At 45.5% G+C, this 72089-nt stretch overlaps 1 protein-coding gene across 1 annotated transcript; it reads right to left on the bottom strand.

The window, feature by feature from the left end:
* Nucleotides 1-16153: 16153 nt before the first annotated feature.
* Nucleotides 16154-71042, bottom strand: MRPL18 (mitochondrial ribosomal protein L18). Its single transcript, XM_086953092.1, has 4 exons — nucleotides 70890-71042; nucleotides 45372-45558; nucleotides 25572-25803; nucleotides 16154-16502 (listed from the first exon to the last, which is right to left on the bottom strand). The coding sequence occupies exons 1-4, from the start codon at nucleotides 70933-70935 to the stop codon at nucleotides 16431-16433; spliced, it is 537 nt and encodes a 178-aa protein (XP_086809218.1). The 5' UTR covers nucleotides 70936-71042; the 3' UTR covers nucleotides 16154-16430.
* Nucleotides 71043-72089: the final 1047 nt, after the last annotated feature.

Below are 72089 nucleotides of genomic sequence, written 5' to 3'. Positions count from 1 at the left end.
TCTCCCTTTTATCTAGTATGGCTAAAATCTGCGAGAAGGCTGTTAATAAACAACTTACCGAATATATTGAAAGTTCAGCTCTACTTCATCACGCCCAATCTGGGTTCAGAGTCTCGCATAGTAAGAAGTCTGCTTTAGTCGAAGTCGCCGAAGCTATTCGAGAATGTCTGGAAGCTGGGGGAAGGGCTGCTCTTTGTTAGTGGACCTCTCAGCAGCGTTTGATACTGCTCCCCTTTCAATGCTTCTGGCCTGCTTGGCGGAAGTAGGTATCTCAGGGACGGCCTGGGGTTGGCTGAAAACATTTCTGGAGGGTCGTACCCAGCATGTGTGGCTCCCTCCGTTTGCATCACCACCCCAATTGGTGACCACTGGAGTGCCGCAGGGTCTTCCTTGAGCCCCCTCCCTTTTAACATTTACGTCACACCTCTAGCCCAGTTGGCAGAGGATATTGAAGCCAAGATTGAGGCATACGCTGATGATACCCAGCTCTTGTTCTGTCGTGTTTATATCTAGGACCCTAATTCAATATTCCCGCTTTATGCCCTTGTGAGGTTATAATCCATAATATCCTGATAAAGGCATAAGAATCAGATCCATATTCAGTAATAGCCCATGCAGTCCAAAGCACAGCACGGCTACTCCCATCGACTTCTAGAAATCACAACGCGTTCTTTAAACAAACCAAGCCTCCAGCAGCCCGGGAAAATCCCCCCTGCTTTTGTTTTGATTTGAACAAGAACTCCTGAAGTCCAGAAAGAACTGTTAGTTCTTTGTGACGTCTTATGTCCAACCTTACATCAAACCCGGCACCTTCCAGGTTTAAAATACCAACAGTTGCCTTAAGCAAACACACAGTGGTTTGGAGCAGAGCGGCTATCTACTTGCCCGAGAGCCCAGCTGATACAAGAGCCCACGGAAGCCGCCCCTCCCATTTGACGCACAGAGAGACGCTGTCTTTTTCTCCAGCCGAGAAAATCCAGCTCCGGTGTTTCCAGCCTACTCTTGCGGGTGGCTGGGATATCGAGTCTTGAGGAAAGAGATACCAGACCTCCCACATTCTATGCCCAAGGTACGGAGCTGACTAAACCCTTAAGAGAATTCTTGATACAGATTCTTGGCAAAACTATCTTAACCAACTTAACTTAAACTGCTACTTACTCATCCCTTCCCATGTATTAGGCTTAGGTCAGGTACACCAGGGTAGGCTTAGTTAGAAGCACCAGTTGAGTACGTTAGTCAATGTATTTATGTATGTATATATTTTATCCATTTTAAAGTATCATATGGCTAAGAAACCATATCACTGCTTTTACAGTATTATTTCATAATACTACTTTTACTGTACGCACTTTACTTTAAGTATTGCAATTGTGGCAATTCAGTTCTCTTGCTTGAGGAAGAAAACTGCTCAATAAATAACACCTTTTATTGAAAACGCCCGTCTCTCTATTTCTCTGCATTCTGGTGAAACTAAGTATGCACTGCTGACTGAGTGAAATAGCCGTCTATTGTTTTCACACGACTCTAGAGATACACTCTTATTCTGAGGGAGCAAAGTTGTCATGTTTATGCGGTTGTCGGAAACTGAATCCCTTCTTGTCTGAGCCAGGGAAGTTTATCCCTCCCTATTCATTCAAGAAAGTTTCCAGTGACCTCTGAGCTAGCTGGCGCAAAGCTAAATTAAGTTTAACAATGTCAGTAGAGACCTAGATGACCTCAGTCCTACGTCTACACTGCAGTTTATGTTATACCAATGCGCAGAGTAAATGTAAATGTAAATGTGGCGTATTTGTATAGCGCGAACAGTGACCCGGAGGCATCCCGGCGCTTGTACTCCTACCACAAGGGAACCCCTCCTGGCTTTTCCTTGTGGGGTGTCCACTCCTGGGCATCACATGGTGAAACCAGGCATCCCTTGTGTATCAGGGGGCCTTTGTGGAGACTAAGCAAGCTATTGCCCAGAGTTGCAGCGTGGGACCCATGCTTAGAATCGGCACTGAGGCGAGAATATCCGGTCAGAGGAATTTAAGCCCGAAACCCCCGAGGCGGGAATCGAACCCTGGTCCCTGGCCAGCGTTCTGCATCAAGGTCTGCCGCTCTAAGCATTGAGCCACACTCCTCCACAGAGCCCATTGGGAAAATAGGAACTACACTACAGTTCACCTGGGGAAAATAGGAGTATTCTACTTTGGAGGCCAAAGATTGTGTAACAGCTGTCGTTCATTGGGTCTCGGCAGTCAAGCTCAAATGTAATGAGAACAAATCGGAAATCCTCCTCTATGGGAATTTCCCTCCGCGGTTAAAAAAACACTCTGGCCACACAATTATCCCTTGTTATCGCCTTCAAGTCAACCAGTCACCAGGGCTAAAAACCTTGGAGTCTTCATAGATACCTCCCTCTCCTTTTGCCACCACGTAAATACACTCATTGCATCCACCTATTACATTTTAAAAATCTTGAGGAAAATTCTTCCATTCATACCGGTAGGACTGCAGAAAACAGTGGTGGCAGCCTTGGTGCTGTCCAAACTCTATTATTGCAATGAGCTACTGGTTGGAGCAAATCAGTAATAGCAAAATTGCAGGTACTTCAGAACTCTACCGCTAGACTGCTCCTTGGTCTGTCCAAATGTTCATCAGCCAATCATGCCTTGAACACCTTGCATTGGCTGCCTATCGAGAAGAGCATTAGAATTAATGCACTGTGTATTGCCTTTAATGCTTTACAGAATTCAGGTCTCACATACCAGGAAAAACGCTTCAAATGGCATACACCGGCATGCACACTTCGCTCAGCTTCACTGAAGTTGGTTTTAGTGCCATCCACCAATCTTCAGAGATGGGGCGGAAACAGCTACCTTTTCAATTTAATAACTCTACTGATCTCCTGTCCTTCAGGAAAGGCCTGAAGACCTGGCATTACACTGTGTAATTTTGCAAGTACTGGTGTCTTACATCATGCAGCTGCTTTGTGGGCTACCTTTGCAAGCGCCTAGACGCCCTTGGGTAGTAGTGCACTATATAAATATGTAAATATACCGCTTAAGAACCTGGGTGTCTGGTTTGAAGAGAATTGATCCTTTTCGACCCAGATTAAAAAGTTTGCAGGGGGATGTTTTAGGTTGTTAAAATCCATTCGGAAATTCCTCCCGCTTCTTCCCAGGGCAGTTAAGGAAACAGTAACATGGGCACTGATTTGGTCACTTATTGACAACGCCAATGCTCTGTACATTGGGCTACCGGGCTACATTCTTTAACTGCAGGTAGTCCAAAATGCAGCGGCCAGGCTTCGTTTTAATATTCTTATCAGATGCAGCGTCAGGCAACATCTGTGCACACTTCACTTGCTGCCTGTTCTCGAACGTGTCAAATTCAAAGCCCTGGTCTTGGCCCACCATGTTTTGTACACCTCTGGTACAGCTTATTTAAGGAAGCTTTTCATGTTCAATCCCCCAGGCGGGAGATTACTTATGGGCATAGGTCATACTTGGTATAACTAGTTTGTGCTAAAACAGACTGACACATTCTCCAAGCGATATCGGATTTGTTTGAACCCGGGAACCTGCAAAAGTTTTCCCTTGCGTTTCTGTAAAGGGTTGTACTATTTATATATCATCTGTACTTGGTATCGTGGAGTTCTTTTCTCAAATCCTGTCAGCATTGTTATTTGGTTTGTGTTTACCTTCACCTTTTCAGTGGATTTCATCAAATAAGAAGGCAATTCATTGATTTTTGGATATACTTTCACTATTTTAAACAAAACTTTTATTATTCAAAAGTTTTAACAGTTTTGTGACTATTCCATTACTCATTTAAGTGTCTACTCTTAACAGTCACTTATGCATTACCTTGACAATTATCATAAAGAATCTCTTTGGCTATATTTATATAAAGAGAGAAAAAAGCATTTTCTTAAAGACATTTTCAAGGTAAAATTGATACATTTTTAGTCATGTCTTCAAACCAACAAATTGTACATTTAAATAATTTTCTTCCTCTACCTGGCTAACCAAAAGTGTGTCGGGCAATTTGGAACCACAGTTTTGAAAGTTATCTTATTGCAACTAATGCCGATGAATATTCTCCAAAACGCAAATTAGCAATACAATACAGTCACTTAGGCAGTACTGGTCGTCAAGTATTTGATAATCTTCTATTCCACCTCCTGGTGATGGTCATGGCTGGAATGTCTACACGAATTCCATTCGGAGACTTAAGACATTTTTAGAACAACCCAACATTATGCTGGAAAGATATAATTTTATGAAGAGGAAGCAAGATCCTAATGACAGTGGAAGAGTTCATTCCTATTTTAAGGAACTTGGCAGCAGATTGCAATTTTGGTGTTTCTCTTGACATGTACAGAGATCAATTTGTTTACAGCTGTTTTCACAAAACGATAAAAGAGCACATTTTGAGTTGTAGAGATCCTTCATGATCAGAAGCAATTGATATGGCCAAGAGTATTGAAAGCTACTATTTATTCAAGTTGTTATTCTAATGAGAATGTTTCTCCCATTAATTTAGTACAAAATTATTCGGTTATTAATGCCACTGCTGTCAAAAACAAGTTTACAAAACCTTTTCAAAGAAGAACAAACACCATCTGTTATAGATGTGGTTCTAAAACTCATCTTAGAAATAGTCCCATTTGTTCTGCTCTCGGTAAAAAATGTACAAATTGTCATAAAATGCCAGACTTTCAATCAGTTTGCAGAAGCAAACGGGTAATTCAAGTCAGTTCAGTTATCTCACAAGATCCTCCCTATTTTAATGTTATCTCTCTTTATACACCCTTACAAAGTCTCAATATTAATGCTGTGGATTTAATTCCTCAAAGTCTTCCTCAAAAAATGATTTTCCCAATTGATTCCAATGAACAGTCATCAAGTTCAGAACGTGTAAAAGATCCCACCTGTGAAGTCACAATTGGTGATCTCAATCTTGACATGGCAGATTCAAGCGCACCTGTTACCATCATTTCTGATACTGTTTTTAAAAAGCATTGGGATTCTTCTATTTCCATACAATGTTTAGACAGAGTTTCCGAAAAAATATGGTGATAATGACCGATATGATGGGTTTCTTTTTGGAAAATCTAACTCGTCTAGGTAAATGTATTAATACAAAAAAATGTATGTTGCCATCAAGGGAAACAAAATTGTTGGGTGGCCTGTTGGAAGTGATATAGCCAAAATGGGCTTAAAATGGGTTCCTGGTTCAAAAAACTCCTGTACAACTCAATGAAGTCTCAGTTCCCATGGTTTCGGAGAATTTTGATCCAATAATTCAAGATATCATTTCAGAATTTCCTGAATTTTTCAGTACTTCCATAGGGAAAATGACTAATTTTGAACATTTTATCAAACTTAAGCCTGGTGTAATACCCGTTGCACACAAACTAAGATCTATTCTATTAAGTGTCAGAGAAGAGCTTAGAAAATTACTCAATACCATGGTTTCTGAGGGAATTATTGAACCTATTGACTCCTCTCAATCGGTCAGTACAATTGTAATTGTCAGACAAAAGGACTCCAGTAGCTGTTTGTATGCCGATCTTCGCTCTCTCAACAAAAACATCATCGTTGATTGTCACCCTCTCCCGGAGATACAAGATCTGTTAACTGGCATTAGTGGTTCCACATTTTTCACATTACTAGACCTTCACAGTGCTTATCATCAAATTCCCCTCACTTCCCATTTGACTGATCTTTCTACGTTCATTACACTTTTTGGAGCATTTAAATATCTCAGAATGCCTTTTGGGTTGGCCTCTGCGGCCAGGGTCTTTAAAAATTGTATGGATTATTTGTTAAAAAATATGAATTTTGTACAAGCTTACCAAGATGACGCTCTCATCTACTCAAATAAGAATGAACATATTCACACTTTAAAAAAAGTTCTTTCCAGATTTAAAGACGCTGGCATCACTTTAGACAGCAACAAGTGTGAATTCTTTGCCAATGAAATAATTACTTAGGACACTCCATTTCATCTAGTGGGATCAAACCAAAGTTTTCATTAACCCAGGCCATTTCTAATGTTGCCATTCCTAAGGACAAAGATTATTTGAAATCTTTTTTTAGGGACGACTGAATACTACTCAAGTTCTATTCTAGGGTATGCTCAAATTGTTCAACCTTTACGAGTTCTTTTAAAAAAGGATTCCAAATTTGTTCGGTCTCAAGAAATTAGGATGCTTTTGTCAAGAAAGTGATCACGGAAGCTCCTACTCTGTCCTCTTTCACACCAGGTCTCAAATGTTCTATTTCAGTAGATGAAAGTCAACATGGTTTAGGTGCCATATTTTGTCAGTGGATTGGTGTGAAAGAACACACAATAGGTTTTGCTTCCAGAGCTCTTCTAGTGCTGAAGTTAATTATAGCACAATAGAAAGAAAAGCCCTCGCATGTTCTTGGGCTGGTGAAAAATTAAAATGCTTTATATGGGGCACTCATTTTAATCTTTATAGTGATCGCAAGCCCCTCTTACAATTACTTAATGGCAATCACACTGGCAAGGCATCCGCCAGACTTGTTTGCATCCGGTCAAGACTACATGAGTATAATTTTACCATACAGCATATTTCTGGTGGACACAATGTTAGAGCTGATTGTCTCTCTAGATTACCATTGGAAGATAGTCACACTGACTCAAGATTTGATGATATTAAATGCGTTGTTGCATCTATTGAAGACTCTTTCTTCACATCTTTCACATTTACGCATACAGATTGTATTCAGGCATCTAGAGATGATCCCACTCTGCGGGCTGTCAAAAATATGATTATTTCTGGTTGGCGAAAAGAGCCTCACTCAAATCATATACTCAAGTTTCTGATAATCTTCCCATTGTCAACAAAATAATTATGAGAGGTGATCAATGCATTCCTCCCACTGCTCTTCGTTTCAAGATTTTTTTAAATGCACATGAAGGTCACTTAGGTGTAGGTGCCACCTCAATAAAATTGAAAGAACATTTCTGGTGGCCTGAATTAGATACAGATGTTTCTCAAAGGATTGACAACTGTCAAATGTGTTTAGTCTCTGATAAACACTGGAAGACTACCAAACTTCCTCTAATTTGTGTTCCTGAACCTTGGTTTAAGCTTGCATTTGATTTTGCTGGCCCTTATGATTTATTACCTCATGATAAATGTTATATTATTGTTCTTAATGATTACTTTTCAAAATGGGTTGATATAGAATTTTGACGCCCAATACGGTGTCAGTAATTAATTTTCTGAGCAGAGTTTTTCAATCTGAGGGTTCACCCAGAGAAATTGTTACTGACAATGCCTCGCATTCTTCTTATTTAATGCAAGATTTTTTAGTTGCACATGATATAAAGCATCTCAAAGTTGCTTTATATTCCACTTCGTCCAATGGTCAAATTGAAAGGATGAACAGGTTCATGACGGAAGGTATACAGTCTGCACTAGCTTCCAATTTCTCTGCTGAATCTTTTCTTCGAAAAAATCCTGGTCCTATAGTATCACCCCACATACCACCATAGTTATTTCACCTTTCAGACTTCTCAAAAAAAGGGATCCCCATGGCAATTTTTGTCCCAGTTGGACTAGGATTTTATAGAAAAATGACAATTTATGTTTGGCTTGCCAACACAATCAAAACATGCAAAAAAAAGTTCTAGCACAATAAAAAGTTCAACAGAAGCATTTTAATTCTCTTTTTCCCTTGCCTCACATGATTTCCAAATTGTAGATTGGGTTTTAATTAAAAATCCCAATAGAGTTAAGAAAGGTGCATCTAAGATTTCATTACCTGCTCAAGTTCTCAGGTTTTCTAAAGGTTCAATTTTTTTTTTTAGATAAAAAGGGGTGGTGGAACAAGAGTGTTTTAGTCAAGTTATCTCCTGAACAAGCTACTAAAATTCTCACCTCTATGTGCGACCTTTTTGAGGATAATTCTGATTGTTCTCATTTTCCTTTAGGTGCATCATCCGATATCTCCACCAACACTTTAAACCATTTCCAAAGTGCTCTAATCACCACCTCACATTCCACACCTTCCTTTTCAGGTTCTCACATATCACATCGCAATTGTTCAATTCCTGTTATGTTTAAAGATTTTTACATGTCTTGATTTAACCTTTCTTTCACAGGTTCCTTCATTTTTTATGGAAGGGAGATGATGTAAAGGGTTGTACTATTTAAATATTACCTATTCTTGGCATCATGTAGTCTGTTCTTGATGTTTTCTATGTTCTTAAACATTCTGTATTCTTTGCTCACCTGTTCGGAGTTCCTGGGGTGCGCACTTCCAAACATGTTTATGTTTGAAGGTGCGTTGCTAAAGATGCTGTTTCTCAATGAAGCATGTTAACTGTTGAACAGTCATTGATGGTTCATGCTTTTTTGGAGACAGATGCACTCCTGCGCCTAAATAAACATCCTTGGATTTGACTCATCACTGTCTGATCTTTTTCTTGGATTTACCTTCATTGGCACTTTACAGTTTCACATTGATTTGACAGTTCCCTCTACCCCCATTTAATAAAGAGCGATACATGTAAAATCTATTTTTGTTTCAAATATTCAATAACTAGGCAGAAAAACTGCATGACATTCATCTACACAGCGTCCCTGAATGCTTCACTGTGTGCTAAGATAGGACTGTAAAAGCAAATTTTCTACAAAAGGACACAGTAGTGCTTGCATTGTTTGCAATGCACCAATTTTCTTTTTCCTGTTCTCAAAGACATTAAGAGTTTGCAATGGCATTTTACAGACGCATTGATAAAAACTACTTAGTACACAATTTTTTCTTCACTATGCTCTGCTCTTCAGCTTTTTCATTGGCCTGTGTTTAAATGTAAATGCAGCGCAAAGGATCCGATGTAATAAACCTTAAAAGTGACAACAGCAATGAAGGGCAGTACAACAAATATCTAACCAAAATGGTTTCCACTGGACCAGACTTCTATTCAACAGCACCAGATAATCAGGGCACAATGGTTACACTCTGCGTATCATAGATAACTTCCGCCTGCAAAGTAAAGCTCCAGGCACAAAACTTAGGATTTAGAAAGGCATGCGTCCCTTATTCACATTCCTTTAAAGGATATGGCATGAATGAAATCAATAAGCACCATTTAATAAGACAAACATAAAAATGCTTACTTAAAAAAAAACACACCTCTGCTGGTTAATAAGCGGGGCAGGAATCTCAACAGAACCACACGCAGGCAGTGTTCCCGAAAAACTTATTGCAAATGGAAGTACAAGAGACTATAGTCGGGGCTTTAAAGGGGCTGGGTCTCTCCGGCTCTAAGACCTGTTAGTAATTAAAAATGGACATTGAAACGGGCCCCCATATTCATGTCCTTAACTTTATTGGCAAAAGGCATTTAGATTTATGAATAATTCAGGTAAAAACATTAAAATCAGTTTCATCTTCTGTGCCACAAAAGCCTGGAACAACCTGCCAGTGCATCTCAGGAATTCTACTGAGCTCCTGTCCTTTAGGAAGGGGCTGAAGACGTGGCTCTTTTCTGAATAAGCCGCCGCACCCATGGAAACCAGTTAGACAGTGCTTAGTGCTAGGACACCTTTGGGTATAAGTGCGCTTTAAAAGCTTTAATAACATAACATATATCAGAGATTTAGTTCCTGTTTATATTTCAAGTTTTACTCAATCTTGCACCAAAACACTGGGCACACGATTGAGAAAACAAAAGGAAAATGCTACTTACCAGTATGCATCTGTTCTTGGCGTGCAGGGCTGCTGACATTCATATCTTAGCATAGATCGCCGCCTAGTGTTGGGTCTGGATGATTGCACTTTGTTGTCTTGGAAGAGTCTTCGAGTATCACGTGATAGGTGACTCCCCCCAGGACTACAGTGCGCATGGGCATCCTCTCCATCCCTAGATTTTTTTGACATTGTGGCAAAGATGGAGTATAGTAAAGTAAGAGATGGCCATGCCAAATAGAATCTTGCAGCTGAGACCGGCACCGGGGAGGAGGGTGGGAGCGATATGAATGTCAGCAGCCCTACACGCCAAGAACAGATGCATACTGGTAAGCAGCATTTTCCGTTCGAGGCATATGGGCTGCTGAATTCATATTTTAGCATAGACTGTACAGCAGTATCTTCTCTAGCGGTGGTCACCTGCCCCAGCTGCAGCAGTTTGAAAAAGAGTTTTAAGGACAGCTTGGCCTACAGCAGCTAGCTGCTTTGTTTGCACATCTACACAGTAGTGTTTAGTGAAAGTGTGTATGGTAGACCATGTAGCTCCTCTACATATGTCTTCTAGAGGAATATTTCCTAGGAAAGCCATAGATGCCCCCATTTTACGCGTAGAGTGTGCTTTTGAGGGAAATGTTAGAGTGCGCTTAGCTTTTTGATAGCATATCTGAATGCATTTAACTATCCATCTGCCTATTCCTGATTTTGAAATGGGATTACCTTTATGTTGTGGGGAAAAAGCAACAAACAGTTGCTTTGTTTTTCTGAATGATTTAGTCCTGTCAACATAATATAGCAGAGCTCTTCTTACATCTAGTGTGTGTAGGGCTCTTTCAGCTACTGACTGCGGTGTTTGGAAGAAAACTGGCAATTCTATGGATTGATTGATATGGAAAGCGGATATGACTTTTGGCATGAACTTAGTACTTACCTTATTATGTATTTGCATGAAAGGTTCTTGAATAGTTAGAGCCTGTAGCTCACTCACTCGCCTGAGGGAGGTAATGGCGACCAAAAATGCCATCTTCCATGTTAGAAATTGTAATTCACATGAATGGAGTGGTTCGAAAGGAGGTCCAATAAGTGTGGTAAGTACTTTATTTAAGTTCCAGACTGGTGAAGGTGGGTGCTTTGGAGGGATTATCCTTTTGAGTCCTTCCATAAAAGCTTTGTTTGGTGGTATTCTGAACAGGGACATGTGTTGTCTGTTTTGGAGATATGCTGCTATAGCAGCAAGATGTAGCCTTATGGAAGAGTATGCTAGATTGCATCTTTGAAGATGCAAGAAATAACAGATAATGTTTTGGATGGAAGCATCTAATGGATTGATGTGGTTATTATTGCAATAAATTACAAATGTTTTCCATTTAGCTGCATAGCATGCTCTAGTAGTTGGGCGCCTTGCCTCCTTGATAATGTTCATGCAATCAGGAGGCAAGTTAAGGTATCCGAACTCTAAGACTTCAGGAGCCAGATCGCTAGGTTCATCTGATTGCTATCTGGATGCCTGATTTCTCCATGGTTCTGAGTTGAAACATGTGGCGAGAGGCGCAGTCTTTGATGGGGAACTACTGAAAGTTCCAGAAACATTGTGTACCATGGCCGTCTTGCCCATGTGGGAGCAACCAGGATCATTGTGAGTGACTGTTGGCGTAGTTTGCGTGCCACCAGCGGAATCAGTGGGGCTGGTGGAAAAGCGTACGCAAATCTGCCTGACCAGTTCATCTATATCGCATTGCCCTGTGACAACGGATGTGGGAACCTGGCGGCAAAGTGCTGGCATGTTGAGTTTTCTTTTGTGGCAAACAGTTCTATCTCTGGATGTCCCCATTCTTGGAAGAATGGTTGGAGAACTTGAGGGTAAATCTCCCATTCGTGTAGCTGTTGGCTGTGTCTGCTTGACAAATCTGCTATTTGATTGTCTTTCCCTGGCAGGTGTTGTGCTAGGAGAAAAATCTTTTTGGGAATTGCCCATCTCCATATGCTCTGTGCTAGTGAGACAGCTGTGGAGAGTCGGTCTCTCCTTGTTTCTGGATGTAATACATGGCTGTCAAGTCTGTCCGGATCAACACAGCCTTGTTGTACAAGTATTTTTGGAATGTTTTTAGTGCCAGAAATACTGCTAGCAACTCTAAGTGGTTGATATGCAGTGTTTTCTGTTTGATTGTCCAGAGCCCTTGGACTGTGTATTGTAGTAGGTGGGCTCCCCAACCTGTCAGTGATGCGTCCGCTGTTAGTAGTATTTGTGGAACCGGCTCTTGGACCAGTCGCCCCTTGGAAAGGTTTTGTGGGTTCCACCGATGCAGAGAGCTGTTAGCGAGACTGTCTACCAACACTTGGTCTTTTAGTTGTCCTTGAGCTTCGTTCCACTGCCGTGCTACGCTTTCTTGCAATGGACGCATTTGAAGTCAGGTATGAGGGACAATGAATATGCAGGAGGCCATCACACCTATGAGCTGCATGAACACTCGAGCTGGCAGAGTGTTGTGGCTGAAACTTTTGAATGAGAGTCTGCATGTTGGCTATCCTGGCTGGATTTGGATATGCCTTTGCTACTGAGGTATCTATTGTTGCTCCCAGATATTGCTGTATGTGGGAGGGCGGTAAATGTGATTTTGGGTAATTTATGGAAAATCCCAGACTGTGCAGCAGCTGGAGTGTCTGAGACGTATGGTTTGCACACTGCGCGTACGAGTTGGCCTTTATGAGCCAATCGTCTAGGTATAGAAACCCGTGGATGTGTTGCCTTCTGAGGTGTGCTGCTACTACCGCTATACATTTTGTGAAAACTCTTGGGGCTGTAGTTACCCCGAAGGGGAGAACTTTGAATTGATAATGTTGACCTTCTATAGTGAACCTGAGGTATTTTCTGTGAGCTGGATGTATAGGTATGTGAAAATATGCATCTTTGAGGTCTAATGTAGCAAGGAAGTCGCCTTGCTGGAGTAACAGGAGTACTTGTTGTAGAGTAATCATATGGAAATGCTCAGAGTATGTAATGATTCAATGGTCTGAGGTCTAGTATGGGTCTGAGGGACTCCTCTTTTTGGGGAATTAGGAAGTATAGAGTATACTCCTGTTCCTTGGTGTTGAGAAGGGACTAGCTCTATGGCTCCCTTGTGTAGCATGGACGTGACCTCTTGTTGTAACAGCTTGATGTGTTCTTTGGACATAGGACGGTGTTTGGGTGGTATGTTGGGTGGAGTAGAAGTGAGTTCGAGGCAGTAACAATACTGGATAAGTTGTCTCACCCACCTGTCTGTGGTAATGGCGTTCCAGACTGGTAGGAATTGTCTTATTCTGCCTCCGACCAGTGTTGGGTGGTCTGGAGGGAGTGTGATGAAGTCACTGTTTGGTGGCAGTGGAGGCTCTGGTGTTATTGCCCCCACGTCTTCTGCCCTTGTTATTGTTGCCCCTATAACCTCCTCTGTTGGAGCCTTTATTACAGGAGCTCTGTATGTTACTTTTGAATGTAGATGAAGTTTGTGATGTGTTGCCTCTTCCTGAGCCCCTGTAGGAGGAGCGACGAAAGGAACTTCTATGTTGTTGAAACTGAAGTGCGCCCATAGACTTATCAGTTTCAATATCTTTTTTCATTTTGTCCAAAATGGTATCTACTGCAGGGCCAAACAGGAAATCTTGGTTAACTGGTTGGTTGAGGATGGTGGATTGCACCTCGTTCTTAAAACCAGACATGCGTAGCCACGCATGTCTGCGTAGTAATAAGCTAGTATTAATGGACCTGGCTGATGTATCAGCTGCGTCAAGCGCACATTTAATAGAAGCATTAGTTATAAATTTGCCTCCCTGTATGAGGTTGTTAGCTTGAGCTTTAAAAGATTCTGGCAGGTGTTGCAGTAAACCTTCAAGTTGGTCATAATGTGCTCTATCGTAGCGTGCTAATAGAGCTTGTGTGTTTGCAATCCTCCAGGAATTTGCAGCCTGTGAGGCTACTCTTTTGCCTGAGGCTTCTAATATCTTAGACTCTTTGTCAGGCGGGGGAGCATCTCATGTTTGTGAATTAGCTCTCTTTCGAGCGTTTGCTACTACTAATGTGTCTAAAGGCAACTGGGATTTAATATAAGTAGGGTCTGTCTTATACTTCTTCTCAATTCTGGGATAGAGTACACGCGCTCTGGCTGGGTCTTTGAATATGTCTGGCGCGTGTTTTAGTACCCCTTTTAACATAGGAAGTGTCTTTACACTTTTTTCAGAAGTAGGAAAAGTGTCAAATAGAAAATCTTCTATTGGGTCAGTGTCCATGTCTACATTGTGGTATTTTGCTGCCCTACCTAGCAGTTGGTTAAAAGCAATGGTGTCGTCAGTAGGCGACGGCTTTGTAGGATATGGGGAGGTGTCAGGGATGGGTTGTGGTTAATATGGATCATTCTGGTCATCCCACGTGTTATCCTGTGAATCAGGATCCTCTGGTTCTCCAAAATTATCCTGAGGATCTTCCCCCATGTTATCTCCCTCATTATAATCTTAATGTGTAGGAGAGTAAGGCACAAAAGGCATGTTAGGAAAGAAAGGGGCAGGATAAAAGGCCTTGAGGGAGATGTCCCAAAGCCTTTTCTCTTTGGAGGAACAGGGTAGGGAGTGTCCGTGTCCAATGGTCTCCTTTTCCGGTGGTAAACTGCAACGTGCCCTGTTTCAGGGTCTATATACAGTTTAGGTTGTTCCTCACTCACTGGATCAGGATGGAAGAGTTCTTCCTCAACTTTCCGTGGCTTTGGCGCCAATGTTTTTGGCTTAGTGACTTGTTTTTTAATCTTTGGTACGAGGGCCTTTGGTTGTGGAGCTATTTTAGGCTCAACTGCCGTTTTCGGGTCGGTGACCTTTTTTGGTTCGACGACTGTTTCCGTGGACGTCCTTTGTTGGTTTTACTGCCTTTTTTGGTTTGGCGACCTTCTTTGGTTCACGACCTGTTTCGGATCGACCGGAGTCTTCGGTTCGATTCGTTTGGGGATGCTTTTTATGCTCGACGACCTTTCCCGGCTCGATGTTCTTAGTCGAGTCAACAGCTTTTTTCGGGTCGACGGGCTTTTTAGTGCTATCTTGTTTTTGAGGATCAACACTCTTTTTAGGCTCCAAGGCCTTCTTCGGGTCCAGTGTTCTTTTTGGATCGACGACCTTCTTTGGCTCGAGAGGTTTTGGCTCGATAACCTTTTTGGGTTGGACAGCCTTCTTTGGTTCAATACCTTTCTTCAGTTCGACGACCTTTGGATCGACAATCTTTTTCGGTTCGACAACCTTTTTGGGAAGAGTCTTGCTCGTTCCTGGGCTATCAGAAGGCGTGTGTTTGGGCTTCAGAGCCGAACCGGAAGGCGGGGTCTCTGAGGGAGTTTGTTGATCTTGGCTAAGGCCTTTAGGCAATGCTTCGACCGGAGCCTTCTCTTTCGGTATAAGCGGGGTTGGGGGCTGGATACTCACTTTTTGCCCCGGCTTGATCTGGTCATCGGAGTCCGACTGGTCCTCAACAGTGACTATTTCAAGATCCGAGTCAGCCGCTTCCGCGAGGTCGTGTTCGTCATCGAAGATGTCCTCCGGTTCCGGTGATTGCCGCTGCATCTCTTGCCTAGCAGCCGTCTATTCCGGATAGTCTTTTTTGAACGGAATTGGGCACACGCTGGGCAATTTTCTTCGTTGTGCTCTGGAGATAAGCACTTGTTGCATACTGTATGTATGTCAGTATGTAGGAATTTGGAGTGGCATTGCGGGCACCTTTTGAACTGGCTCCTTTCCATCAACAGAAGTCCCATGTGGCGTCGAAAAGGCCCAACAGCCCGCGTTGACGACCGGATCGAGATGGAAAGTTTGATTGAGTCAAGAAGTACCGAACAAGAACAATACCGTCGATGTAGAAGGCCTTTTGGTCTTAGAAAGTAGTTTACTTTTGGTTCCGAAGTTGGAGTAGAGGAATAACTCCGAACCCAATGGCGGAAAAAAACAATCTAAGGATGGAGAGGATGCCCATGCGCACTGTAGTCCAGGGGAGGAGTCACTTATCTTGTGATACTCGAAGACTCTTCCAAGACAACAAAGTGCGATCAACCGGACCCAACACTAGGCGGCAATCTATGCTAAGATATGAATTCAGCAGCCCACATGCCTCGAACATGTAGTTAGCGTATTTAAGCCACAGCATTAAAGGCCACAACCCTTTTAGAGACCGCCCTCCAACACTTTTTGCATCCCACTTGAAGCCCTGCAAAGTGAAACACTGTGTAGTGCTACACTGAGGTATATCTTGGTGGGATCCATTGTTGATGTCAGAGTGTTACAGCATAGGTTTTAATGAGGCAAGGAGGATAATCCGGAAGCACACAGCAAACATTCAGCTGCAGTACTAGCTCGCAAATCAAGATTTTCAATTACACACAAACATGCACCTGACATGACCAGCCCACCTTGAGAAATCATGTTAACACACGAGCCAAAGATGTGTTATATTTTTTTCCTTTTTATAGAAAACAATTAGCACAGAGAATAGTCCTGAATGGACTATAGTGATATGCTTTGGACAGAGAGTAGTTTGACTGTTCTGTCCAGAAGCAAATATTTCTACTACCCGGGGTCTTTAACGCACAAAGGTCGAATAAGCAGGCATTGTCGCCATCTTCCAAGGGTTTATGTTCATACTGTCGTTTGTTGATGGAAAACGTTCGCCAAATAATGTCCCCACTAAAGAGTCATTGTTTCTCCTCCCCACAGGCGGTGTCATGAGTGTATTCGTCGTGGTTCGCTGAGGACAATACCACCTTCTTTCATGGCGTTGCGGAAGTGCTGGACCTGTGAGATGCACCAGCAAACAGAAGAGAAAGCACAATGTTAGAAACCTGCTTTTTAAGGAAAACATTATAATACTAAAAAGACAAAGATGGCAAATAATGGAAGGGTAGCAGAGCCAGTCAACAGGTAAGGCATGTCTGGGGGAATGGTTTTGGTTCTAGAATAAAAGCAATGAGCCCTGTATGTGTGCAGCTTTGTGGAATAGCTAAGATGTGGACATCATAATGAGAACATAGGGTTTGTTCATGGCAAATCACGAGAGCACTGGTAGGGAGGTATGAGGGGATCCATAGCTTTGATACGTCTAGTGCTTCACGGGAGGTTAGATACAGCACAGGGTATCCACCTGCCAGACCAGGGCCCCTCTGGCAATACATTTTGGATTGTTCTTTTGGAGTGGGACCAGGTTAGATTTCCATGCCTGGTGTCGGTCAAGTGTGGGTTGGTGGGCAAAAATTTCGGAGTGGAATGCAGTCCCAAGTAATGGCCGGTGGGCTTAACCTAATTCACGCGTTCCACCAATGAATATGAAGATGTACATGCAGACGTGGATCACCAGTATGAAGAGGTACATGCAGACGTGGGTCCCCAATATGAAGAGGTACATGCAGACGTGGGTCCCCAATATAAAGAGGTACATGCAGGCGTGGGTCCCCAATAAAAAGAGGTACCTGCAGACATGGGTCCTAAATATGAAGAGGTACACACCCAGGCGTGGGTCCCCAATATGAAGAGGTACACCCAGAAGTGGGTCCCCAATATGAAGAGGTACACCCAGTAGTGGGTCCCTAATATGTACAAGTACACCCATACGCGAGTCCCCAATATGAAGAGGTACACCCAGACGCGGGTCCCCAATATGAAGAGGTACACCCAGAAGTGGGTCCCTAATATGAACAAGTACACCTATAAGTGAGTCCCCAATATGAAGAGGTACACCCAGACGTGGGTCCCCAATATAAAGATGTACACCCAGACGTCGGTCCCCCACATGAAGTACACCCAGACGTGGGTCCTCCGCTAGCTTTGCCACAGGACACTGTTATATTCTGGTCTTCTCCAACCCTGCTGCTCAGCCTGTGTGCGTGATGTCATCAGAATGTTCGTGTATGCATGGTTTGAATGTGTGGTCAGTTTGAGTGAGTGGGGCAGAGAAGCTGGTTGCTGCTCCCGGTGGGGCCTTCTTTACCATCTTACTTGTGACGAATAAACCTACTTAATTACACCTACGGCTACTGGATTGCTTACCTGCCAGAGCACTTTCTTCAATGTAACAGTGGCAACGATTGGAACTAAAGAACCACGCGTGAAAAATTTGAAAAACGTTTGAAACTGCAGAGAAGCCAGCTGAGCCTGAAGATCTAACCAGCGATTTGGATGCCCCACTGGTGTCTTTTACAACAGACAGCCTAAAGTAATATATTTTGGGCGTTGATTTTCGTGTGGTTTGAAATCTGCCAGACTACTGTGAGCCTACATGCTTAAAGATCAGAAGATGTGTAACATCTAATGTTTGAAATCTACCTACCTACAGATGTATGTTTTGGACGTTGGACATTGCGTGGCTGGTATGTTTGGAAACCTGCTATACCCAGCTCTAAAGCTAGTCCTGTGATAATTGCTACGATCGGGTCCCAGTTTTAAGTGACTAAATTATGTGTTGTCGGGGGCAAAGATCGGGCCCCGGTGTAAAATAATGATGTTTGGGGGGAGATGTTTTGGGTGATGGATGCTTTCAACCCTTGTGCAATTTGTGTGAGTTGGCGACTGAGCAATGATTGAAGAGACTGGGAATTTCAAATGCGGTATCAGGGGTCAACATCGAGCCCCAGAGTAAAGTAATGACAACTGGGATAGTGAGAAGTTTTGACCAACATCAAGCCCCAGTGTAAAGTGCTGACAACTGGGGTTGTAAGAAGTTTTGACCCTGCACACTATTCCCATTTCGCGGTAAAGGTTGTGACAGTTCGTAAAGAGTTTTGCCTACCGTGTTCTCGAACAGTCGTTTTATTCAGCTGGAGACCTTCTTTGCCAGCTGTGTGTTGAACGAGGACGCAACAGAATCTTACCATGATATAGGTGATTCTGTAGAACCAGTCATCATCTATGGGCACATCTCAAGTCACGACAGCATCACAAAGCATCAAGTCTACGCATTGTTGATGTGCTAGTACATGCATCATTTTGAAGATTCTGGAGTTCTTCAAATGTCCACACGAGTCAAGGCAGCGTCAAGAAGCGTCGTGGTTACGCATGATTGAGCGCTTATGCCTGTTTCGTTGTGTGATTGCCCACTTTCCTTTCATGCAGGACCGTCTTCTTCTCACGAGCTGCAATTCTCAATGGATATCATGACAACTTTGGGTGTTCTGTACTATGTATGGTGACTGATGACTGATGACATTTTTGGCAACATTTCTGCAGTAAGACTTTCCATCCCTTATTGAAATACGTTATTTATGGTACCATTTTCTGAAACATCTGGACCCTTGATTGAGGAACATGTAAAACCTTCCTGAGTTTTTTTTCGTATTGGCTGTGAATTTTTTTTTACTGTGTTTGAGCGCCATCTATTGGGCATACCGTGTATCTATCGCTTTTCCCGATTGAGGCGGCGATGGCATTGCGCACCTTAGCATACTGGAAAAGACTGTGGTCTGTTCCGGAACTTGAGCCCTATAGAAACGAATTTAGGGAAATCTGGCAGGGGTTGCGAGGAAAGAATATTAGGTGGCTAACCCCTATCCTTTTAAGACAACCTGTTATAGGTTAGGCCTACCAGAGCTTTGCCCAGTGATTCCTAAGAGTGAGCACATTGGCCATTACAAGAATTCCCATTTAGCCTCCTTGCATTCGAGCTCTGAGGTGGGAAGATTGACCACTGAGTTCCTGCAGGTTAAGGTAAACTACAAGAAGGAAGAATTTCTAGATGTGATATTCCCTGCAATAGCAAGAACATTGTAATGTAAATGTAAATGTAATGTAATGTAAATGTAAATTGATACTTGTATAGCGCACTACTCACCCGCAAGGGTCTCAAGGCGCTTGTACGAATACCGCTGTGGAACCCATCCTGGCTTTCCCTGTGAGGCGTCCAGTCCTGGGCACCCCCAAGGTGGAGGCCAGGCATCCTTAGCGTTGTGGGGGCCGTTGTGGAGATTAAGCAAGCTATTGTCCAGAGTGGGACTCCATGATTGGAATAGGCACCAAGGCGAGAATTATCAGGTCTGTTGAATTTTTGAGCCCAAGACCCGCGAGGCGGGGATTTGAACCCTGGTTAGACCTCTGCATCAGGGTCTGCCGCTCTAACCATTGAGCCAAACTCAATGCAGTTCAGACTGGGCACCCTACCACTTAGAGCATTTACAAGTAAGTGGGATAGCAACAAGTCCATGGAGTGTCAGGTCTGTGGATTCCATCTGGAGAACGAAATTCATGTTTTGTTTTTCTGCCCCGGATATCAGGGTGCACGCAGATACTGGATAATGCCTATTTGCAGAAACTTGGGTTTCCGTCAATGCCTATATGCTTTTAAAGCTTAGAAATACGATACGCACCCCTCCCCCCCCATTGTGTTTGCAGTTTTGCGTTTTCTTAATGTGATGTGGATCAGGCGTAGGAAACTGGGAATTGATGCCAGCGTCTAGTATGCTTTTTCTATGTACTGTAATTAATGAAATGTTCAATAATGGATTTCGTGTTTAATTCTGTCTTAAGGTGTATATAGCATTGTAATTTTATATATTCTATGCAAAAGCTATTTTAAATGTGGTTATATTTATTATCTTATCTGTATTATATGTACTTTTATGGTCCTTTGAGGCCGAAATAAAGTTATCGAACGAACATACCTATTCGTGCACGTCAAGTTTCAATGTTGAAGTCTGCATTTTACATTGCAGGGAATGCTTTTCTGAATTGCACATTTGTGCTAGTGTGTTGTGTTGTTCAGATAGAGCCTTCATCTTGTGTTTGAAACCACTAGTGCATCGGAATCTTCCATTGCTCTGGTTTTTTTTCTCGTCTTATTTCTCACAAAGTGTAGGTCTTTTAGTCAAAGCACTGTTATCTAATTTTTTTTAACTTGCCTTTTATATAGAACTTGTTTCTACGACTTGTATTGAAAGTGTAGTCTTATAACAAGCTTTTGCACCATATTCTCCATTATAACATCTCGCTATTTACGCTGTGCTTATCTTGCTGCCATTTATGTCTTATTTTATGTCAACTTAGCAAAAAAAAATTATTCCATATAATACTTAGTGGAATGTATGTGTGCACCATTCTTGTGTTTTACCTCGGCATGAGTTTTTTGGTGCGTTTCGTGGAGTCATGTACCCCGTGCGCTGGGGGGTCATGTACCCTACGCTGTGTGTTGCAACTTGAGTACGTTAAGTTGGGGAGTCATGTACCCCGTGCAGTGGGAGTCATGTACCCTGTGTTGTGTGTTTTACTTTAGTGTGTGTTTCGGAGAGTCATGTATCCCGTGCGCTGGGGAGTTATGTACCCCTCGATATGTGTTTTGCCTTGGGGTGCGTTTCGGGGAGTCACGTTTTGTGGACTGTGTTTGTGGGTGTGTTCCTTAGCTGAGATCTGCTGCGGTCCTGCTTTTGTTATTCTTTTGGGCGCCATTTTTTTTTTTTTATAGGTTTGGTTCCCTGTTCATTGCTTTTCGTGCCAGTCTGGCCAACTGACATGATTTGTGATATTTAGGGTTTGGTTTGTGTTGAGGTATGGGGGTTATGTGAGGTTGAATTGTAAGATTGGATTGTCATGTGATGTTTCTGCATTGGTTATGTCAGGTTGAATTGTCATGTGATTTGTTTTCATTGGTTTTGTGCGAGGTAATATTATGCCTCTTTGTTTCACCTTTCTTTTATATTTAGTGCGAGTGGTGTTCCCGTTATTTGGGTGTGATGCTATTAATGATTCCATTTTAACTTATTCTCCATTGTTTGAATTCAGATATTATGCTGTATTGCTATTCCATAATTTTTATTTGTAGTCATTCATTCATTCTTGTTTAACTGCTTATTTGAAATCCCGATCTTGTCATCGTCAGGGCATACTGTATTTATTTTCTCTTGCTTTCTTTTGTTTTCATTGAGGGAGATGTGTTATATTCTGGTCTTCTCATTCCCTGCTGCTCAGCCTGTATGTGTGATGTCATCGGAATGTTTGTGTATGCATGGTTTGAATGTGTGGTCAGTTTGAGTGAGTGGGGCTGAGCAGCTTGATGCTGCTCCCGGTGGGGCCTTCTTTACCATCTTACTTGTGATGAATGAACCTACTTAATTACACCTACGGCTACTGGATTGCTTACCTCCCAGAGTACTTTCTTCAATGTAACAGACACAAGCTGGGTCTCCTGCACCTCCAGAGGAGGCCCAACAAGGCAGGAGCCAGTTTGGGGCTGCTTGTTTTTCCATCTGGAAGGGGACATAAAGTGCAGTAAGGGCTGGTCGTACTTATTGGAGTACGACTAAACTGCATTTGCCAGTGGCTGGTCTTCATCAGGATCAGCAAGACAGGAATGCAGTCTATTGATTGCCAGAGGCAGAGATCAATCATGGTACCTATTGTAGGAAGGTACATCCTGACTATGGTTGTGTGTAGGAAGGTACATCCTGACTATGGTTGCCCCCAACTTTTTGCCCTGTGTTTTAGCTGGTTTTGGACATAGTCGACCTGGGACCCTGCCAATCAGGACCCCAGGCCTACTGCTCTCTCTTTAAAATGGATTCCATGTACCCTAGGTACATTTCCAATTGGTACTGGGCCACCCTATCAGACCCTGTAACTCAGGGCATGGGTGTACCCAGGGCCGCCAGGGGCTGCAGCATGTATTATGCCACCCCTGGCTGGCCTCCTAAATTTGACACAACTGGCTGCATGACAGCTGGGGCGAAGTTGTGTAATCACCCTTTGCTTTGGATATAGTAGCCTATATCTAACCATACAATGGACACCCGAGTTCCTATCAGTCACTCCTATGGCAGGCCTTGACAATCCAGAAGGCAGAGTGCATGGGCTCGTGTGAACTAGGCTCTGGCCCGAGCCGAGCCCGGTTGCAGCTTGCGGAATCAAGACCCAATGGCTGTTCCATGATAACGCGTACCACATCGGTAACTTCGGTGTCGCGTTATCAAGACATGTCGAGTAAGGTGTCATACGAATCGGGATGCTGCCCTCTCACCAACTCTGGCGACGAGGTTAGCATTCCGCCCTTCTAGAGGGACACGACATGTACGTAACTGTGAACCCCGGTTAAAGTTAACTAAAGCCTCAGCTCCACAAAATGGATGCTGCCACCACAGACACGAGTCTGACCTCCTGCTGCTGGGAGTCCTTCCAGCGAGGAGAGCTTGGACAAAGGGTTTCCTGTCGAGGGCGGTGTTCGCACCGTCCCAGACAGGGTTTGTGTATTCTGGGTAGGTAGGGCTTTTGCGAGAAGGTGACTGCGGAGTGGCACCCCGGCGCTCACTACGCATCTGCCGGTTAGAACCAGTTCCAGGGGCGACAGCCCTGGCCTGGGGAAAGTCCGGCAGGGGAGAGGGGTGTAACTACCCCCCTTCCTGGTCCCACCCTTAGGGCAGGACCTAGTCATGTACCCACCCCTTTCTTTAGAATAAAGGCCGGAGCGGGGACCCTTCCAAATTAGATCATCTTTGAATCAAGAATACTTTCTACGAAAGGACTTCAAGACTCTTCTCAAGATTTCTCCCTTGTGACTAAGGAGTAGTCACCCTGCATCAGCGGGCACCAACTAAGAACTCTGCGGTTTGCTGTAAGTCCTTCCTCAAGGAATCCGACGGCCCAGCTCGACGAGAACCGGCTTCCCTGGCACCTCTGACCTCTACCCACGTCATCAGCTCAGCTGTGAACTGTGGGTGCGACGAGACCTCGAGGGACCGGCCATCATCAGAACCTGCACGCTCTTAAAACCAGCACGACCATCGAGGTAACTCTCTGGTGAGTGCTCTGGGGTCCGAGAAGCCCCGACCCTGAGCCGCTCCAGCACCGAAGTGCAGTCTCCCAGCATCTCCACGATCTGCGTGGGGCCCTTCTGCTCGCTGCTCAGCACGTTGTCTGGTCACTAGCCGCTGGCTTGTGCCCTTCTGTGACGACATCCGAGAATCATCACTGCTGGTCTGGTTGCTCCAGACTGGCCCTTGCTTCCATCTTTGCGAGAAGCACCCCGGACCCTCCTGGTCCACTCAAGACGCCATCTTAGGCCCACCACGTGGCCCTGAGATCTGCCAAGGCTTGTTGCCCCATCCTGGGCCCAGCGACGCCGACAGCATCATCCTTCGTGGGACAGCTCGCACCTCCGCCGTGGTCGCCGACAACGCCTCCTGGTCCGTGAGACTGCAGAGCCTAGCGTCGCCCACTCACCTGGTCGAGGTGACGGCCAACCGGTGCCTTCCTGGTACCCTCTGACTACTGGCTAGTAGTACGAACTTGGTCCCCTCTGCTTTCAGGTTTCTTCAATCTCCGATCCAGGCTTGGATCTCTACGAACTATTCAGCACTGGTCGCCGGCCAGCAACTCCTTTTCTTCCGGCTCCTGGCTCGTCAGCGAAGACCCCGACGCCTGTAAGACTTGTGCAGCCGCAGCCCTCGTGGCTAGGTAACTCGGCATTTCGGTGCCTGCATAGCCTCCTTACTCTAGGGTCCCGAGTCCCTCGCTTCCGACTTGCCTTATCGGGTCCGCCCGAAACCTTAACCTTCCCGTGTCCTCGGACACTGGTTTTTAAATTGTGCACTTGAAGTATTTGCTAAAGAGATTTGGTTTGTGCTTAGTACCCTGTCCTCATAAAGAGTACAGGGCTGTTGTGATTCTTAATAAATATCCTGTTTATTTTCATAACACTTGTGTGGTGTCCTTTCACTGGGTGTTCAAGGGGTACATGTGTGGTAAACAGCTGGCTTAACACGCCCTCTCGAGTCTTTAGCCTTAGACTGCTCGTATCCACGCTACTAGGATAGCTGGTCTATAGGTTGACTTACAACCAAACACAATAAGGGTCGTTGGTACGATACATAGCGGTCGCTAGAATAGCGAACGTTGCATATCGGGCCAACTTCTCACACCTATATCTTTATTTTTGGTTTTTACTGTGATCGGTACAGACCAGCAATCTCACACTTGCAAAGAATGAGGCAGCAGGAATCCTGGCACGTTCGATTTACAACTGGGAGCATTGAGGGGCCTTAGGATGCATTGATCCCCGGCTGTTTAAGCACCTCCGACCCCCTTCACCTCCGACCCCCTTCATTGAAGAGATCACAGCAGTAATCTACAGGGTGTCCGCTAAAAGTCTTTCCAAAAACTAGATGTTCTATCAGGACATTACAGATTTAATAACCAAGAGTCTCCATAAGAGGTATACATACTACTCTGTGAGAAAGAAATGTTTTGGGAGTGTAACAGTGCCCAAATGCCAAAGAAAATCTATCATTTTAGCACACTGACCAACTATGGCGAAGCTATTCACACCTACATCTAAAGCAAGGGGGGGACTTGGCACAGGCACTGGTTGAAGCATAAGCTTCAGGGAAACTGACCAAGCAGGATTAACATTCAGAAGGCCTTTGTTTGCAGTGGAAGCAGGCACCAGAGAGAGCACAGAAAATGTAGCAACATCAGCAGATAGTAAAGGCAGACCAAGGCGCACTGACAGTGTGGGGCTGGTGGTGTTTGCATGTGCAAGTGTCTTCAACAGCAGCAGCTTGAGGGTGTTTTAAGTGCTACCACCAGAACACTTGTCGAGGGGGCTGCACAACAGCCCACAGGTGTACGTGCAGTGCAGAATGTGGGGTTCCAAGAGCTCCCAGAGTAGAGGCTGCAGAACACTAGAAGAGTGGTGCCGCCATTACTCCCGCAATAAGAGTTGGGAGGGAATAAAACAAAGGGCACATGTTAGCGCGAGGTGAGTTAGCAGAGCGGTGCTCTAAACTTGACAGAGCACTATACACTCCAAGAAAAGATGAAGGATTGCAATCTGTAGCACAGGAGTCGGGGAATGCACAAGCATCAGAAGACAGCTAACAAACTGCCAGTACTTGCCGACTCGGACTGGAACTCCCAAGGAATGGCCTGGTAGACCATGTAACTGATCCCAGCTTCCAGGCAGCGCTGGGCCAGCACTCTGCCGATGTTCTCGCATGCAGAGACGTCTCGGCAGCTGTAGAGGTGACGCTTGATGGCCCACTCCCGGGTGGAGGCGGACACTACCACACTGCCGTTGCTGTGCTCCACGTAGCCCGTCACATGGTTCTGCGACCGCTGCAAGCATAACCTGGAAGAACAGAAGAGGTAGAGGAGCGTAGTTCCGGTATCAATATCATGGTGTTTGCTTTTTTTACGAATGAAAAGAAAGACACAGCTAAATGAGACTGCACACTGTTAATCACAGCACTCGGACAGACAAAGAGCTTTCCTACGCGGTAACCGGAGAATGTAGAACAATGTGCTGTGCCTAAGCAGTAATTAGACAATAATCCTGCTCCATGGACCCGTCAATCTAAATCTCAGTTCCTCTAACTTCACAATCGAAATGGGAACCACCCCAATCCGGTGGAAAAAGTACTCAATCTGGGAATCTTTTTTTGCAGTGGTCTATTTACAACCCCATACACCCTTCCAAAAAAAAATGCAGTTTCCAAAACAGCAAACAGCATCTCTTCACTTACATCTGCCGATGCTCCCACACATTCACAGGATTTCTCCCTGTTGATTGCTTACGGCCATGTTCTGTTTGGATTACTGGGTTATTTCAACAGCTTATAAATTTCTAAAAGTATAGAGTCCAATACTGTGTAGCTTCCCTAACATGTTGGTTGAAACACAATAACATCAATCCCGCCATGAACAGCCTCCACTGGATTTCATTAAAACAAAAGCAACGTTAAAAAAAAATTGCATTCTGCGTAACGTACAACATGGCCGCTCTCCATACTTTTCTTAATATTGAAAAGGTCGGCGTTGAGGTGCGCAATGATTGTGTAAGAAAGAAATCGCATCACTATTGTCAAATTCACCCAACATGACCTCTCCATCACTCCGGATTCAGAAATACATTGTCATTTATGCTGTGCGACCTAGGCCGGAAGTTACTGATTGACAGGCTACAGGTAGAGTGGTACGCATCCAGCCGACAAACGCGCTAACAGGAAAGTCAGATTACATACAAATTAGGCCCCAAAAAAGCACATATGGCCAGAGGGGTGCACAAGTTCCCAAAAAACTATAGAGTCAGATGCCACAGGCAGTCCGGAACACTCAGCCAATCAGAACACCGAACACACAGTGATCATGCACTCATGCCAGATATGTGTATAAGTTACCTATTGGTCATTGTTGTGTCCACGTAAGGTCCAAGCCCACCTCCATTTGTTATCAGGTAGGATTATTTAGGACTCTAAGACTAGGCCCAGGTTCCTTTACCAAAAAAGTGTCATCCATGCTACAAAGAATACTGCTCACGTCAATATTTACCTGTGTCCACCAAAGGCCCACACTATTCACCATCCCACAGTCAATATACACCTTTGGATGCTCACTCGTGAAACAAAAAACAGTCAGTGAAAATGCTAACTACAAATGTTAAGACATCAAAGGAAACCAGGTTGAGACTACAAACTTTGAATCTGTATTGAATACACTTGTATGCTGCTGACTTACAAGAGCAAATAGAACAATTGATAGAGAGAATGTCATACATTCACCCCAGTACAGATATCTGGGACTAAATCCATCATTTTGTTGCTCCTTGTGCCATTCCAGTTTGAACCCAACCATATGCAAATCAGTCTTGACCCTATGTCTAATGGAAACAGCCCAGCCCTTACTGCTAGGCCAGGTCTTCCCTCCAGACCGGTTTCGGGGTTTCACCTCTCATCAGCCAGGATAGCTTGACTCCAGTGGGTCCCTTGCTCACTTTGCCACTGGATTCAAGGTAGCCTGGCTGAAGAGGGGATGTTATTCCGAAACCCATCCTATGATGTTTGTTTTTAGTCCAGGGAAGACATGGCTTGGCAGTTCGGGCTTGCCTGTTCCCATGAGGCACAGGGTCAAGACTGATTTGCATATAGCTGGGTCTGAACTGGGGAGGAGAAGTGTGCTAAACAACGATGATGGATTCAACCCAGATCAGTGACTGGGGTCAGTGCTTGAAAATATTCAGTGCTCCGTCCATCATCTCCTTGAGTTTGTTTTGTCCGACCTAAGTTGGCAGGGTAAGCCCAGACGTGGGTTGCTTGCTCACTTTCCAACTGGATTCAAGCTAGCCAGGCTATTGAGGGTTCTTACTTCGAAAACGGTACCAAGATGCTTATTTCCGATCCAGGGAAGACCTAGCTTGGCAGTTTGGGCTGGACTGTTCCCATGAGGGACAGGGTCAAGACTGATTTGCATATAGCTGGGTCTGAACTGGGGAAGAGACGCGAGCTAAAGAACGATGATGGATTCAACCCAGATCTGTGACTCAGTGTCAGTGTCTAAAAGTTTCAGCACTCTGTCCTTCATCTCCTTGTGTTTGCTGACTTTACAGAAAGCAATTTTACCATACTCGTGACTAAAGTGCATCACTTCCATAATTCTTTTGATAAGTCATGTTGTTTACCGTTAATGGTTGTGAAAATTACTTTTTATCTAGTCTATAGAAGCAGTGTTAACCACTTAACTAGTCTGCCCCCTCCCTGAATCACTAGTGGAAGCCGGGGATCCCAGCCTATGCAATTTCTACAAAGTGAATCCTAACAAAATACACAAATAATACAGAAAAATGAATTAAATATACAAACTATAAAATATTTTGGGGAAAAAAATCTAATTTTTAATGGAAATTTTGAGTTTTTCAAAATCTAGCATACCATATTTTCTTATTTTGCTCCTTATGCATCCTTATTGATGACAAAAAGGCAAGCATTGACAGCCAATATGCCAGACCTCCAGGCATGGCTAATACTGGTTTCACAGACACCACTCTTAAACATGTGCTTACACTGGCCATAGCTACATTTGTGTAACAGCATTTTTTAAAGAGAATATATTTAATTCACAATTTCTTCAAGGTAGTGGTGCAGATATTGTAGATTGGAAGTTGTTGGTTACTGTTTCCGTGATGTGCTGCCTGCAGCCTAAGTACCAATACAGAAAAATGTCTGCACTTTGGAACGTGTAATTGCATAAAAATAGAAGCAGATCAGTGCCCTGCCCGAGGACAAACGTTCATGATAGGGTCATGTCTCTCAAGTTCGGTCTGCACTTATATAAAAATATGAACGTTATAAGTCAGACTCTGATGCAGTCAAGCACCATCTCTTGTATTTCAGAATTAGGCACACATGCAAATTGCCCACTTGTAGCCCCTGGTTAAAGGGCAGCTGTGTGATTCTGCAGCCCCCACAGATCGCAGGAAGGGAAAACAGTGGATCTGTATTCATCAACAAACCATGGAGGAGGTGAGGGTCTATGGGTTTTCTCCATAGCGTTGGGGGTTTTGTCTCCAAAGTGCTTTCGAAAGCAGAGCACAATCTTCCCAAGAAACAACATTATTTCAGAATTAAAGGGGTTTTTGATAAATAAATAAAAAAACCTACATAGTCACTTATTTGAAACTCATCAGCTATAACTAAAACTTCCTCCCCAAGAGCCCGCCACCCATATATTTTCCACGGCATAGGAATGTCCGCTGCACTATTAAGCATGGCTTGCTTGCAATAAGGGAGTTGGAACAACACCGTCTACATGAAGAAAAGCTGTTGCCTGCTATCAAGGGAACACAGATGAGAGAGCAAGAAATCTGGAGCCAGCAGCAGCATGTCGGGAACTGCCATGCCTCGCCCAAAAACGAAAAGAAATGTTCGTGTTTTTATTGCACAATTGTTGTGAAATGCACTTGCGAACACGGAACAAATCATCTCAAAATGAAAACAGCGTTTACATAATAGAAATTGGCAGACACCTCTGCTGGAATTCAAAAATGCAATCACACAACATTACTTTCTACAATACTACGCGAAGGCACAGCTGCCGCTTGCTAGCTGGATAATAAAGGAACTCAATCTGAAGTAGGCACCCAGTAGCGTGCGTGTCGGGGGCTGCCAAGCCTCACACCAGAAAACAAATACATCCGCAAAGGTAAAAATAGTTAGCAAAAAGTAAAAATACAAAAAATGTAGTCTAATGTCTCACTAGCCCTGCCGAGCAAGTACACTACTTTGCAGGCAAATATGCAGATGTACATAGGAAGAATGCTGCCGTTAACCACGGAAAAGCCAATGGCTACAGCAGGCTACCCTATGATGTGGGCTGTGGTGGGTGAAAGAAAAGGTTGAATGACAGCAGAGGAGACCAATGAAGAAGCCAGCTCACCAAAAGCATCCGCAAGCATGTGTGTTAAGTTATCTACATAGTTCTAGTTAGGACCTACTTTCCATAGGAAAAGCGTTATTTGATTTGCCTACATCTTTGGCGCTGGTTGATAAATCTTCACAAAATTATCCAAAAACGATATTGGGGTAATCATTTAGGCATGGACAAGAAAAAGGGAGTTGGTTAAGAAAAGTGAGTTTCCCATGTTAACTACCATAGACATTTTAAGACACGACTACAGCCCAAACCGCTGAAAAGAATTACACCAACTTTTGCAGAAAGGTAGGTCTTGGCTCAGAAAGCCACCCTTTTGTTATTTGGTGTAAATCTATTAAGTATCTCTATTGAGATAGTAAAAGAAAACCAAAATTGTACATTTAGAGGCGCGAACCCTTCGCAAATCCTCCCGATATCATGCAGAGATTAGATTGGCTGTTCTTTTAGAACTCAGACTCCTAGTCCAATGCAAAACGTAAAACAAAAAGAAAAGGGGGCAGGGTAGGAATACCTTTTAGGCCAGGTTCTGTCAGGGTCAGAAAGTATATATATTTGCTTTAATTTTCGTGACGATGAGCACAATAGATTTACAAACTCAAGGCAAGATTTTTTCCTTTATCCCTGGGTGGGCCAGGACTTGGGACATGACAATTTCATTAAAAAAAAAATTAAAAAGAGGTCGTGCACGGGGCCCCCTCCCTTCCAATGACTCATTTTAGCCTCAAGGACCACCACCTCGCAGGGTTTCATTTAAATTTCAGCATAAATCCCCAGGCCCTGGGGGCCACCACCTCCCAGAGTGCAGATTCCTACTATCTCCCGAGGTGTCCAACCTCGGAACATAGCTGATTGCTTTCGCTTAGCGGGAGCTGTCAAAGCAAGAGCAAACAGTAACTCCACTCCCAGAAAGCAGGAGCTGTCAAACTGCTCCCTCTTGATGGCAGCAGAGTTAATCTGTTTCTCTGCCCGCTGTCCAGAGGCAAGGGAAACAGATGAAAGATTGCCTGTGTGAGGGAGCAATGCGGGCTCCAGCAGGGACTGCGGGCACATTCAGGCTCCCCCCTCGGACCCATTAAAGCACATTGGGTGCCCTCGGTGGGGCTAGGGCACCCAGGCAGATGTGGCTATGCCCCGGGAGTTGGGGTCCCTGGGGCCAAAATTGGCCCGATGTGGGGAGAGTGGGAAGAAAGGGGGCGCACGTCTCTCCCAGTACTACTTTTTAAATAATCCCCGGGGAGGTGGTGATCTCCGGGGCCATATATGGCCTAGGAGGGGGCCGTGTGCCCCCCTCCAAGTTGTATTTTACCCTGGGGAGGTGGTGCTCCCAGGGCATGGTAATGCTCCAGGAAGGGAGTTTGGATGCCCTGCCTACATCAATAAGATATTGTCCTGGGGAGGTGGTGATCCCCAGGAGGCCAAAGAACTCTAAGAGGGGGGACCTGTGACCCCTCCTTTATTTAGTGCGCACCCACTGACAGACCCACTCATACGCTCATTCACCCACTCACAGATTCCTTCAAGCACCCATGCACCTACTCACAGACCCAATGAGACTCACGCACACCTACTCACAGACCCAATGAGACTTACGCACACACTCACAGCACACTCAGACCACCCACTCAGACACTCATGTTTCCACTCACAAACCTGTCCACTTACTGACTGACCCAGACACTCATGCACCCACTTACAGATCCACACAGCCAGTCACACCCATTAAAATAGCCATGTACACACCCGCAGTAATTCATATGTTAATGCTGTTCAAACTTGTATTTATGTTTCCTTAATTGATAGCCATTATTATTAGGGTGAGCACTCTTACTAAAAATTGTAAGCTCTGACTGCACCACTGACAGTGGTTCCAGTATAAAAATGTGTACACACGTTTTCAAAGTTAAGCAATATGAGGCTACGTATAATGCTCCCAGAACGCTCTCCGATCTAATGCAAATACTTGAAGACGCTTGAAAGCAAGATTGTCGATTCTTTGCTTTCAAAACCAAGTGTTCATAAAAATTGATAGCAGGAAAAAAGGCATTTTGCTAAAGTACTGTAAAATTTCAGATACCATTTCTTTGCAGCATCATTTAGTAACATGTGATGATGCATGCTAGTATTTACCAAAAATATTCATAATGGAAAATCAGTGTAACCAGTTTCAAAGAGAATATGGGAAACAAAAATAAACAAGCACTGGGAAAGTCTGGTCTGAAATTGGTGTCCGCTTTTTAGTTTTGTCATGGTTTTTGTAAAACCTTATGGATGAGTGAGAGAGGGAGAGAGAGAGAGGGAGAGAAAGAGAGGGAGAGAAAGAGAGGGAGAGAAAGAGAGGGAGAGAAAGAGAGGGAGAGAGAGAGAAAGAGAGGGAGAGAGAGAGAAAGAGAGGGAGAGAGAGAGAAAGAGAGGGAGAGAGAGAGGGAGAGAGAGAAAGAGAGGGAGAGAGAGAGGGAGAGAGAGAGAAAGAGAGGGAGAGAGAGAGAGAGAGAAAGAAAGAGAGGGAGAGAGAGAGACAGAGAGGGAGAGAGAGACAGAGACAGAGACAGAGACAGAGACCGAGACAGAGAGAGAGGGAGAGAGAGAGAGAGACAGGGAGAGAGACAGAGACAGAGAATTTTAATAAACGAAAAAGGGCATGGTCCACGCCAGACCAAATTAGGAGCCCAATTATTAAAGAAAGTCTCAAAAGTGCACCCATGGTGTATGTCCTTGCATTTAGTGTTGCTATGCGGCTTTCGTGAATTCTCAAGAATTTTCAGAAGTAGGACGTTAGAAATGGGATTTTTGGTAGGCTAGGGCGCGGGCCAAAGCCAGGCAAAAACCACTTCTCCAGTCAGGACAAGGGAGTTCTACGTCTAAAATAACCCCTGCTCACCCCCTTGGAAGCTTGGCACGAGCAGCCAGGCTGATCTTAGAGGCAATGTGTAAAGCATTTGCACATGATCAACAGTAAGACAGTGTACGCACCACAAAAGGACACCAAACCAGTTTATAAAAATATCCAATATTTTAATATAATTAAAACAAGACCAAAAACGATGAAAATCCACAGTACTATACTTTAAAGTTCACAGTTCCAAAAATATGTGGATTAAAAAGAGTTCCTTGAGTGGATAGCTCCGTCCGGGCTTCCATGGCATCGTGAGCACACAAATCTAAAAACATTTCTGGCTGACCGTGGGGTCGCAGGCCAACTATGGTGTCGGGAAGACCCGCAAACAGTACCTTTCAGTGATACAGGGCGATGAGGCCCTTGAAGTCACTCGCGTTGCAGGTCAAGCTCCTTTCTGATGGGATCTGCAGCGCTGGCTCCAACATGCGTCAGGTGCTGCGGTGTGAAGCGGAGCGGTGCGGCGTGTGGAGCCCTCAGGTCGCGGTGCGAGCAGCAGCTCGATGTCGACGTTAGATGGAGTCATCGGTGAGACCAGGGCCGCGTTGCGAGATGGGGGCGGTGCTCGTCGCGGTGCTAGCAGGTCACGGGGCAAGCAGCGTTGTTGTCGTTGCTGAAGCGCTGTCGTCAGCTGACAAGCTAGAGTCGATGACACCGGCGTCGGTGGGTCAAGGCTCCAATGTGGGATGGGGGTGGTGCGTCGTGTAACTTACGAGCATTGCCCCCGAACCATGGTGCAAGCAGCGGCGTAGAATTTGGCAGGAAGTGGCAGAGTCAGGAATTCCACGGCGTCGTCGTGTAGCGAGGCAGTGCAGAGTGCGGGCCCACAGGTCGCGGTGCAAGCAGCGGCTTAGTGATGGTGTCAGCAGGCGTGGTCATTGAGACCAGGATCGCTGTGCGGCGGTGCCCTCTGCGGTGCCAAAGCTTCGGTGTGAAGCAAGGTGGTGCAGAGTGCGGGGCTCACAGGTGGCGGTGCGAGCAATGGCTCGTGATGGAGTCAGCAGGTGTAGTCGGTGAGACCAGGGTCGCGGTGCGGCGTTGCAGTAGTGCCCTCTGCAGTGCCTTCAGGACACGGGTTCGGCAGGGACATCGTAGAGTGGCGTTCTTCGGGTTGCAGCACAAAACACACAGTCCCCAGTTCTGCGAGTCAAAGAACCTGAAGTCTTTGCTGCTCCTGAGACTTTATGAACAGGGGGCACGCTCTACCTCAAGCTCTTGGAGAGTCTCACCAATTTGGTTTCAGAAAGTCCAGTCCAGGCCTTTCACTGGCCAAGACAGAAGCAGCCACTGCAGGTCAGCCCAGCAAAGCACGCAGCAAAGTGGTCGTTCCTTTTAGCAGCTTCTCCGGCTTTTCTTCTGTGCAGTTTTCTTGATCCAGATGAGTTCTAAAGTTCAGGCGTCTGGGACTGAGTATTTGTACCAAAAAATCCTTTGATCTTCCTGGCAGAGGGTGTCGGTGTCCGGCCAGATCCAGTTGGGCCTTCTGTGGCGTGAATTCCTGGCAGGAGGTAGAGACAGCTTTGTCAGAGGCAGACCAGGTCCTTTGAGGTGCAAGGAAATCTCCTCCCTCTTCCCCTCATCATAACCCAGGTCCATTTAGCCCTTTCCTGACCTACCTAGACCAGACTTTCAGGAGTCACCCTGCTTCCTAGCCATCTGTCGTCCAAAAACCAGACAGGCAATCCACAATCCAGCAGAGGTACATGGGATGACCGAACAAAATAATACCCACTTTCTAAAAGTGGCCTCTATGAACTCAGAAAGAAAAGGGCACCCTCGCTAAAGGCTGCGTCTTAAGACGCTGAGTTCAGGCACACCAAACTTCATTCACTTCTACCTTTTTTGGGCTACGCGAGTGGGTGGCACAGTCAGTGCTGCAGGCCCACGAGTAGCGTTTGACTCACAAGCCTCGGCACCCGCAGCGCCCTTTACTGGGGACTGACAAGTAAGTCACACATCCAATCAGAACACAATTTACCACAGGAGCACCAGCGCTTTACCACTGATCAGCAGTGTGAAAAGCGCGCAGAAACATTATACCAGCAAAAACAGAGTCAAGACCGAGGGGACAGAAAGCAAAAAATAGGGGTAAACACGCCAAAAGATGCCAAGTCTAACATAGGACAAGAAATTATAGTTCTAGAAAACATTTGTGAACTGCATTTTAGCATGAGAAAATATGCATGTGTAGATTTGCTCATGAAAAATTCTGAGTGTTTGCAAGTTCACTTTCTCGCCAACCGCTCTTTACCCAAATCTGGAAGAAGATTTACGTTTGCCATTGTCAGGAGTAAATGGTCAACATTTGTCATACGGGAAAAGATTAGAAAAGAGTTGTTGAATACCCTTATAACATGCAAGTTAGTAGGTTTGCACCGACTCAAGAGGGCCTTCTAATACTGGAACTATTGCTTACCACTACCTCCAGCCCCAGTATGTAGATCTGCGGAAACGTGGCAACATAAGGGGATTACAAGTACTCAAACACTTCTATGGTATGAGCCCTGGCATAATCAGAGGCTATATAAGAACTCTTATATAATGAGATTGCTGCCATAATTTGTTGCCGCACTACATGGCACCAAAGGGACAAGTGGAATTTGTTACAGTAGATTTATGAAGCGACCTGACCCATGGACAAGTAGATATTTTATTAACTTCCACACCCCTGCAGAGTGCTTGAAAACTAGCTCTCAAGGATCAACCAAAAACAGCTGGGGGAATTGTTTTCTTATGAATAACATTTGAACCCAAAATCTTTCCGAGGTAAAAGCATTTTTGTAGCGATTACATTTAAATAGTACGTGGTGAACACGCACTTCAAACTAAGTACAGACAAGTGAAAGATTACCCTACATGCCCAATAGAAATGTCTTTCTTATGGAGTGAAATCAAGCCTCAAATCTTAATCTTGATGTGTTCCCTTGAAGCTCAACAATTGTGACGCCTGGATCTTTCCTTAAAAGGGATCCATCTACATTACTGCAAAAATAACTCTTTCAGCGAGTATCGATTCCAGTTTTATTCATGTTAAAATAAGTAACTTACACTATCAACCTTTTCTTCACTTAAATAAAGAGCACTTATTAAAGGCATTTAACCCAATGTCAGCTCTCAAGTGTTGACAGATATGTGAGCTGAAGAACAGGGACATGAGCTGAGTTGCCCAAGATTACAAAACATGATCGAGTGGGGAAGCTGCAATCTGTCTATGACACCCTAGGTCTGGAATAAACACCTTCTGTGGTGGCTGCTTTCAGGCAAACGTGGTGGGTCAGCATGGGGGATAATAACAATTAGGAAAATAACTTATCTGCCGCCTCGCAACTCTTCTGTCCCTGTTGCACAGGCTCCCAGACTTCTCTCACCAATCCAGATGCTGTTCTGAAGCTGCCAATTCAATTACCGAGCATGAAAGAGGCACAAGGATTGGTCTGAGCAGGCTGGATTTGCACTCCCACAGGAACTGAGAACCTGTGCCTGCTGTTCACCCGGCTTTGCAACACAGGATGAAGTGTGGAGTAAATAAAGTGTGCATATTAGTTCGGCCATCCTAAGACAGCCAACCAAACCAACATGCACACTTGCAGTGCTCACCACTCCTCCCCCATGCTTCCTGCAGAGCCTGTTGTTTTCAGGATGGACCCACCCTAAAGTCTCTGCTCTGTGATGAAAACGAAAATGAAACTAAAATAGTTTTATTATCATTTTATTTTTCATGTTGCTGGCTCAAGAAAACGCTCCTACGCCATAACGGAGGAGCCACCGCTGAACACCTTGCCCTTGGAGCACAGATGCTCAGGTTTTCCTTCTCTTTTGTTATAATAATGTTCTGGTCCTCACTGGTCTCTACTTATTTCATCTGGGTTTTGATGAGATAGATTATTTACATTATTATGGAAAGGTTTCTGTGTAGGTATGCTTCTTTCAACAGTATGCTTCATGAGCCTATTTTAAAAAGCCTTATGATGAACATATCACCCCAAAATGACCTAAAACCTTTACTAATCATGTGCTTAATTGTAACTTAACTATCAATCAATCAGGGAATTGTAAGCGCACTATTCACACGTGAGGGTCACAAGGCGCTGGGGGGCAGAAGCAATTCCGTTCAGTCCAACAGCCAAGTCTTGACTGGCTTCCTTAAGATGTTCTGGTTGGAGGCGCATCCGATGTCGATCAGGAGCTCGTTCCAGGTCTTGGCCGCGTTGTAGGAGAAGGCTCTTTCTCCTGTTCTGGCTCTGTGGGTGCACGGAGTTTCAGCAAGGTTGGCGGATCTGAGGTTTCTTTTGGGTGCGTGGAAGGAGATTCTCTAGTTGACGTATTGAGGTCTGGTGTTGTGGAGGCCTTTGTAGGCATGGGTGAGTATCTTGAAGGTGACTCTTCTCGACAGGGAGCCAGTACAGGTTCTGTAGGAGTTGGGTAATGTGTTTGTGTCGGGGGATGCCGAGGACGAGTCGGGCTGCGGTGTTCTGTATTGTCTGGAGCTTGCAGAGTAGAGACTTGTTTATCCCGGTGTAGAGGGCATTTCCGTAGTCTAGTCTGCTCGTTATGAGTGCATAGGTGATGGTCTTCCTTGACTCAGGGGGATGGGGGGATCCAAGGGAAGGTCTTTCGGAGGATGCAGAGGGTGTTGAAGTAGCTGCAGGCGACGTCGTTGACCTATCTGTTCATGGAGAGGGCTGAGCCAAGTACGATGCTGAGGTTCTGGACGTGGTCCGTGGGGGTCGTGGTCCACCAGTTGTTCCATGCTGAGGGGAGGTTCCGAGGATAAGGACTTCTGTCTTCTCCGAGTTGAGCTTCAGGCCACTGTTACTCATCTAGGATGAGACGTCCTGCATTCCTTCCTAGAAATTGAGTCTGGTAGTGGTAGGGTCCTTGGTGAGGGAGAGGATGAGCTGGGTGTCGTCGGCATAGGACACTATGTTAAGGCCATGCTGTCTGATGATGGCAGTTAGTGGGGCCATGTAGATGTTGAAGAGGGTTGACTGAGCGAATATCCCTGGGGTACTCCGCAGTTGGTTTCTGTGGGTCCGGAGAGGAAGTGTGATTCTTTGGGTTCTGCCGGTGAAGAATGAGCAGATCAAGTCAAGGGTGGTTCCTTGTATGCGGAGTCATCCTCCTGGGTGGTTGGAGCAGTCCTCACTCTGGATCTTGTATCTGTCCAGGATGGCAAAGGCGATGTTGGGGCCAGAGGAGGAGTTGGTCCAGGTTTCTGTAAAGAAGGCGACGTCTGGTGAGAGGGTGTCAAGGAGGTTCCAGATCTCTGCGGCGTGTCCGTTCAGGGAGCGTACCTTCAGGAGAATGCAACTCAGGGCGTCTGCGGTGAAGGTTAGGCGGCAGTAGAACTGGCTGTGGGTGGTGTTCGGCATGGACATCTGGCAGTTGTAGCTACTTCCGGGGTTGAGTGCGAGGAGGGCAGCTGAGTCGTAGCCGTGGAAGGTCGGAGATCCAGGGTCCATGGCGTTGGCCGCAGAGTGGCATACAAACAAAATTATTCTCACTGCTCCTTCTAGAAGAACATGATGTTGTACAATTCAAAATACCAAGGAACCTATTCTATGCAGAGTTATCAGAATATTCTCATAGGAAGTTTTTAGGATTTATAGTACATCTGCTCCAAAAACACCTGGTGTATGAAGAAAAAGGTGGTCTCATGTTCTTCTTGTCAGTTGTGGCTACACAAGACTAGAGTTTCAGCCTTGCCATCCTCCCTTAACAAAATGTGTGATGTAGGACAAAATCACTCCAACTAGGCTAAATATCTATTTTCTGTCAAAGTTGAGTGCCAAGATGTGCATTCATCATCAAAACTGGATGGCATAAAGAAGCACAACACACATTTGAGAAAACAAGTGGTTTGTCCTGAGAAATGAAAAATAAAGAAGACAGAGGGATAAACTTAAAATATTTAAACCTGTATTGGTCTGCTTCTTGGTATAGTATTGAAAAATGAACATAAGGCAAAAGAAGGGTTATTGTTACAGGAGCAGTAAATAAAGCGCATGCGCTAGATTAAGCAGTTTGATTAAGCAATTACTGACCAACCAGCGATCACAAATCCATAGTAGTCCATACAGGACTTTAAGCGTGCGACTTTGAACCATGTAACCATTCCCTTTTGTAAAAATCTACTGGCAGGGCAAGGCTTGGTTTAATAATATAGTTCTTAAAACAAGGACACAAACCGGTAAAAATGTTTCTCTACAATGAAGCACTAGCAAATTGTAGCCTGATTTCCACTACACTAGTTTTAGAGAACGTTTGACGTGTGCTTGATTTCAACTCAAGATCAAGCCTTCTCCAAACAGTCTGAACTACCTTTAGCACCTATAGCTTTTTAGGCATTTTTTAGTTTTTCAAGATTTGTTTTGAGGCTTGTGAAATTGCAGCTCTCCTGGAAAGCTACGTAACAGAACTACTGTAATAGTTCATAAGTTCTCGTTCAAAACCAACACATTCTCTTCAGATTCATTGGGGAGAGGAGTTTGCCCAACAGCTAGGGCGGTCAACCTAGAATCTGGGGAACCGGGTTCGAGTCTCAGTAATGACGCCGAACATCCTGTGATTCTGGGCAAATCACTTGATCTTCCTGTGCCTAACAAAACGGAATGTGTCCTCATGTAACGCAACTGGTGCTATGTAAAGAGCTCCAATACCTTCAGTTCAAGTTCGCACTATATAAAACTGTAAATAAATAAAAAAAAATATGAAAAAAATTGTACTGTTGCATGTGTTGATTGGCCCAAGTTTTCTTTAAAGGATTTCTAGGGGGAGATCACACCACATTCAAAGATTACTAGCCTGCTGAAGCACACCAAGAAAACCAGGATTTCATTAAAAGCTTGCCTCTAAGCCACACTCTACACCCCGCTCCTCTCAATTTGGCAAGTACCAGCACTTCTTTTTACCCCCATTTAAACCACAGACTTGACCCATGTGTCACCTTCCGTCTGTGGTTTTTGTGTTCGAGTCTTGATTAGCAGCCCATTGGCTTCAGAAGTAGCATTTAGAAAGCATATTCTGTTCCCTCTGGCAAACCATAAAATCAATCAATGTCTATATCAGCTAGAGGAGTCGCAGGCTGGGCTAGAATGTGGGCTGTGTGGGCAGGGGAGAGCAGTGTGCTAATGAAGGATGGGGCAGGATGAGATATTGCAGCAGGAACTGAGTTTAGAAGCAACGTGCTGGTAAGCTTGAAACAATAGAACGAGTGTGCATAATACCTGTAGAGTCTTATGAGCTAACAATGACAGACCATTTTGGCTCCTGGTGGACTCCATAGACCTGTGATAGAAGTTTTAGAGTAGAATGCAATGAAGATTCGTTTAGAAAATGGAATAAAGATGTGAACTACTAAGCGTTGTGTGAGGTGTAGTCATTGGCGGGCCTCCAGGCTGGGGAGGATGCTACAATGCAAACACAAGGACGGAGTGCTGAAACATTTCACACACTCACCCCCAGTCACAGATCTGGGTAGAATCCATCATCGTTCTTTAGCTCACTTCGCCACCCCAGTTCAGAAATAGCTATATGCAAATCAGTCTTGACCCTGTGTCTCATAGGAACAGTCCAGCCCGAACTGCCAAGCCATGTCTTCTCTGGACCGGAAACAAGCATCCTGGGACCGGTTTCTGAGTAATACCCCTCTTCAGCCAGGCTAGCTTGAAACCAGTGGCAAAGTGAGGAAGGGACCCACGTCTGGCGAACAAAGCAAACATAATACTTTTCCATGCTGGCCACTCAGTAAATATGGCATAGGAGGCAATCTTAGTATGGCACAGTTCACGCTATCAATGTTTTGCTACTCTAAAATGGATGCCGTTTTACTTCTAAACATGCTGGCTATCCTGGAATACTACACCTAAAACACACAATTGAGAATACCACCAGTTTGGAAGCAGTGGTCATGCAGGACATAGAGCACTGTATAGAAAAGAGCAGCTCGGCAGCACAGGGAACTGCCTGGTATTCTAAAAAGCAGCTTCAGTAACAGCACCCAGAGGAGCAGCACCAGTACGAGTTCCTAGGAAGGGCTGGAGGTGAGGATTAAAAGAAGGGACGCTTGTCTGCAGAGGTAATGCAGCAAAATACTGTAACTCAAATTCTAAGCAGCAAACAGCAGTCTTGTGGGCTGATACAAAGTGCCTACAAGCCAATCGGTAAGGGGGCAAACCCAGGATCCCTCTCTATGCATGCTGGGCCAGTCGGTTCTCAACATGAGTGGAGTGTGTTGCTGTTGGAGGGCATCAGCAATGTGAGCACCCGTTTCATGTGGAAGCGGTTAGCATGGCAGCTGAGGTAGCTTGCACACTTGCACTTCCCTTTCTTCTCTCGGCCTGTGGGATTTACACCCTTGACCACAACCTTCTGCCTTGTGCTCACTCTGCAAAATTCCGCCCAAGCAGAGGCGAGGTAGGTGTCTTGCAGTAGCGCCAAAAAAACAACAGCAATTCCTGAAGCAGGACAACAGTTCCTGCTCCTCAACTAACCAATACAATGTTAGGTATTAATGTAGACATCAGAAAACATCTACATTATCTACTTTTCAATGAGAAATTCCAGCATGGATTTAAATTTTTTCAAAAAGGATGGATCTGGAAGCCATTGAAGCTCGGATTAACCACTCGCACTCAAAAGAAACGATCCAAGAAACATCGTTAAACAAGATCAACAGCGGTTGAATAGATCTATTTTGCCCGTGTCAAATAATTCAATGCTACTGGGCAATAGAACAGCTATATGTTGTGTGCAGGTGAATATATTTCAGATTAAAACCTCCAGCATAGCAAAGTGTGTTGGCTGCAGGGTAACTATTTTTATTACTAAACAAAAGCATTTTCAAGGAAAGCACGAATATCTGGAAACATTTATTTATTTATTCATTTATTTATTTCGATTTGTATAGCGCTTTATAACCCAGGGGTCTCTAAGCGCTTGTCCAATAAGCACCGCAGGAAACCAAAAAAGACACTTCCCAGAAATTTATAGCCCACCCCAGGCCTTCTGGAAAAGAACAGTCTTCAACCTCTTCCGAAAGGACAGCAAATTAGATTCTTTGCGCAAGTCCGCCGGTAGACTATTCCAAGCTGCTGGGAGGGTGTTCGAGATGGCACGACCGCCCACTGTCGCCAATCTAAAACGTGGTTGCATGAGAAGAGTTGCCTCAGCAGATCTTAGCACCCTGGCAGGTTTATATGGAATCAGGCGGGTCTTAATGTATTTTGGTGCCTTACCATAAAGAGATTTATGTGCAATACATAACCCTTTGAAGAGCACCCTCTGCCTTACTGGGAGCCAATGTAGCTCACGCATAAGTGGGGACACATGAGTGCTCCTGGGTTTCTTATGAATGAGCCTAGCGGCATCATTCATCACCATCTGAAGTTTGTCCAGGAGTTTTTGGGGTAAACCCAAATAGAGCGAGTTGCCGTAGTCCAATCTTGCAAGAATCATTGCGGAAACCGCCCGTCTCAGTGTGGAATAGGACAGTAATGGCGCAATTTTTCTAAGTTGACGGAGCAGTCCAACACAAGTTCCTACCACCGTGGTAACTTGTTTCCGCATGGCAAGTTTGTCATCCACATAGATGCCTAGGCTTTTTACAGCCACTGCCGGCTCCGGGGGCGGTCCAAGTTCCCTAGGCCAGAATCCATCATGCCATGGATTGCCAGCGATGGTAATAGGTAGAACCTCCGTCTTGTCCGGATTGATTTTTAGGGAGTTCAGCGACATCCAATTAGCTGTGTGCTTCAAGATGGTTTGCAGATTTGCTGGCGCCCCAGGCGCATTATCCATTTGGATAATGATTTGGGTGTCGTCAGCATAGTTGTATACCTGACAATCCATTTGATTCAGGAGTGCAATCAATGGTTGGAGATATATATTGAATAACAGGGGCGACAAAGCCGACCCCTGTGGCACTCCACAAGAAATTGGTGTTGCAGTAGAGAGCAATTCTCCCAGCTGAACTCTTTGTGTCCTCCCTTGTAGAAAAGAAGCAAACCAGGCGTGAGCTGTGCCCTGGATGTCGAAGTCCCTCATCCGCGACAGGAGTTGTTTGTGACAAACGGTGTCAAACGCCGCGGAGAGGTCTAACAGCACCAGGGCGCCGGGTATCTTCTTGTCTGCCCTATTCCGGAGCTCATCTATGATAGACAGCATGACCAGTTCCGTGCTGTGATTTGCACGGAACCCCGATTGATTTGGTTCCAACAGACCGTTCCTTTCTAGATGGTCAGAAAGGTCGGCCAGGACATGCTGTTCCAGCACTTTGGCCAGGAAAGGGATCTGGGAAATAGGCCTAAAATTTTTTAGGCATTTCACGTCTGCCCCAGTCTTTTTTAGCAGAGGGATCAACCTTGCTTCCTTAAAGGCAGTGGGAACCTTTCCTAATGCTAAGGATGAGTTCAAAAGATTCAGCACCTCCTCTTCTATTCCTGGCATAGCCAGTTTGAAGACATCAGGGGGACAAGGATCAGCCTGGGATCCAGACTTAACTCTCCCAATGAGCAGGGACAGTTCCTCTTTCGTAATGGGAGGAAGGAAATCCAGAGGTCTATCCACCAGCTTTTTAGCCGACGTAGTCAGTGGGGGGCAAGCATGTATGGGAGTGCAGGCAATTTCCGAAGTAAGATCTATAATTTTGCTAGTGAAGAAGTTCTGAAATCTCTGGCAGTCCTCTAAGGTGAACTCCGGCCTTAGTTCTTTTACTTTCTTGAGTTCATTTAGGACTCGGAAGATTTCCTTTTGAGGATCTATAGCTGTGGTGATCCTTTCCTCATAGAAGTCCGCCTTCCTAGCTATTATTGCCCGCTTATAATTCGCTAATTCAAGCATATAGAGACTTCTCGCCTTAGTATCGTAGGCTTTGCGCCAAGCTCTCTCCGTCTTGCGTAAAGCTCTCTTTTTCTCCCTTAGAGAGTCGTTGTACCAAGGGGACCTCCGGCCTCTATTTACTAGATCAACCCTGCGTGCTGGCGCCACATGGTCGACCGCACTTCGAAGTCTCTCCTCTAGATTACTACAGAGAGCATCAGGATTGTCATCTAAACGGGTCTGAGAAGAATTCGCTAGAAGATGTGCCACCATCTTTTCTCCATTGATGTTCTTCCATTTCCTCACCAGCCTCTGGCCTTCTGCCGGTTTCGTTTTATGTAAGTTCATCAGGAGATCTCCCTTCAGTAAGTGATGGTCCGACCAGACACACGGTTGTGAGGTCGTCGGTCCCTGTACCGGCATTGACGTCCATACTAAGTCAAGCGTGTGACCTTTCACATGTGTCGGTCCCCTTACTTGTTGGATTAAACCTAGCGAGGATAATGCCTCATCAATGTGGCCAGCCTGCCCTTCTCTTGGGGTAAGTTCCCAATGATAATTGAAGTCTCCCAAGATGACCAAATTATCAAACCTCGAGCGCATGTCCTGCACAAGTTTCAAAAATAAATCCGGAAACTCCGGCATGGCCCAGGGAGGACGGTAAACTACCAGGACAGTTAAACAATCTGTCCCCAGTCTAAGTTTAACACCTAGAACCTCCGCCCCACCTATATCTTCGGCCAAGATTATTTCTCCACGCATACGGTCAGCAAAGAAGAGTGCCACCCCTCCGCCTCTTTTCTCTCCCGCTCTATTGCGATGTAGGACCGAGAAGCTTGCCGGTAGGGCAGCCACCAGATCCGGTAGCGAGGAATCCTCCAACCACGTCTCCGTGATCCCCAACACATCGAATTCCCCGTCCTCCAGCAGTGAGTACACCTCTCCACTATGTTTCTGGAGAGAGCGGGTGTTTAACAGCCCATAGTGCACAACCCCCGCTTTATGAGTGAGAGGCCAGCCAAGATTTTTACCCTGAGCCTTCCAAAGTCCTAACTGTCGGAGCGCCGCCTCGCTCCCCTCCTCAAGTGGTGAGCGTTGCAAGTTTATTTCCAGAAGCTCACCTCTGTCATATATAAAGCGCGAACCAGGGGTTCTGGCCCCGGGTCCCGTCTGGTCCTGGATGGGCATAGATGGGCATAGATGGGCTACATCGGAAGGTTACTCTTCCAATTGCCACGATAGATGCATACGCCTTGCTTTTTCTCCCAATCCCGAATTACTTTTGGAGAGACAAGTTTCCAACTCAAATACTTTCACCTTGCTGAAGCGGCTTTCAGTTTCCCCGTTATCCATCCATGGGAAAACGGGTCGTACGTCAAAAGGAATAACGCTCTGATCTTTTGTCAATATCAGACGAGCAGCTCTTAATATGGTTCATTTTAGTCGAAAAAGGAGCCACTTGATCCGGACTGTGTTTATAACAGATCAGTAAAGCAAACGCTTTCCTATCCTTTTCATATGGATTTTTTTAAATTAAAAAGTCCGTGCTGGGGGCTTGTGCCTGCCATACAACCATACCACTATTTTAAGAAATGCAATTGGAAATAGTTGTTTTCCTTCTTGTGCACTCAAGCTATCTTTATATTGACACTGCTATAAACATCTACCTGTTCAAGAACTACTTAGGATACAACACAACTACCTACCAATATACATAACAGGTGCTTGCACAACCTGCCTGAAATGTACCCAATTGGTGTGTAAGTAGGACAACTGCTCACCTGTGCCAATACTGCCGTGTCGGCCAGGAAGTCTCCCAGCCCCGCTCCTTCATCGCCAGTGCCATCCGCTCCAGGGTTCGTGGATTACGGTTATTGAAATGTGGGCTAACCAGCTCATTTTCATTTGTGTCTGGTTCACCATCTGGAGAAGACTGAGCTGCAACCCGGACAGAAAGACAACGGTACTCTGAAAGGCAAAAAAAGGAGAAAAGAATAAGGAACGCTGAAAAGGGAAGGCGGGCAGGAGAATATGAGAAGAGGATTAGATGGTGCGATGGAGAATAATAGCAGAAATTATGGAAGGAAAATGATGTAGAAAGGGGAGGTAATGACAGAAGAAAATTGGTTAAACAGACAGAGATGTAGATACAATTGAGAGGCTAAGGCAAATAAATGCAAACACCAAAATACTGGCACAAAACTAAATAAAAGAAGATTTTTTTTGTAGACAAGATGAGACATTTGTATGAATATTGCTAAGGGATAGTGCAACTATTGCCAAAAACCCATCATGCAGAATAGAAACTCATTGCCATAAAGCTCTTTGAAGAGTACGATCCAGGAAAACTGGCAAGATAAAGGTGTAAAAGTCATAAACAGTCATACTGAAAATTGATGGCAAGTAAGCACCCAATTTACATGTTAGGTGGGAATCGTAAATCCTCCAATTCTAGCAGTTAGTGCTAAACCTACGGGAGCAACCAATGAAAAATTTCCTCCACCATACCTTCGTCAAAGTAGAATAAATTCCACTGGTGTACTTCCCTTCCAGTCTCAACACTTCCTCCAAAACACAGAGGGTTTTACGCTCTATCCAACTGCAAATCAGGATCCATATCTCCTTTTCCAAACTTTCAATATGTTCCTAATTCAGTCACTCACTTCCTACAAAGTCAAAAGGAAGGCTACTAATGTCTTGATATTTATTCATACTTATCAAACTCCTACCGCTCCTTCACGATACAAGAGGATTTTATACTCCTACAACTGCCCTGGCTCCTTATTTCTTACACATGATAGTATTCATTGATCTGCGTGCAAATACTGGGCGGTGGATGGCAAAAAGTGCCCTGCAACTCCAGATTCAAGTTTATTCAATACACTATACTACACAGAGCATATCTGACTCCACACAAAAACAACCAAATACCCTACTGCATCCTCGAGGTGTTCCTATTGTCGAATGGAGGGGGCCGACCTGATTAAAATGCTTTGGCCCTGTCCGCAGTTATCACACTACTGGGCGGGGATCCAACAAGCACTAAGTTAAGGGGCTGACCAGGTTGGACACTATTGAACATTGTATATTGAGGCTTCCCATAAGACCCAGATGTTCTAAAGCAGGTATACCGTTCATGAACTTGACATTACTAGTGGCAAAGTGACTCTTACTATACACTGGAAGTCCCCACTGTCCCCTAAACTAAAGGGTTAGTTAGTGGAGGACCATCGTTGGGGTCTTGCAGAGAGGATGGCCATTAGGCAGGAGGAGCACAGCAGACTGCGTAATTCTCCCATTTCCTTAGAATGAGATATGCTAGTGCAGGGCTTTAAATATCCGGACTCGGATTCATGATAGAGTTGTGATCAGGGTAGGGACTGGCCATGTAGGTCTGACGTTGGTTGTGCCCTAGGTGACTGTGTGCAGTAGGACCCCTGACACCGTTATTTCACCAGGTCCATACTTAGACTAGATCACACATTCACTTCTCCTTTAATAATAACGGAGACAAGTTTAGGCGAAGTATTAGGGTCCCGTTAAATGTAGTTTGGGGTCAGGGTGGGAAGTTAATTATGTCATTCCATTAATGTGTTTATTCCCCCTCCCTTTTTCCGTGGTGTGACCAATGATGAGACATGAAGCCATTACTATGTGATTGTATAATTACACTAATGCCACAATCCACCTGTACTTATTCATAACTTCAACGGTCCGGTCATGCTCATGTACCTCCTACTATTAATGGAAATGCAATAAGCGTGTTAAAAAAAAATATATTTTGAAAACAAATCAATCCAACTCCTACTAGTTGCATGGGTTAGTTCCAGCATAGTTCTCTGCTACTCCCATCTCGCTTTCTTTCCACACTTTCTTGGTAAACATACTTAAATAGAAGACCTGAGTACTCCAACCTGCATCCCTTGTTACTGTTTCCATGGCAAAGCCTTTTTAGCAACAAAAATACCTTGTATTAGGTTTCTTCATAACCTCTACTCTCCTATTAATCCGACACATTTTTAACCTCGAAGCAAAAAAAACAGATGCTCTTCATACTAAAAAAAAACTTTCCTCTCAATACTTTAATATGAGCCTTTCGATTAGAGCAAATGAAAAGTAAACCAAAACTAATGCTATAGTGCCACCCTGCGGCGGCTCTGAGGACTTCCACTAACACCTCGCTCCACACACTTTCGATGGGACGTTTGGCGGGCTACCTAGATAGAGTACACATACTCCCTACAGGAAATCGCAATTGCCCGTATTATAGGGCGTATCTCACTCTTAGCACACACCTTACGGTGCTATTAAGAATCTTTATAACAAAAACATTATAGAAAAAATATTATTTCTATAGGTTTCAGAGAGGAACCTTTCTTTATTCTATATATTCCCCAAACCATGAAATGTGGTACCCCCGCTCCACCCAGTATGGCTGTTGCGGTATCTCATAACTTCCCTGCTCCCTGGTACCCAAGTTGAAACGGTAGTACCCCTTTTCAGTGACTCGTATTCCCTTCTAATCCATTCCTTAGCATTTTAGTTCTACTCGATAATGGACGTCCTCATCTAATCTAGCCTATATGTAATGGTGTATAGAATCTACCCTATTGTGAGAACGGGAAAAGGCAGTTTATTGACAGAAAATTTGATTGAATTTAAAAATGGAGCAGAACTTGCATGCGAGTACCGAGCGTCAAAGGGACAGCCAACACAGTTCTACATAGATTCAGACTACATATAAACCTCACGGAATTTCCTGCCACTGAAATAAGGGCTGTATCTGCTACGCAGTTTACACATCAACATTGTGAGTCAAACCAATCGTCAGATCTCTTATGACAAATCATGTTGACAATATTGATGTTAAAAGAAATCTGCAGAACAATGTACAAGGTAAATCAAGTACTGAGAGCCAAAAAAGCAAAAAAAACCTATAAAAAAATGCATCTTTGAAAAAAACGAAAATTACAGTGCAGACTTCGGGTGATGTCCCCTCAAATCTAGGAAAACACCCTTTCTCATCAAGTAGGACTTATAACTAGGGAAAAGTACGTTGTTTTGGTCCCACTTTTATACATTTTTTCTAGACAGGGTATCTGGATCCACCATCTCAAAATTCAGAACAGGTATGGGGTGGATCTCTTTGAAATTCCCTTCTCAGAGCTGCTCTGCTGACAAAGTCTTCACGTAAATGATGCTTCACATAGCAGGTAGCACTGGTTTACTCACAATATGGACGTAATGAAGTGTGAGATGTCTGCATCTGGATGGCATCAGACTCACAGAAGCAGTAATCATGGATAGACCAAAGGGCAGGCCTAACCTAAGAACTAACTCATCTTCCAAAACAGAACCTACAGGCACACCCCTCATCCATAACAATAGCCAAATGGCAGTGCTTTGAAAAGAAATACAAACCCCTCATTGAATTTCTAACCGTAGGCTCGTCTCCACTCTCAAGCTACAGGAATGCAGGCAATACACTCCTATTGGCTGCGAAAGCGGTCTCCATGCTCCATTCTATGCCACACAAAGCCAGGGGCTCGATGGCTTCAATACTCAGAAGCACTCAGAGTCCTGCTACATGCACACTACAAAAGTACTCAACATTCACAAAGGATGACAGTGCAAGGTCCTGGGCATTTACATAGCAGCAGAACTTTACATTAGAGGGGCCTATTGGACACACATTCAATAAGACAGACAAAAGGTCTGGGCACACTATCAATATCAAAATATGGTATGTTGATACCACTGCTGTATGTGCTACACACAAGACAGCCTGTGAGGGCACACTACGTGTACCAATCCAGGTCACGGCAGGTATAGCATCTCACAGTTATGGAGATGCCTAGGACTCTGCTCTCACACTAAGAATAGCAGAACACTAAAGCAGAAATAAAAGTCAGGACACCAAATATACATGCAGTCAGACACTGGGGGCAGGTAAAAGGATATTCCCATCCAGTAGATCCCCTGTCTTGTCATCTCATAATACAGTTCTATGATCACAAAGTTTAACTCTTCTGTAGAGCAAATTAGTTGTCCGTGTCCTGAAAGGTATTGGTCCATAGATCATGCGGAGACAATATAACTAAATTTGCAGGCATAATAGACATTGATTTGCAGGTCTGAACGTTTGCCAAAACGGATGCATAATATCTCACAATGCATTGCAAAGGCCAGCCCTACTAAATCCGAGTAGGTGTTCCTGTGCACATGTGGGGGAAGTAGGATTGGAGTACTAAGCCAATGGCATGTCACCACAGACTTCAATGGTGTCAGTTACAAAAACACGGAGAGTCCAGACTCTAGCTTATATTAATTTGCATTTTCAAAATGTCGAAGTTGTTGACAGGCTACGAATATTACAAAGCTGATGCCTACTAGAGGTACGTGTCAATAATTACATGTGCTATCTTAATGATTATTTAAACCAAGATTTAAGGATATTCCAGTTTAAAAGGGGAAGTAGGCCAGGAGTGTTGCAGCTATTGTAAGACAGTTCCAAGAGACTTACTGTAGGAAAGTAAGTTTCTGTTTCAGTACCACCCTACTTTTTGCCAGGTGTCTGATACTCTTTGACTTGATGTACCCTGGGTCCCTGTCAATCTGGTTACCAGGGTCAGTGTTTCTTCCCCAAAACGGTACATTTCTACCTACGATTGGCACACCTCTAGCCACAGATAAGCCCCCTGTAAAAGGTACATTGGCACCAAGGGCACTGTGACTAGGGAAGGCCTCTAAGGGTTGCACCACCAATTGTGCCACCCACACACTGCTTTTGCAGGCTGCATTGTTTGGTGCAGAGAAAGTGAAGAGTCGACATGGCAAATATTCCTGTGTTATGCCTGCAATCCACTGCCTGGGGCCTAGGTATGTCACCCCTCTAGCAGGGTGCTCTAGCCCACAGGCGAGGGTATGAGCCCTGTACCCCTACGGTGTCTAAGTCCATTCTTAAGAAATTGTAAGTGCAGTAAAACCAGATAGAGTATATGGTCTGCGAGTTGGTCATTACGAACGCCACAGCTCCATATTGGCTTTACTGAAACTTGGGAAGTTTGGTAGCAAACATTTCAACACGTTAAACCCACACTGATGCCAGTGTGGGGTTTAATGTAAAATGCAATCCGAGGGCATCTTAGAGATGCCCCCTGAAAACAGACCTGCCCTGGTGTGGTTCCTGAATGGCTGTCTACCATTTGCCACCACCAGAGAGGTCTCTGGACCCTTGGGTAGAGGGCCTCCGCTCTCTGCGTCCAGAAACTAAAGCCCATCCTGGGCAGAGATGTCATGCCTCCTCCCCCAGGAGGGGCTGGGGCCTGGCACCTTTGTAAGCTGTCCCTGCCTTTTGCTGCCAACAGCAACTGGCTCCCACTGATTCTGACCCCCACTTTGGGCAGGAGAATCGGCGGGAAAACAAAGTTAGGAGGAGAGGTGTGTCCACCTTTGCCAACCCCACCCCTCAGGTGGGGGAGGCAAGATGACTCACACATCTCATTCCCCTCCATCTTCAAGATGAGGGGACCTAGCCAATTAGAGAGAGGCTCAGGCCCCCCTGCCAATGGAGGGTAGCATAATAGGGGGTGTCCCCACACCAAGAAAGGGACCTATTGTTCCTGACCTGTACACCCCTCCATTTATTATTTAGGGGTGACCCTGAACCTTGCCTCCTCAGATTCCTGCAAACTACGAAGAAGAAGGACGGAAGAAGTTGCACAGCAGAGGAGACTGTAGAGAAGAACTGACATGGCCCTACCGGGCAATTTTCAGTTTCCAGAGAGCCTGCTTCAAATGTCGACTTGCCCTGCAGCCAGCAAACTCCAGAACACCTGGGAGAACTGACTACCTTCCACAAAGACTGGATCTCCGGCGAACAGCAGCTCTGTTCCAAAGAAAGATTCTGAGCCTGCCAAGGCCGAAGAAACTCGACGCCTGGAACCATCACTGCACCGGTCACCTACGGCTCGAGTTCAAGTGGCCCACCGGTCACAACAAGGTACCCAAGCACTCCAGAGTCAGAGTACACCAGGGGTTGACCCCTCCACAACTACCCGACGTCACCTGCAGCCGCTGCACGGAGACCCCTACCCCCAGAGTGGCCTGGAAGGTGAAATCCAACCTCAAAAGGCAGCCCTGCATCCGGTCGCCCTGCGCCCTGGAGAAGAGGACCTGAGGTGCACCTAGGTCACCAAGTCCTCCAACTTACATGTCCAGCTGTTGGTTCCTCCCAGAAGACTTCTTGGACCTAGCCTGCAGCCAAAATCCACATCCAGCAACCTCCATAGCATTGCATTGGGCTCCTGACCCCTCTAAGCACCATGCACTCGGCCGCCCCTGCAATGCTGGTGATGTGGCCTTGGTGCCAACCTGGGCCCCCTTTTCCCTGACCTTACCCTAGGAGCTTGGCTCCAAGTTCAGAGTGGCCTGCTCTCAAGCAGCCCCCAACCGACAGCCCCCTAGCCCCTTTGGTGGACACTGGGCCACTGCACTCTGCACCCGGGCACCCTAGTGCAGCTGGTGATGTCCTTTGAGTGGCTAACTGGCCCTTGGGAAACCTTGGTCCTAAACCTCAAAAGCCTTACTTGCAGGCACTTTACGTACCTGTAAACTGTTAACACTCTTTAGCTTCATAGGAACCAATGTTATGATTTTTTGCCCAAAAAAGTTCCAAGTGTTGAACTGACTTTTTGTATGAGAAACCAAAGCCACTTTCTTTGACCTAAAACCTATCGCACTTGCCAGTATTTTGTAAGACCCACGGTGTAATATCTTGGCATATCACCTGAGTAGCAAAAGTAATTTAAAAGTACTCTAAAGTAGTTTCTCTGTATTTTTAACTGTTTTAATAGCCAATACAAACTTGTGACGATTGCAATATCAACCACAACTGCATTTCCTTGTAAGGTTTCGCATTCAAAAGTATATTTCTCTTAACTGTTTCAAGTCCTGCATGGTTCTAGAAATAAAAATACGTATTCTTTTTATACTTACCTAATTGGTCTGGACTCTGTCTCGGAGTGTGCGCCATTAATCTCATTGAGTGAATACAACAAATGCTCAACACACCCTCCTAGTAAGCCTAACTGATTGCCCTCACTACCACGAGAGCCTCTGATATACCTTTGGGGATCCACTGGACTCCATACACACTATAGAATATAAAGAAACAGCTTCATACAATTATGTTGCAAAACAGGCCTATTTTTTCAAATATCCACCAATGATCAAAGGTCGTTTAAAGCTGAAATGGCACACAAGCACAGTGAAAGCATTGAACAATCACACAAGCAATTTCAAAACTTTCCATCTGTAATCACTCAGACAGAAGACCCATTTAGAATGCCATCTAGACTCTGCCAAAAATTTCTTAACTCAAGGCCCAGCCCCCACTCCATTTATTCTACACATACTCAGGCACTGCTTGTCCCGTAACTTTGCCATCCAATACATGGATTGGCTTGAAACCAACACGATCTTGTCCATGGTCAACCCTTCTGCTCCTAGCATCTTGGAACGGTAGAGATGTATAATGATATTTATTTTATTTGGAAGGGACCCGAGACTGCTCTGTTACTATTCCTCGAGTGGCTTAACGCCCATTGTAATGGTCCTAAATTTACATTGACACAGTAAAAATAGGTTGCCTTTCTGGACCTATTAATCATATACCAGGAGGACAGGTTATACACTACCCTCTTCCGACAGCCTACGGAGAAAAACACCTTACTCGCTTACAACAGCCATCACTGTCGCGTACTGCGAGACTCCCTACCTTTTTCCCAGTTCCTCCGTATTAGAAGGAACTGCTTTTTTTAAAAAAGGATTATTTTAAGGAAGCACAAACTATCTAGGAAACTGATTAGTAGAGGTTACCCCATAAAACATGTCAAAAACTCACTCAAACAAGCATGGTACTTTCCCCGTGAGGTACTCCTGACTCCCAAATCTAAAAATAATAATGATCGGATGGTATGTGGGACAACATTTTCCCCAATTTCCAAACTGGTTAAGAAATGTATCAAAAACATCGGCCAATACTGAATGCTGGCAATATGACACTAGAACTTCCTCTCTTCGCATTCCGTAAAAACAAGAATATAAAAGGTCACCTAGTCAGAGCAGCATTACCTACCAAAAAGACCTCCAAAACACTCACTGAGATATGGGGCCTACCACCAACAATGGGCCACTATCGCTGTGGGGGCTGTAGTGTTTGACACTTGACCATCAAAAGCAAAAGATTGGTCTACGAGTGTATTAATGTAAATTTAAACCACTTTTCCAACTGTAACACCAACAATGTTGCATTTGCGATTATATGCCCATGTAATCAAATCTATGTCAGTCAAACCACGCAGAAAGTCAGGATTAGAGGGACATTGATTAAGAGCGGGGCACACCGGACCTACCTGCACCTAACATCCTCCTGCACCAGTCGCTCCTGGGGCCCCGACACTGTTGGTCTCCCCTGCCGCCGCTGCAAGCAACACCGCCCGGCCGCAGAGGGGGGAGACTACAGCTCCCAGGCTGCCCAGCGGCTGCACCGCCCATCGCAGCACAATCGCACGCCCGGAGGCGCTTAAAGAACTGAGGCTCCCTCGAAGGAGCGGGGACATTGATTAAGAGCGGGGCACACCGGACCTACCTGCACCTAACATCCTCCTGCACCAGTCGCTCCTGGGGCCCCGACGCTGTTGGTCTCCCCTGCCGCCGCTGCCAGCAACACCGTGCGGCCGCAGAGGGGGGGGGGGGCATGGGGGAAGACTACAGCTCCCAGGCTGCCCAGCGGCTGCACCGCCCACCGCAGCACAATCGCGCGCCCGGAGGCGCTTAAAGGACTGAGGCTTCCTCCGCGCCACTGGACGCGCGCGGGCGGCGCCGGGCTAAGCCCGGGCAAAGGGCGGGCCGTCTGTGGCCGTCCGGGGCTGGACGAGGCAAGGCATGGCCCACTCCATAACATCTATTGCACTAGACTTGCTTTGGCCTGAGCAAACCCAAGGAACTTGCACTACAACAGAGGACTGAGGTCGCTCTCTACCAAGGTCGGGGCCAAGTCTACTATTATACTGCATTGAGCTACTTAAAATCATTACCAGTTTTACTGTGTTTGCTAAAACAGGTTACACATATAGTGGTATGGGGAAACGTAAATCCATGGAGGGGGGGTTGGGGATGGCAACCCCCCTAAACAACAAAAGGGTAAGAAACCCAAAAAGGGTCTAGCTATGCCGCTGCAAATTGTGTAATAGATCAAATTAATAACCTTGTGGAAGATTGCAAGGAGATTCTTGTGGCCGATCAAGGTCACACTAATGGTGAGGTCTCTAGTGAAAAGAGTGGAGCTATATCAAGTCCAGCAAATGATGCTACTGATCCCCCTTTAATCCCTGCCATGTTTCGGGCAAAAAGAAGAGTTAAGGATTGTCATATGGCGGCTTTCCGCCGTTCCGGGCACCACGGGACACATACAGGATCGGAATACTCACTTCCGGCCGGAAGTGGTGTCCCGGTCTAGTCCTCCTTCTGACCAAGCACTTCCGGGGGAATACGCTTAAATGCGCAATGCACCGCCGATTCGGTGCTTCTGATTCGGATTCATCACGGAGCCCAGCAGACGTTGGCGGACCGCTCTTTCAGCTCCTCGAGTATCCTGAGAGGTCCGCTGCTCTTTGAGTCACGGTAACGCTGCCCCGAGTCTTCACGCGGTACGTGACGTTTTTATTCCCGTTTGTTTTTTCCTTTCCACAGCCGCGCAGGAGCGCTGTTGTGGGCACCTTTGGGCTGAGCGCCGTGAGCGCTTGGTATCCTGGTTGGGACAGGACTGTCTCAGTCCTTGGCAGTCCATTGCCTTGTATTTCCCCTTCTGGCCGTGGCGCAGGAGCGCAGTGACATTATTTCTTGGATTTCTTTTCTTGTAGCAGTGGCGCAGGAGCGCTTCTGCTAGTTTCAACTTGTATCACGAAAGGGAGCACTGTTAGGCTAATGCATGTGGCGCAGGAGCGTTACACAAACATGCACTGGGCCGCGCTATAGTGCTTACCCTGGAGTTCCGGTTATTTAATACCCCTACACACAGAAGCGCCTCTTTTGTTTCTTTGGTGCTTTGGTGGTTCATAAGCAGGAGTGCCTTCTTCCCTTTCTACGCCGAGGCATCAAGCACCTGGACGCTACGTTGTGGGCCTCTTCCTTGGATCATCGCGAACAGCTCGTCTTGGTGAGTACCGGAGACAGGGGCTCCTTCCGGTATGTGTCTTGTGGGGTGTTGTGGTGTAGGAGTAGTACATTGTCCTAATTGGGTCCTTGTCTTGTTCCCTCAGCTGTGCCCAGAACCTACCCAGCGGTGCCACGACCCTACCCAACGTCCCTACCACCAAAGGCCACTCCGCTTCCTTATCTGGCCCCCATCCCTAGATCCATCTTGTCCTTGTCGGGTGTTATTCCCCGCGGGGGTAGGTTGGGATCAGGGGTGGTGATTTCTGTCGTCTCTGCAGAATTACTTCACAAGCCCAGGTGAGTCTTGTGGGGTACCTGACAAGGATGGAAGCAATAACGTAAATAGGTACTGTCTAAGTATAACGGGTGAGGCTCATTGCCACGTGGGTCATGAAGTGCCCCCTAACGTTCCAAATGAGAAATGCCCATCTCCCTCTGTCCTCTTGATACCCTGCGGTAATAGATTTGCAGTTCTGGCTGATATCCATGATGAGTCCTCCATCACACAAATGATGCAGCCAGAAGGGGCTGATGGGTCATGTACTGCCCCCGAGACACAATCGGCAGCCAGTTTGACTGTGGCACCTAATACCAATACTAGCCGGGGCAAAATAGTATCTGATGAAGTTAATACTCTAACCAATCTTGTTATCCTCTTACGAGCCGAAATAGAATCACTAAAGTCACTAATTATAAACGTAACAACTTCGGTTAGTAGAGTGCCAGAGGGAGAATCAAATACACTTTCTAACGTGATACAAACCACACAAAACTTCTTCCCGACAAAACCAAGCATAGTAATCAAAGCACATCAAATACAAGCAAGGGACAAGCGTAGTGACTTAGCCAAGGTACCTGCCACTTCCTGCGGCGGGTCGTCCTGGGAATGACCCAAACAAACCTCAGAGCCCCACACACACAGAACCCCCCCCTCCCCCCACACAAAGAGCCCCCCACACACACACACACAGATAGCCTATAAGATCGGGAGAGCTAGCACTGTTGCCTACAGTGAGATAGCCTGTACGAGCAGAAAGGACAGCGCTATTAGCGATGGTGGAAGCCTGTACGAGTCGGTGAGCTTTGACTGCTGTAGGATCTGGAGGGATAGTGTTTGTTCTCCACAGTGAGAGAGCCTGTAAGAGTAGAGACGGTAGCTCTGCTGTCTGTAGTGAGATCCTGTAAGGACTGGAGTGATTTCACTGCTATTTCAAGAGACTGTGAGACCCGGAGGGATATCACGGTTGTATTTAGTTATAGCCTGTAAGAGCAGGAAAGATGGATCTACTACTGTTAGGAGCCTGTAAGATCTGTCGGTGTGAGGTTGCTGGCTGTGATGAGACCCTGTGAGCACACCAATGCCATTAACTGCGAGAGCCCATGAGATCTAGAGAGATATGTGTGCTGTCTGGGATCAGGAGGAATATCACTGCTGTTCACGGAGAGAGCCTGTAAGATCTGCAGCTATGGGGCTGATGTGGGATCCGAGCCTGTAAGGATAGCAGTGCTATCTTCGATTTCTTGTACGACCGGGAGAGGTTTCCCAGGCTGTGTTACAAAAACATTAACCAATTGTGACCGCGCATGTAACACGGAATGTGGTAGCGTGAACAGTGACAAGCCTCACCGCAACAATATTATAGCTAAATTCATGTGATCAATATTTAGAACACACACTAAGAAAATATTTTAAAAAACAGCGGTCTAATTATTTATATTTTGAGATGGGTCCTAGGCCGTATTCGAACCCTCATGAGCCTCAATAGTAATCTGAACTGCTAAGCCCCGCGCCACAGTGTCTCACAGGAACGTAATGGCTAAACCCGTCTGCCTTTCCAAAAGGCAGAAATACCCAGTTGTTGTGGTGCAATGGGGAGCAGACATAATTCATGGTGCTGACGGCGAAGTGCATATGTCTTATTTAAATTGAGACGATGCAGTGACCTCTCTGAGAATTATCAGTGTTTCACGTGAAATGACATTTCAACCAAAAGACACGGATTTAATCCAAGTACAAAAACAATGTCTCTACCCTGTGTATCATCAGTGCTCCTCCGAAAGTAACTGAAAAACACCTCCGCTACCCTCTGTAACCACCAGCCCCCTTCAGAACGTAACAGAAAGGCACTGGCTCAACCCTCCATACGAAACAACACCCTTCAGAAAGTCATTTAAAAAACACGACCTTACCCTACGTATCACCATCACTATTCAGAAAGTAAATAAACAAGCATTTACAAATGGGAACGGGCATACGGACGGGAGGGGGAGGGGGGGCGGGCAGGAACGTGGGGGGGGGGGGGCGGGAAAGGAACGGACAGCGGGAGGGGGGACAGGAAAGGAACCACTCACCTGGACTTCCTCGGCCGGCGGTCGGCCGCCAAATGGCCCAAACAAACCTCGACGAGCCAAAAAAAAAAGCCCCGCCCACCGCCGCATGACGTGGCCAAAAGAGAAAAATTCTCGGGAACGCCTCCGAATCTGGTCCGGCCTTGACGGACAGATCCGGCACCCAATGGCTAGCCTCCATTTATGGAGCTAGCCAATGGGAGCCGGGGGACGTTCCCGAAGTCCTTATTGTAATCAATGGATTTCGCCTGCGCCGAGCGCAGCCTTCGGCAGGCGAAACTCAAAAAGGAGACAGATCGCAGCCAGGAAACTACAGGCCCAAAGCTTAATCAACACCATCCAAAAGGTGGTTGGGAGGATGGTTGTCAATAGGCTTCTTGATTGGGCCGAGGACAATAACGCTGTGTCACCCTTCCCGGCAGGGTTCCGAAAGTTTACCAGCACGGTAGACCAGGTCTTCCGCTTTACACTATTGCAATGTAAGACCGTGTTACTGGGCAAGGGCAGCCTGTACGCGGCTTTCGTCGACCTGCGGGCTGCCTTTGACCTTGTCCCTAGGTCTCATTTGTGGCTGGTTCTGAAGAGTTTGGGCCTTCCCGTAGAATTGTTGACAGTGTTGATGAGGCTCCATGAAGCACATTTTGCTAAGATACAATGGGAAGGGCAGGGAATGGTCACCCCAGACTTCCCGGTGTAGCGGGGTGTCCGCCAAGGGTGTGCGATGGCTCCCACGCTTTTTACATTGTACATCAATGGTGTTGTTGCCCGCATGCTCTCTGCAAATGTTGATGCTCACCTATTGGCTGGCATTAAGACACCCATTTTAATGTTTGCAGATGATACTCTGATTTTATCAAAGACCCCGAGTGGCCTGCAGCACTCAATATCTATTTTTGATCAATTCTGTGGGGAGCACGGCTTAGAAGTAAATGTGGCCAAAACCGAGCTCATGGTTTTTAACCCTCATCCGAGTTTTAGAAATAAAATTACCATGAATGGTCGGCCTCTAGAGGTGGTTAAAGCCTTTACGTACCTGGGGATTCATGTGGCAAATGATCTTAGATGGTCCCATCACATAGACGCTGCAGTATTAAGGCACAGTCAAATTGTAGGAGCTCTTGGGTCAGAGCATAGAAAATCCTTGACTAAACCAATAAAACCAGTACTTCAGGTGTATGAGGCTAAAGCCCTCAGATCAGCGCTTTACGGCGCTGAACTGTGGGGGTTTGAGAAAAACAGCCACTTCAAATTTTGGAAAACAAGTTCTTCCATCTTATCACTGATCTTCCCAAACGTACTCCCTTGTTGCCACTAAAGTACGACCTTGGCAGGAAAGCTATTGTTGGCTCAGCTAGGCTTCGTCCAATTTTATATTGGCGTAGGCTTTGGACTACACCTGAACTCTCACATTACGCGGAAGGATTTCTGGACATCATTAAAACTGAAGTGTTCCACAAAGTTGGATGGTTGAATGAACTCAGAAAAATGTTGGGTCTTTTAGGTCTCCAAATGCTATGGGAACACCCAGAGACAGCTTTATTCCCATAAAAAAAGCCCTAAAAGGAAATCTACTGAGAGAAGGTGGCCCTTCGGAACTGGTGTGGCACAAGCGAGTCGAGGCGACCATGGCTGGAGGATTCTTACAAGCTAAGCCCAATCCTAGTTTAGAACTCTATTGGGATGCTATAACTATACCGAGGGATAGGAAGCTCCTTTTTCAACTCAGAGCGGGTGCCCTTCCACTTAGATCTTTGACAGGCAGGTGGGGCGGTCCATCTACTAGCAATTGTCCTGCTTGTGGAGCACACAAGGAAACAACTGATCACTTTTTATTGGCTTGCTTGGCCTATGTAGAACCAAGACGTATTTGGTTAACTCCATTGTGCAAGTCCTTAGGTACTACTAGTAGTGCTGTAGATGTAAGAATTATACGCACTAGCACTTTACTGCCTATAGTAATAACCATTGCTAAATATCTTGGATGGGAATGGATTATTAGACAGAAGCTTTTAGATCATTGATCCTGTCTTTTTATCAACTATCACTGAATTGGTAAAATAATGTATTAAAAGAGTATCTGTATTTTACTTGTAATTTTTATAATGTAATTATACTATGTTTTTAAACTACTGTTTGTACACATTCTTTTTTTAAAAACCTGTTTTTGTACTGTATTATAATAGAGATTGTATACACTTTTATGAGTGAACCTCGAATAAAGCAAATTTGAACTTGAGAATGTGCCAACTCCAAAGCAGGCTGAGATGCCAAACACCGAACGCACCTCTGGTGGAACATTTCACAAGTCAAGGACACACGGAGGATGATCTAAAATGTCATGTAATCAAAGTGATCCAACCACCACCTCGGAGCACAGACATTAATGGAATCATCAATAAGAAAGGAGCTCAAATGATTTTGCGCACCAACTGTCTCCATACTGAACTGAATCACATGGAGGACTGGACTAACCTGGTTTAAACCACAATTCACCTGAGTCTTTTCTCATACAATTACGTCTGTTATAAGGTTCGTGTTTACATAACCTGCCTACCCACTTGTCGGGTACCCGAAGCTTCAGGGCTGATCCACTCAAGTGTGGCAGCTGCGACCATCTACACACTGTGTTGAGATGTATAAGCTTACATGCAATTGATTACAAAACATTATGTTCACTCTCTGGTGAACTTTCGTCTTATGAGTCCCAAAACTACCCCCACCTCACACCAATCAATCGTATAGACCTTGGCATAAATTGATACCTGAGCACCTCCTGTCCCCCTTTCTCTCTTGAGATACCAACACTGCCACTTATAGTGTAGCACAACAATTATCCCATTTTAACTCAGCCATCTTAAACTCTATAGATAAGGCTGACCCTATGAAGCCACAGACTCATTCCCCTAAATCCACTCCCACTAATTGGTATTCCCCAGCCTTACGTACGGAAAAGAGCAGGTGCAAAAAACCAGAGCGAATATGGCGACTCTCGCACAGTGAGCAAATTAAAGTGAGATATAAATCCGCCCTGACCTCCTACCACATAAATATCAAAAAAGCTCGCAAACTTTATATCTCACATTAATTGGAACAAGCTGGAAATAATTCTAGAACCCTCTTTAAGATCCTCAAAACCTACACGAATACCAGAGCCTGTGACACAGCAGAATCTCCGTCACAGACTTTGTGTGATAACATAGCCTCCTCCTTCACTCAAAAAATTGAAACATATGCCAGAACATAATTTCATCGAAGGCCATACTTCCCCTTTCCACAGCAGGAGATATGAGCCTCCACAACACTTCCGCGCAACTACACTGTTTCCCTCCCTTCACGCCAGCAGAAGTCTCATCCCTTCTTGCCATAACTAAATCAGGTTCTCCCCTTGACATTATCCCCGCTAAAATATCTTCAAAATTTTCAGCTCAGCTAGCCTCACCCATCTGTTCCATCCTTAATAGCTCCTTGAGCTCAGGCAGACTCCCTCTTGAATGGAAAAACGCTCAAGTAGTAACCATATACAAAAAACTTCAAGACTTCCGAGCTGACCAACTATCGTCCTAGATCTTTGCTCCCTTTGCAGAGCAAGCTCATTGAAAGACACAAACACTTGTCTGACTTCATCGAATCCTCTCACCACCTAGATGTCTCCCAGTCAGGCTTCCGAGCCAAACATAGCACTGAATCTGCTCCTATCGAGGTAACTGATAACATTAGAATGGCTCTAGACAACGGTCAGGCAGCACTTTTGGTGCTGCTTGACCTGTCAGCAGCATTTGATACCATCTCACATCAGATCCTACTGGAGAGACTCCAAGACATTGGGGTTCAAGGGCTTGTTCTGAAGTGGATGACCAATTTCCTAACTGACAGAACCCATACCGTCACTCTGGGGACTTACAGATACACACCCACCAACGTAAACATGGGGGTTCCGCAGGGCTCTTGTCTAAGCCCTACCCTTTTTAACATTTATGTCACCCCACTGGCTAAACTCACGAGGAATTTAGGATTTAATCCCACATCATATGCAGATGATACCCAGCTCCTCCTTACCTTTGACAAAAATAGACCAGACACACAGCTCATCTTCTCTGAAGGCATGAAGGCGATTGCGACCTGGATGCAGATGAACTTCCTCCAATCAAATACAGATAAATCAGAAATTATGCTGTTTGGAGGAGCTGATATAAACTGGTCGCCCAGTTGGTGGCCAGAGGAGTTGGGAAATGTCCCGCCCCTTAAGGTGGTGGTCAAGAGTCTAGGCATTAGGATTGATCAGAACCTCACTCTCGAGGCCCATGCTAACACCACTGCTGCCACCTGCTTCTACATTCTTAGTCTACTTAGAAGGATTTTCCCCCGTTTACCATCTTCCACTAAAAAAACGCTGATGCAAGCCCTGGTATTAAGTAGGTCAGACTATTGCAATGCTCCATTATCAGCTAACGAAGCCTCCCTCAATAAGCTACAAGTGGTGCAAAAGATAGCTGCCAGCCTTGTAGCAGATGCCCCATCTGGAACCGCTTCTATTCCCCTCCTCAAAAAACTCCACTGGTTTCCTGTGAGAAAGCGGGTGAAATTTAAGATAGGCTGCACCATCTACAAAGCCCTCAATGGGCAAGGTCCTTCCTACCTCTCTAACAAACTAATCAAATATACCCCCTCACGTCCACTTAAATCAGGCTCTAAATGGCTACTTTGCATCCCTAGAATTAACAAGCATTGGCATAGCCAATAGGTCTCGCCTTTGAGATCTTTGGGACCGTTGTGACGCGTTGCTTCTCCGCTGCCTTTGGCGGCCTCTAGAGCGCCACAGCAGCGAATGGAGAGCACCGCGATCACTGGTCCCTGCTGCTGGCAAGTGGAGTCCGTGGTTCTTCACTGCACACCTGGGACAGCGGTGAGTCTGGAATGACTGATCTCCCTGCTACACGGAATCAGTCTCCCTCGTAGCGCCAGCACTGGAGAAGTGCTGCAAAGCGCTACACTGGAATCACTGCTGCAAAAAAGGCACTTCTTTTCGCTCCTTTTCAAATCCTGTGTTAACCTGGGAACTGCACCAGGAGCAGTGCTGCTGAAAGTTCTTCAAAGGATTCACTGGAAAGGGTACAGAGCTGGAGTCATCCTGACACTGCTTCTTACTACATTCAGTGCAAGGCTGAGAAGTGCTTGAGGCGCTGCTGTTGCAGTGTCAGCTTTCCCTGCATCCAATGCACTGTCAGGACCAAGAGCAGTGCTTTATTATAATCAGTGTTGGTCTGGACTCCCTCTACTTCTTCTCATAACATCCACGTCACAGCATGAAGGGCGCCCCCTACAGCTCGGTTTAATCTCTGCTGTCCTGCTCTACGGTTCTGCCAAAGAGCTGTGGTGCTGCCAGAGCGCTACGCTGTACTCAGTACACCGCTGCTGCTGCTTCTCGTGCAACCCGTGCATTTGTGCTCTGTCTCGAGGCGGGATGGAGTAGGGGCGGGAGATTCAAGATCCAGGAGTGCAGAAGTGGAGGGTAGAAGGGTGGAGGAGTGACTCCGCTAATAGCAGGGAAGGAAGGTGTGGAGCGAATGAGGGTAAGAGCTGTGAGGAGGATGTCAGGAAGAAGAGGGAGGAGCGGGAGCTGTGTCTGGGGTCCCGAGACCGCTCAGCTTCCTAATCACTGGTTAAAGCCTGCGCAGCGCACACAGGACTTCGACCCTCGGAGCGCTGCAGGCACGGGACCCCAGACACACACTCATAGACAAACACGGACGCTGCATCTATACTCAAACTGAGGTTCTGTTAATTGCGAATTCGTTCGTGCTCAGCCTCCATTTTGTAGCCGCCGCCATTTTGTGTTGCCCTCACTCAGGCAGCATGGCGAGCGCGATGTTTTTGTCGTTTCTGCATTTACGTGTCAGGTGGTTTCTTTGCCCTTGTTTACTAACGAGTGTCAGGGTCTGGCCGAGTACACTAATTCCTGTCTGAGCTGATTATTCCCCGTCCGGACTATTTGTTGGTTCGCACCATTCTTTCCTGTAGGTTATCTTATCTGCTGTCCTTCGCTACACGTCTCATGCATTCTCCTGTTTCACGACTGTCCTTCTAGAGCATACAATTGTGTTTTCTCTACTTGTAAACTGAATTGTGTGGATTAATTTGTAATTTACTTAAGGGGTCGAGTGACAAACATAACCACGGGAACTTGGGTTACTTTAGACTTAGAGCATTGTCTATAACATTTGCCTATGCCTCAAGCTCTTGTGTGTTTGTATTTTGCATTGTATTGTACCATATATAAGCCTGTGCGCCGAGGAGTTAAGTGGCAGTCTCTTCTGAACCTCGTTATATCAACGACTTCTAAGACCACTGTACTAGCTACAGCTAATAAATACGATCTTCTACGCCAGACGAAGAGTCCGTGTCTCTGTATTTGACAAGGCAGGTGAATTCCGGGGATTTCAGGCGTACCCTGCGCAGCCGAGCCTTAAGGCTACGGTTCTCCAAAACACTGGACGGATACTCACGCAATTAACGAGTGCACGCACACACCCGCCCCAAGGTATACAACATATATTTCAATACGATGAATATACAGGGAGACTCTTAAAGATATACAAACAACACCCCCACTGCACAGAGGGTTCATTGCACAATTCTGATCCAAGTGAGTATCCGTTCCCTTTCCTATCCTTTGCACTTCGCAAATCTACATGCCTTGGATAGTTTTGCGTTAAAAGGGTGTCTCGGGATTCAGAGTATTTATGAAGAGCGCGCGAGGGGCTTGTTTTGCTGGCAGGGATCGAAGGTGGAACTAGAGTGGAATGAGCACAGCGGTGCCACCCGGAAAACGAGTGGATTGCTTCAGGTGCGCCCATGAAAGCTCACCGAGGGGCCTGGTGGCAGCCCGGTGCCCCAGTCACTGTGGTTAATTCCCAGGACGGGCAGCTGGTGAGATAGCGGACCCTGACACTGACCAAAATCTCACCTCCACCCTGGCAGCTCCCGATATACTGTCACACACCTCAGCCCGCGCCCGCTATAGGTTTAAGGAGGTACATGAGATGCACCAGGACATTGTTTGCACACCTGCACCCGCGGCTATCACCAGTGATGCACATGGGATTGCATTGGCACGCGCCTGAGGCGGCACACCTGAGCGACAGGATTAAGACATGCCCGCTGGGAGTGCCATTAATATGCAAGCCTGACCCCGCGGCCATGGGAGGTGTTTATATGTACATGGTATATGCAGTTAGTTGGTACACCTCAGCCCCCGGCACCGTAGGTTAAATGTATATGAGATGCATCAGGACAGTGTCTGCACAACTGCACCCTCGGGCATCACCAGTGATGCACATGACATTTGCTCGCGGCGGCACACCAGAGCCAGAGATTTCAGGCATGCTATGTGGGCGTAGCATTAGTATGTACCCCTGACCCCGCGACCATCCTTGGTGTTCACGCATGCGCACATGCTATTTATAGTTAGTTGGTACCCCTCAGCCCATGGCCCCAATAGATTTAGGGTCTAAGAGATGCGCAAGGACATTATCTGCACATCTGAATCAGCTGCCATCGCCAGTAATGTGCGTGCACATGTATGCCCAAATTTTACATGTCAGTAGAGGCACACGTTAGCGACAGTGTTAAGACCTAGGACGTGCGCGTGGTCATTAACATGCAAACCTGACCCCGACCATCGGCGGTGTTGCACACGTGCATGGATACGCGCATGGTACAGGCCGCTAGACTGCACACTTCTGCCCCCGCCGCGATAGGGTATATGAGGTAGGCAAGGGTGTAATTACCTGCGCACCTGATTCTGTTGCCATCGCTGCACAAGTGCAAATATAGGCATGATATTTACATTTAGGCGGTACACCCGATTTCTCGACTGTCCAGGGTTTAGGTACGCCAGGGGCGCATGGGCTTTAACTGCACACAGAGCCTGCAGGCGTCACAGTAGGGTGGGTGTGGCCTAAATGTCGGAGCTGCCGACGACTTTGGAACTGCATTTGATTCTCCACGTCGGCCCAACATCCTGTGACTCTGGGCAAATCAGTTTATCTCCCTGTGCTTTCAAAAACTAATGTAACAGGTGCTAAGTAAAGCGCTCCAGGTCGAGTTCCGCTACATAAACAAAAAAAACAAGCATTGGCCGCGGATTCCTCCCCCCCGCTGTCACCACGCCCCCGGTCTGGTACTATTAAGGAAGGCAGGGGAGTAGGTAAGAGACGGAGGAGGTTATTCATGTAATCCCTACGAGACAATTCTACAGGCAGACGGTAAGGCTTGTGGGGTTTGTGACAGTAAGTGAAGGTACGGGTGGATGGATTAGTGAAAGGGTGAATGGGTGGATCTTGAGAGAAAGAATGGATGGATGGATGAGTGGAAGGATGGATGAGAGAAAAGATAAATAGGTGGGTGGAAGGGTTGATGGATGGGTAAAAGGATGGGTAAAAGGATGGATGAATGAAACTGTGGATGATGGATGTGTGGATAGAGGAGTGAAATGATGGGTGGGTTAATAAGTGAAAGAGTGAATGGATGGATGGACGGATGAGTGAAAGGGTGAATGGAATGGAAGGGCATTTATAAAGCGCATGGCTACCCGGAGGCCTCCCAGCGCTGAGTCAACCGACACAGGGGGCCAGAGAACTAGGAGAAGAGCAAGGTCTTTAGTTGCTTCCGGAAAGCCATGTGGTCCTGAATAACGCGTAGGTGGAGAGGGAGGGAAATCCAGAGTTTAGAGGCATTATATGAAAGGAGTCTACCGCCGCTCCAAGATCTCTTGATCCTAGGTGTCCCTGCCAGATAAAGGTAGTCTGACCGGAGATTACGCGTGGCTTTGTAAGGGTGGATCATAGTAGAGATCGTAGGTGGGCGAAGTCCTTGCAACGCTTTATGAACAAGGCACAGGGCCTTAAAACTGATCCGCTCTTGGACCGGGATGAATGGATTGACGGATGATTGAAAGGGTGGATGTAAGGCTGGATGAGTGAGTGAAAGGGAGGGTAGATGGACAAAAGGGTGAATAGATGAGTGAAGGATTGAAAAGGTGGCTGGATAAGAGAAAGGATGGATGAGTAATAGGGTCAATGGATTGATTCATGAGTGGATGAGTAGATGGATGGGTGGGTGGATGGATGGATGGCGAGAGAAAGAAGATGGATGGATGACTGAGTGAAGTAGTGTGGCTCACTGGTTAGAGGCGGCAGACCCGAGAGCAGAGGACGGCCCGGGACCAGGGTTCGAATCCCGACGCGGCAGGTTTCTGGACCAGGGTCAGCGGACTCGATAATTCTCTCGCCTCGGTGCCCACTCCGATCAGCGATCACACTCGGCAACTCTGGGCATTAGCTTGCCTCATCTTCACTAACGGCCCCACCAGACCGCCGGGGATGCCTGGTCTCACCCTGGAGATACCCATTAAGGGACCATCTCTCAGGGAAGCCAGGAAGGGTTTCGCAGCGGTCGAAGCGCGGAGATACTCCTCCGGGAGTCGATCGTAGCGCTATATAAACCTGCAATTAATTAAAAATTTTAAAAAAAGGGTGAATGAGTAGAAGATGAGTTACTGGGTGGATGAATGAGTAAGTAAAAGGATGGCTAGATGTGTGAGTGGGTAAATTGCTGGATGGATGAGTGAATGGATGGATGTACGAATGGATAGGGTGGATAGATGGATGTGTGAAATGATGGATGGAAGGGTTTGTAAATGGTTGAATATGGATGGGCACACAGATGGAAGGACAGAATGAATGGTGAAAGACTGAATGATGGATGAAAGTATGATTACACCTTGTAACCCCCATTAGCTGAAGTAACATTTCCCATACATTGACTTTCACATTTATATGAGTCATTGTCTCTATATAATATGTGTGCAGGAGAGCAGGAGCCGAGAAGACGCGGGACCCAGCCAGCAGAAAAGTAATGTTTCTTTTAAATGTATTATTAAATGAATCCCGCTCTTCCCCTTGCGACCCCCTGCCCCACACCTTCGAGCCATGTCAACCGCGACTGGGTCTATGTGAAGATGAGGGGCACCATTAGAGGGAGGTAGCAAGGCCGGGCAGGACATTGGGCGTTTCCCTAGGAGGCTGGAAATGGGGATGCTGGGGGAAAAAACAGTTTTGTTACTGGGGTGTGGCACTCCAAAGTTCATTGTATATCCAGCAGTTTCCAGGCAACAGTAAAAACGGCCTCACTTATATTAAGGTGTGGTTCATTAGTGTCTAGTGACTAATGTATCTGCAGGAGTGAGATGAGAGGTTTGAATCATCTAAGGTAGCACAGAGGTTTAATATGCCTTCTGCAAAATATGTGTACCATGCACATCAAAGAACAGTATTTTATGTGCAGATCTCAGTGGGTTACTACTTTTGTCACTGAGATTCTTTTGTTACTATGCAGTTCATAAGTTACTTATTAATCTATCAGTGAGCTATGAAGTGCCATCAAAAAGCTGCATGGTACAGGTTACAAAGTTATGTTTTCTTCCCAGTCTTTCATTATCCTGATGTTGCTAAAAAAAAGTTTGTTACGGTAGGAATACATTCTTATCATTAAAGTTAACTCTAACCATAGTGTTATGTTTTGAATCCTGAGTTTGTGCTTCTTCAGACCAAGCACTCTTAAAATATGCCTACTAGTATAGGTGACATGTGCATCCTACACCTTGTAGTGCCCTTTGCCTTATGTAACATCTATACACTGAGTTACACATGTATGATTTATTGTCCGTGTGTGTGTGTGTTTGATGTAAAGTGCGCTGACATCTTATACTGGTATGAGAAGGGCTATAAAACAAATGAAATATACGCCAGAGAGGGGCTGTGGAGAGATAAGAGGCACTGTTGGTGATAGTGAGGGAATCAATGAAGAGCCCCATCAAAGACTGTTGTAGCCTGGTGCACAATAAAGTCATTATTTACTATGCTTTAGAAGCTAAAGCAATTGATATATAGTGACAAATGTTTTGAGGAATGCACCATGTTTTCCCAAATGTCCTTGGGGATGTGAAAATAAAGGCTGTGCACTATCAGTTCGTTTTTAACACAACAATTTTTAAATATCTGCAAATGTTTCAAAACATATCAGCAGTTAAGAAACCACAAATGGACCACTTGTTTGTAATTCAGAAGTGTGCTGCAAACAGAGCTTTAAAATGATCAAAACAATCAAGACAGTTTACTTGGTGATGTTCAAATGATACATATTTCCTGAGACCACATTTCCACACATTAATATTTGTGCACAATATAGATTTATCAGCAAAACTGCACAATGGCATTTTGCTTGCATTTCAATCGAAAGTGTTCTGTATGTAAAAGACAGTTCCTCCTTCTGCCCTACAATAATGATTAAACAGAGTATACAGATTCTATTCTGTAGCACACTAAAGTGCATCAATGAGAATCTGCAGTTTAAAGCTCACAGAAACGAAATGGCCCAATCAGTACACAATTTCCAATATACAGTTAAAATAAGGAGGGCTGATATATGGCTAGCCAGGGAATTAAATAGCAATGTCAACTATCTAACAGCTCTAGCCCACAATAATACCATCACACTCAGCATTGAGCAGCCAATTAAAGCACATGCAGTCTGCTTAATAACTCCCTTTTCCTGCTTAATGCTCTTACTCTGATAGAAGACCTTTCTGCTATGGGTCTTATCCATCACTAAGTACTATACCATCCGCAAAACCAGTCATAACCAGCTGAACAGAAATGGAATGCTTGAAGCGATTTGGCACATAAAGCTGGTCACTCAGAGGACTGCACTCTAGTCCAGCACTGCAGGTCTCAATTGGCTGCATCCTAAGCATGCCACTTTACATCTTCAAATGTCTATCCGAGCAGATCTTCCCAACAATTTCACTCACCAAACATGCCTGCTCAGAACCATGAATTGTAAACGAAATATCACTGGACAACAAAGTGCAGTAACCAAAGCACATGGAGCACGTAAAAACGGTATTCATGGAAAAGGAAACGGAGGGTTGAAGGATATGATGGAATGTATGAGTTTTTAGAAAGTTTTAGCTGAAATATAGTGTTTTAGAAATATATTACATAAACAGGAATTTAACTTGTTTTTAAAATTCTTGTGTTTGGTAACAGTTATAAGTATGGATTTTAGAATGAATTTCATGTAAACCCAAGTAGCACAATGAAGTGGAAATGTTTATAGAAATTGCGATGAATTGAGAATGATTTTAGAATTTTTGTATAGGAATGTTTTATACTGTTTTGAAATAAGACAAAAAGACATGCATAGTTGCTCAAATCTGCGTGCATACTGATAAATTATGAAGTGCACAATTAGCACCTATGCCAGTTGGTCACCGTACACTTGGGCCAGTACTAGTGATCCTTTAGCCCGCACCTCTGTGCATTGTGGTACTTGTTTTGCTAGATGACAACTCAAGCTGTGTTTAATGCTTTCTTATTGCACGAGCTTCATATACACATTCGTTTGTATAAACATTAAAATTTCAGGTGACAAACTGACAGGCCACGTGCCAGGAGCGTCATAGGCTTCTACGAACCTCTGCACTTCCCTCCGGTACATTTTTGCCACATTCCTCCTGTTCTGTCACACCACCTCAAACAAACATATACAGATTGCACATTTAACATATTTAGTAACCTATTCCTCCAACTCACGCTCTACCGCCCGCCACTCTAACCCGTCTTAATTGTATTCCCGTGTTCCCGCCACAAAATAACCTAACCGTTCGTTACCCCTGGGTGTTGTCAGGAGCCTCTTGGTGCCCCGCAGTAACGCCATTGCAGGCTCCGAGTCCGCAATCAGCCTGAAGCCGAAGGCACCGCGTACGAGGATTTTCCGCCCTGACCTCACGCTAAGGAGGCAGCCATGTTGTCAGGCACCGCACTTCCGGTTCACTTACAGCTCTGGCGGCCATCTCTCAGAGGTAAACGCTTCACTGTCAAGAATTCATATAGGTGCAGAGAGATCGGGGAAAGTCAACAGAAACTTTTAATTTTGTAGAAAATTACACATTATGTTTTGTATGAAATAAATAATCGCTTTTGATGTGAAGTTTTTTCTCTCCATTTTTTTAATTTGTTCTCGTTAATGGTTAAACATTTGCTATTTCTCTGCGCTGTTGGTCAAAGGCAGTAATACAATCCAAAAGGGCACGGGTTAGCTGTTGTGATGGCATGTATATTAAGAAACACCATACACACTATATTCTTAAAGTATTTATTTTCAGACAACGAGCTTGCGGAGGGAAGAAGGGAACAGCTGAGGGAAGTAGCGGAATGGCAATGACAGGTGCCGACGTCATATAAATAGCATTATCAACATTCCAATGCAAGTCACAATGTGGACCAATAGAAGGGGGGGGGGGATGTGAGAACAGAGGAAAGACTAGAACTACAACATCTCCCTTTTTTTACAAAGACAAGAACAAAGGAACAGAATTACAGTAATTCAAAATCCTTGAGGCTCCCGGGCAACTTAGACACCCTGCCACATCTGGTCACAGTACCTTCCCATCCTCCGTGGCACAGTGTGTCAGTAGCATTGACTAAGTTGGGTGCAATGCAGTCAGTTATCTGTTCATCACAATTGGTAGAATGTACTGCACCCTCCACATCATTCCCGCTCATTTCTTCATCATTGGTACAATCATGACTATCAAGGTAACTATGTGTGCTATCCTCGCCTCCAACAACTGGTTGGACTCTGTCATAACTCCTTACAGCAGGTAACATAATGTCTGCTTCCCCTGAATAAGTATCAAGCCATGAAAATTCACAATTCACATTCCTCTTATCGTATGCCCCTTTGAACCATAGGTCAGCTTGATTTTTTGTCATTTTAACCGCATCACTTTTGTTGCGCCACCCCCTAAGTTTAAGACAAATGGCACTGTTTGATACATTTACAATTTCCTCAGGGTCATAGTATTTAGA

This window comes from Lissotriton vulgaris, chromosome 1_2 (assembly GCF_964263255.1).
Source record: "Lissotriton vulgaris chromosome 1_2, aLisVul1.2, whole genome shotgun sequence".
NCBI classification, from domain to species: Eukaryota; Metazoa; Chordata; class Amphibia; order Caudata; family Salamandridae; genus Lissotriton; species Lissotriton vulgaris.
The sequence above is the reverse complement of the archived record's forward strand: the minus strand, read 5'-3'. Positions and strand labels throughout refer to the sequence as shown.

Bases quoted from the DNA above. Each gene is read 5' to 3' on its own strand.
- MRPL18 (XM_086953092.1), bottom strand. From the start codon at position 70,935: ATGGCGTTACTGCGGGGCACCAAGAGGCTCCTGACAACACCCAGGG. The intron at 45,559-70,889 runs GTAACGAACGGT...TTTGCCTTTCAG, and splicing joins GCTCCTGACAACACCCAGGG to AGTACCGTTGTCTTTCTGTC. The intron at 16,503-25,571 runs GCAAGTACTGGC...TGCATCTCACAG, and splicing joins GGGAGTTCCAGTCCGAGTCG to GTCCAGCACTTCCGCAACGC.